This window comes from Phaseolus vulgaris, chromosome 8 (genome assembly GCF_000499845.2).
Source record: "Phaseolus vulgaris cultivar G19833 chromosome 8, P. vulgaris v2.0, whole genome shotgun sequence".
NCBI classification, from domain to species: Eukaryota; Viridiplantae; Streptophyta; class Magnoliopsida; order Fabales; family Fabaceae; genus Phaseolus; species Phaseolus vulgaris.
Window position 1 is genome coordinate 52,875,062 of NC_023752.2, and position 72,089 is coordinate 52,947,150.

Here is a 72,089-nt window from a genome sequence, read left to right on the forward strand (position 1 = left end):
ACATAAAGCTTATTAAAAAAATTATAAACCACTTTTACCAGTTATAATAAACTCTACCAAGATTTTCATATTTTTCAAGCCGAAAGAAATGCAAAAGCATTTGCACTTATTTGGAGGCTCTGCTACAGAGTCAGTGAATATAATACTGAAAACATGCAAGTACGCCACATAAACCTGCCTTAAAGGCCTATTTCAGTTTGTTTGCATAATTGTGCTAATCTGTCATTCGGCTGAATGGTCGCTACTTGCATAAGATTTTGACAGAATCAACATCAACCAAAGCTGTTTGGTAGGGCTAGTTACATAGATCCAATATCATACTTTGTTGTATTCAAAAAAATCATATTTTCAAAAAGAGCATTATGACATTTTAATAAGAAGCAAAAGAATAAAAATAACACCCCCATTTTAATATGTAAAGAATAAACTAAACAAGATATCCTCAATATATAGCAGAACCAAAACGATTAGTGGTTTTGTATTGTTTAGTGATAACTGAATCTTATTGCCAACCACAACTATTTACAGACTACACTATATATACATGGTGATGAGAGTTGGAAAGGCAAAACAAATGGATTCTACAACCCATGCTTCCAAATTAGGATCAAAATGCCCAACATAGAATAAAGGCTGAGGTCCAAACAAGGTGGGCATTATGAACAAACATAATATGCAAGCAAAAAGTATACCCCTCATTTGTGCTAAAGAGCACATACAGAAAAAGGGGAAACAAAACCCTCCACAAACTCTAGACCATAAAAGGCAAAAGGTTAAAGCTTAAAAAGGTGGCAGAACTCAGATGCATGAACATCAAAAACCCTGAAGAATATGTACACTACACTGTACATGGAACTCTCTTATTGGCATGCTCAGTCATTTTGCTTACTGAAAGCAAGGTGTGTCATCTTCAGGCATCAAGGGAGTCCTGCAAAGTGGGCATGTAATGTTCCAGTAGTCCAGCCACTTCTCCAAGCAAGCTTTGTGGAAGAGATGGCCGCACGATAAGCGGTTAATCTCCGATTCTAGTTCGAATTGAGTGAGACATACAGAACAGTCATGTTCAGGTCGTTTGCAGCAACACACACTGTCAAACCTGAGTGTTGGTGTCCGGCTTCTGAACTCTTCAATGTAACTCTCAGAGGGACTAAGATGGAATTCAAATGACTCAGGTGGAGTTTGGTAGGGATCTGGTGAAGAGGCAGAAGTGGTGGATGATGAAAGATGGATTCCAACAATGTGTAGGATTGTCCTAACAATGCCCTTAAATATGGAAATTGACAAGACAGTGTTCACCAGAAGAACACATAATACTCCTTCAGATGGCGCTGGCAGACTTGAGAGGCCCATTTTGATCAATGCTGAGAGTCCTTTAAGGATACCAAGTTACCAATAAAATTCTTGCAAGTTGCAACTGTTGAAGCTCAAAACTGAGCAAAGAAGACACACTGGATTCCCTTTGGATCAGGAAGAATCCACAAACATGAAAATGAGGAACCAAAAAGCAGGAAGAAACACCAAGTATGGAAACTCTGTTGGTTTCTTCTTAATATCTGGCCTGTAAACCCAACAAAGGAAATATTAGAACATTAAATACTCAAACAAAATTAAGAGAATGATTCATAAATAAGATAGTGAACAATCAAATAACAGATAGAAAGAACAAACATGTCAGGCTTAAATTCTAGCTATATATATAGCTGTCATAATTGTTGACTTCACAAGTTATTCAGCCAAAATAAAATATCCATATGAAAGTTTCTGACATAATAAATTGCAAGAAACACACACATATAATTGTCCCTTTTCTCAAGGGAAAGACCAGCTACACAGAAAAATTGAGACAAATCCAGAAACCTCACAATCCTGATTTGAATGAAAAACACATAAAAGAATAGGAACAAAAATTAAAATCCCAAGTAGCATGTGATACGTTGCAAAATTTCCAGATTGAAAATTGAGAATACGGAATTAAATAGCAAGCATTCGATTGGTGGCTTCATCATCAACGAGATCTAACACAAACCACATCATCAGGGAGAAATATTTTGATCAAAACCAAAACAATTTTTTGATTAAAAAGTAAAAGGAAAATAAAATTCAGAACTTCACATGTCCTCAGCAAACTACCCCAGACCCAACACACGATCTAGCAATTTCGAACACAAACACATAATTCCCAAAAGACCCAGAGAAGAAAATTGAAAACCCAGAAGAAAAAGAACGCATTTTGATGAGACTTACGAAGTGGGTTTTGAAGATTACGGTTCTGGAAAGATGGAAAATCCGTAATTTCTTCTCTCTTTGCTTTATAGATAGAAGAAGAACCCCACCATCTCAGGGACTCATTATTGGCAACAACACCCAGTGCCTTAACCATGGTTACACGTTACCTCATTCCTAAGGATACATCCATTAACTATGGTTAACAATTTCTTTTATATATATAAAAAAACTCGTAATCATAATGGGAAAACAGTTAGAAAAAAAAAGTGGGAAAGAGACAGAAAAGTTACAAGAAGCAGTATTTATGCAGTCATAATTTATGTTGGAGAATGAATCATATTAGCAGAGTTGAGAGGATAAAGTTAACTAATTTTTATTTTAAACCCTAAATAGTGTTCCATGCCATGTTTCCAATTTTGGATTGTTATACTTTATCCTTGTTTTCAGCCTCAATTTATGCTTACAGCAACTCAATTTTTTATTCTGTCACATGCTGTAATAATAAATTATAAACACTTTTAAAGATAAGATAAGTTATTAGATATTGTTTCATTATTAGTATTATTCATAATAAGTGTGCTCATTTTTAATAATCATTTTACACCATTAGTACAAAATTATTAACTCTTATTTTCACAAATAAGTTCATATCAATAATTATGATAAATCGATTTTACACCATTAGTACAAAATTATTAACTCTTATTTTCACAAATATGTTCTTGTTTGGTTCATACACTAAATATATATTTTTAGGACAAAAAAATTAATTTTGATTTATAATATTGTACGAAACTAATTATATACTTCCAAATTTTCCTCCCATAATTCAATATAAAAAGTTTATTTTCTATTTTGCTTGTTTCTACTTTTAGGATATTTTTTGCACATAGTGATGTGATTTTTTTAATATTTTTCAGTATTAAAGTTTCTTTCATAATTTTCTTCTTTAAAATTAAGTTTTAGCTTTTCTATTTTTCTCTTTTCAGCATTTGATATTTCTCGTTCAATTTTATTAATTAACTCGGAAAATCAATAAATATTTCTATAGTATTAACATATTCAAGTATATATTTTTTCTTCTTGATTTAATGTTAGTTACTTTTTATACACTTGTCATTTTTAATTTAGGACATTGTTCAGAAAAACGGTAATACTTTATAATAGAAAGCTTTTTTCCCTAGTTTGTCCTAATATACCTTCAGATTAATATAATGTTTAATAAAAAAATTAATAGTTAATAATAATAACAACATTTTTTCCTATTTTTATTTAACTTTTACTGCTTACTCAAATTATACATTAGTACTTTTAAATTATATCAACTTAACTATTTAGACGTCTCTTATAATTTAAATATTTTAATTTATATTTAAACTTTATGTAAATTAAAAAAATCTAAATTTAAATTTAAAAATAATTTTTCAAAGTACAAAATGCTTGCTGAGAATGCCAATGGATGTAAAATCATAAAAGTACAAATAATTTGGCCAAACACCATGAGAAAGAAAAGAAAAAGATAAATTCGATTTAAGAAAATGTTAAACCCTCTTATTTTCATTTCCTTCCCTCCCATTTTTAAATATTTCTACAAATAAAATATATGAAAAAAATTATTGTTCTCACAAAGGGGAAGAATAGGAACAATTGAAAGAAAACTCATCAAAATGCTAACACACAATCATAAGGTTTGCTGATAAAAAAAACACGATCATAAGGTTGTTCTGTAACATTATTCTTTTCAGAAGTGGCATACAATTGAAGCAAAAATGCCATGTAGTTGAAGTGTATCAATGGCACTCAAATAAAATACAAACAAAACTGTTACAAATGTTCAATATAGAACGTTTTGTAATCAAAATTATAAATAGCAGCATCCTATTCTATACATAAATAACCTTCAAATTTACAATTTGTCATACCTAAGGAACTGTTGGGTCATTACACCTCTAACTGCATATATGTATATTCTGCACAATACATGGCAAAGAGAGGGACAAAATATTACAGCCTACAACAGAGTAGAACATTGTCTAGAATTTATCAAATTGAGCCACTTATCATGCCATCATAGGCACTTGTACATGTGACTTAGGATCAGTGAGGAGTTGACATAAAATATGACAAACTATGAGCAAGATCATGGCCGAGGACTAAAAGAATTTTGCATTAGATTAGAATGAAGAAGCAGGATTTGCCAAGTTAAACAGAAGGGCAATCAAAATTCATGACACATTGTCAAAAGGGGGCAGTTTGTGATGCTGTCGTGTCAGCAGAAATTGCAACCGGGTGTCCATTGCAGTGAAGGACACAACCTGCTCCTGAGCTTACACTGTCTGTTCATTGTAATAGGGCCTGCTTACAATCTTCTTCCCCTTTCAGAAAATCTATGCCCCTGTGATCAAATCAGACAGTTTGTCACTGCATGGATAAAGAATGTATCAAATTTCATCCATTTTTTCAGGTAAGAGTTACTGTTTTCTTTGCAACTATACGGGTGTTTTGTTTCCTTTTATAGAACATGGTTAAAAGTTGTACACTCAGAAGCTTCTGGTTTGGCTCAAAGGGTCATAGTCATAGACATCACCGGCTTTAACAAATCGGCCCTTCACACGCCTTCTGACATCAGCCCTAGCCTTGCGAGAGGCATACCTTACTTTCTTCTCGAACCTATTCAGATAACCAAAATTGATGTTAAACCACCAACAGAGCAACCAAGCCTTAACATTTAGAAATAAATCAAATCCAGTAATAAGCATTTAGTTATATTGCTAAAGCTAGCAAACTAAACTAAAGAAACTAGTGACAAAATATCTTTAATTGGCAGATCAGATTGTGTTCAATCTAGCCTCAGCAATATCATGCACTAAATTTGGAAACAACCATTTGCATAACTAGTGTGCCTTTATTTTGGTAGAAAGCTCCGGTACCTGATTATTTCATCAATACAGCCTTGACATTTCAGGGTACTGGGAAATGAAAGTGTAAAGAGAAGGGTAACTTGGCTTGTTAAGCTGGTCAATAACATGACAAAACCGGAGGTATGTGGTGCCAACAAAAAGCCATAAAATAATGTGAACCAGACATGGGGATCTTCTATTGGATGAATGGTAATACAAATCAAAGATTTAGAAAGAAATGTAAATGCGAGGATAAGACAATCGCCTATTGAGAACAAAATGACAAAACTTGGCTAAGGTAGTTTGGTCACCTACGAGATTATTAGTAGAGTAAAGGACAGGTCCATAAAACATCTATGCAGGCAAAAGTGGACAGAATTTAACATGAATAATTGTATTAATCGAATACAAGACCAGAGATATTTTATAATGTACATAAAAAGCTGCAATCTATAATTTCTTAAAAGAAATTGAGTAGTCCCAATTCCCCCTTCAATCTGTCCCTGTATAGAGGTTCCGCCTAATAGGATAAGGGTCTGTTGCTGTTATTGTCATAAATTCAGACTCAAATTAATAGTCCCGTGTAGAGACCAGAATAAAGTCCTGTACTTTTATGTCAACCAAGAACCAATAGTATTATGGTGTCAACACCTTTGGCTAAAGTAAAGAAAAAGAAAAAGTATATTTTTCGAGAGCTTTAAAAGGTCTCCCTAAGGTAGTCATTTTATATACAGCAGATCTGTGTAATACAATGATGAGAAATGAAAGAGTAAAAAACAAGTACTCCTAGCTAGGTACAACCCAAATTAGCTTTTGAATAAAGCTTACTTAGCCTACTCTGAAGCCATTTTAACACTTCCCCTCAAGTTGGAGCATATAGATTGTATGTTGATAAGTGCCAATATTTAGTAAATTTTACATGATAAAATTGGGTCACTTTTGGTCTTAATTGTTGTTTGAGATAGCAATCACCCCGAATTTGAGAATTATTGAATCCAAATATATGTTCATGAGTCATGAGATAAATGGAGTCATTTAATCCCAATTTTATACAAAATTTCAGGTAATTAAGTATGGAGGAAGGAGAGGATTGGAAGATGCATTAAGTAATCAGGAAAAGATATATAAGAGGAGCTTTTGCACAATTCTCACTCAAGCTAGAACATGTTCACTTGAGTGAGAACTATTCAGAGACAAAGAAGCCTTGTAGTGAAAATCTCGTTCAAGTGAGAATCAGCTCACTTAAGCGAGAGTTGTCCATAGAGTGGGTGATTTTCAGTCATTCTCACTCATACGAGAATTGGCTCACTTGAGCAAGAAGAATTTTCTTCATGTTGAAGTATTCTTCTTGTCTGAGCAAGAATCGGTTGGCTCAAGCGATAATTCATTAATCCAAATAAAGAACAGAGTCAAAACAAAGAAAAGGAGTGAAAAAACAAATACACTGCTCTGGAAGCTTTGGATCAGTGAAGAGAGAAAGAAGCTCATATCATATTTTTTTCCACATCTTATCCAATCTTAGGGTTCATAATGTTGGATAATTTGCTAAATACCTGAGGAATCAGTGTTTAAGAAATTTTTCTTATGAATTTCATACTTGAGGAATCAGTATGAATGAATTAATATGTTGCATCAATACCAATAGTTCTGAATATTATATATATATATATCTTTTTATCAATCCATAATAAAAATGAGTAAGATAGATGAAGTTCAATCCCAATCTCTTTAACTGAATTTTCTTGTTAAGTTACTTTTTTACTCTTTAATATTCATATGCAAAGTGACTTTTGTACTTTCAATTCATCATGAACAAACCCACTCTCCATGTTCATATACTTAGTGAGCATTGAAACACAATTTTAATTGAAATTGTTCCTCGTGGGTTCGACACTCGTACTTCAAATTATTATACTATAGTTGATATGGGTACATTTTCAGATAATCAACAAGTATCATATGTACCAAACTGAGAACAAATAAATTCAATCAAAAGTTCTCTCAATGACTTTGTCAACACATTTGTAAGTTGATCATTGGATCCGACAAAATTCGGTACCAATTTCCTTGGATAGCAACTTTTATTGATAGTCGATCTTTATGTGTTTAGTCAACATAGGATTAGAAGTAATGAGTTGTTTGATCATCACAATACATCTTCATTTGCCGAATTTCACAAAATCTAATTCTAAGAGGAACTACTTTACCGACACAAACTCACAAGTGAGAGATGTCATTGCCTTGTACTTAGCCTCAGAAATTGATCGCACAACTACATTTTGTTTCTTGTTTTTCCAAGAAATAATATTTTCTTCAATGAAAACACAATATCTTGTTATAAAGCATTTGTCCCTAGAAGAACATGGCCACAGGAGAACCTGCCCAATTAGCATCACAATACCCAAAGATTTGTGTATTATTCCCTTTATCTTCATAGAGTAGATCTTGTCCCAGAGCCTTTTTTAGGTATCTTAGGATACGAATGACAACATTTTAATGATCAATACAAGGAGTCTGCATGAACTGACTCAATACCAACTGCAAAAGACAATTTGGTTTAGTAATATTCAGATAAATAATTTTTCCAACTAGTCTTCTATATCTTTTAGGATCAGAGAAAGCTTCACCCTATTTTGGCATTAATTTTTGATTTGGAATTATAGGACTATTCACTGGCTTACAATCGATCATACTTGTCTATTTTAAGATATTTAGAGCATATTTCCTTTAAAAATTACAACACCTTCCTTAATTGGACTACTTTAAAGCCCAAAAACTATTTGAGACTTCCAAGAGCTTTAGTCTGAAAACGATTGCATAAGTGTTCCTTTAGTTGAGAGATTCTCGCAGCAGCATTCCCAGTAATGACTATATCATCAACATACATTATTAAGTACACACATTTTCTAAGGGAGGTATGACAGCAGAAAACTGAATGATCTATTTCACTGTGTTTCAGTCCAAAGGCTTGAACTGAACTTTCCTAACCAAGCACGTGGAGATTTCTTGAGACCAAGGAGAGAGTGATGCAATTTATAAATCGGATCAAACTCTCCTTATGCAACAAACCTGAGAGGTTGCAACATGTAGACTTCTTCCTCTAGATCGCCATAAAGAGAAAAACTTTTAATATCCAATTGATGAAGAGGCCAATGATGAATGGCTTCCATGACAAGGAAAAGACGAACAATGGTAATTTTGGTCACCAGAGAGAAAGTATCATTGCAATCGAGCTTATATATCTAAATGTATCATTTGGTCACCAATCAAGTTTTTAGGCAACCAAGTTTAGCATTAGGTCTAACTTAAATGATATAGACCCTACAACAATGACTCATTATTTTATAATATGTACATTGAGGACATCATCTACCCCACATCCTCTTCTAATTCCCTGACCCCCTCATCCACATGCAAATATCATGCTTGAAGATTCAGTGAATTCTTGAAGATTTCTACCTTTTAAGTGTTGTAACACGAAGAAGTTGTATTGTTAAACTTTCCATGGCAGGAATTGGAATTTCTTGACAAGTTAGGATTTGATACCTAATATGATCAAAATCTAAGTTCATTACATGAAGGACCATAACCATATAAAATTTTGTCCAACTTTTATTGATTTCTTCTAGGGAATCAACTTATATAAACATCTTTAGTTCTTCAACAGCAGATTGACTGTCGGCAATAAAAACCATCATATCATGATCTGCTTGTTTAAGAGATGCTAGCTTATGGGTAGAATCATACACACACGGAATGTTGTTTGCAAAGATACCTTGAGCCTTCTTTCAAAAGGTTGAGCAAGTTTCGAAAGTTCTAAGGGTTCCCAACATATTGGGTTCCATTCATTGCCACAATAGAGCACAAAGTTGAAAATCCAGCTTTTTTCCTTGTGCAGAGTTTTTAGATGAGATCTCATCTACATTCTTTTCAAGTGATCATGAACCCTTGGCCAAGAAACCAAAGTTCCACAGAGGTTGCCCAAGATAAATAATTTTTTCTATTAAACTTTTCTTAAATGTTCCTGCGATGGGAAGGCGGGGAGTGGGTTTTGTGCACTTGAGCTACAGGGGAAAGAAGGTAGCACATGGAGGTGAGTTTGGATGTTTCTAATGATGGGACCGATGAAGTTGGCCACCACTCAGGGAGACAATCCAGATCCGATGGTCATCAGACAAAACTGAACAGCCAGTGGTGACAACGGATCCAAACAAGATAAGGATAAGCAAAGCAAGATCAACCAGCTCTGATACCAACTTCAGAAAATAAAGAAAAAGAGAAAGTATATTTTTTGAGAGCTTTAAAAGGTCTCCCTTAGGTAGTCATACTTATATACAGCATATTTATAGGTACTACCCAAAACAGATTTTGAATAAAGCTTACTTAGCCTATTCTAAAAACTATATTATTAATATAATCAGCACATTAACTTACTTCCGGGTCTTCTTCTTTTCCTTATAGCGCATTACAGCATTGCTACGGTTGGCAGAATGCAGAGAACTCTCAGGGCAAGGAGGACACCAGGGAGGCTCTCCCATAAGAAGCATTGAAGAAGCATCACAGTCTTGATAGTCACCAGCACTTTCTTTTGTAACACCAGAAAAAGAAATGTTTGATTGAGATTGCCTTCCCGTAAAACAAACAATTGGTTCAGTTTTTGTACTCAACATTGAATCTGCAGATGCTGCATTGCTGCATGCTGATTGGATAGCATTGACCAACCCAGCAGATGATCCCTAGAAAGTAGAAAAAAAAATTAGACATGATATTAAATATGTAACCGAAGATGTAAGATCATTCAACTCAGCCCACAAAAGAAACTATTTTTTTCTATCTATTGACTAATAAAACTTCCACATTACAAGCAAAGGTAGTGGAAAGAAAGATCCCATTACTCCAAATATAAGTAAACCTTCACATAAATAAAGGAGATTTAAGGAATTAAAATACACCTATATATTCTACCCAAAAGAAAAGAAACATGTATATATTTTTCATTATTTCTGCTACTACTTTTTGGGAAAATAGAGTCCAGGCAATCAGGACTAAACCTCAGCACTTTGGAAAATCAGTTTGTACATACTGCAGATTAGTGTATAATTTACAAAAAATTGATTACAGAATGAAGATAGCTGAAACTATCATTGAGGAGAGTAGATTTCATGGATTTTTGCCATGGAAATGGGGGTGAGAGAGACCGATAAGGACTTCGGAGAAAGTTACTAAAAGGAATTCCATCATAGAAAATACTCTTCTAGTCTCATATACAAGAAACAAACGAGGACATTTTTTTTGTCCCTTTTATTGGAAACACTGGACCATTTTCAAATCTATTAATTTTTAATTTCTTTTCATACCCTTAATTTCTTGTAAAGTCTATTAATGAGATATGTGTTCATTTCGTATGAAAGTGGATCCATTAATTGAGTTAATAACAAAACAAGTCACACCCATTAGTTGAAAATTTATTTCTTGAATTACGATATTCATTAAGATAGCAAGACATTCATTATGAATCATTTCCTCATGCAAATAAGATATTCATTATTGCCAGTATCATCACGGGGATAACAAGACACGGTATACACAAGTGAACAGGCTAAAGAATGGTTGAAAAGTGTAAAATTTAAAGACACTAAAATTCATAGATGCACAACTCAACAACAATAAACGGTTCAGTTATATGAAATATTAGCTGATGATCGAAGAATAATAATAGAAAAAACAATTTTATTGCAGGAATGGAAGGTGAGATTTTAGTACCTCAGCAACAACAGCACCCTGACAGTGAGATTCACCAACACTAGCAGACATGTCTTTTGCCTCAAATAAGCTCTCAAATCCACCATTTTCGAAAAGCTCTTCAGAATGACTGAGAGCCATCCCAAAAAGTTCCTCGTAGTTCTCAAGTTCTAGATCCACTTCATCCATGATGAAATCATCATATAGATTATCATCTTCACATATCCCAGAATTTTTTTTCCCAGGACAGTACAACTGCAGATTCATCATGTGGTGATTAACTAAGTTAATAGATGAAACAACAATATAGAAATCTAAGGAAGGATTGTGCAAATAATTTCAATAAAAAGATAAAAGTTGGAAGAATCAAATATAATGGCCTTGTAGTTAACATGTAACCATCAATGTACGCAAGCTACAAGGCTATTGTATTTTCGCAAGCACATCATTATGTCCTTACCTTGTACTGTAATCAAGTTGCATATACAGATATCCAACTCTAATAGATAAGGTGCTATTATCCATGTAAAGAAACTACAAGGACAATATTCATATTATTTGCATACCACTCATCATTTTGTTTCCCTTGTCTTCAAAACCCATGAAAGAGGAAAACCTTGGTACTTTTAAATGTAGAACTGAATAAGAATGTAGGTACAGATACAACAGCGACCAAACCAAATTAATGTATGATATAGACTAGGAAATCATAATTAAACATTTTTCAAATTAAATTGGCTACTGTTGCATGCACAGAAGGTATCTAAAAGAGAAAAAATATTTTGAAAGTTCAGTTGTTCCTGGTTTGAGTTCAATCTAACAATAAATCAGGAAAGCTGAGATTTGTGTGAACTGAAAACAAAATATAGTTTTGGCCAAGAAACAGCATATAGGCAGAATCAAAGCAAGTTGGTTTCAAATGATGTTATAGTCATCTAGAAAATGAATGATAAATCAATCACAATTTAAAAATGATTTAGCCAAAAAAAAAGGCAGACGATGAGAAACTACTTAGGAATCATTACCAGATAGTTTAGCTATTTATGTCATGGATTCTGCAGTAAAACCTCTATATCAAAACCATATAATAATTTTCAAAAAGAACTCATTCCTTGCAAGCATGTAATTTCATCCACTGTTTCATTGTTAGAATGTCCACACCTACTGTCATCATAACAGGAATAGTACCAATATCATTTCTTTTTTGAAAACATTCATAAAGAGGACAATTTCTACTTTTGGTTCATCATGGAACAATGCTTCTATATTTCAAATGTGGTTGCATTGGATTGTCATAACTTTTTTAAGGGTTTGGAAACTTCAGGAGTATTGAATATGGATACATACCGTATCTAATAAATGTAATATATATGTGCATCATAGACAGAAGAAAACTGTTGGGAAATCATGACCATAGATGGACATTCTAACAATTGAACAGTAGATGAAATCTCATGCTTGCAAGGAATGAGTTCTTTTTGTTCATTATTATGTGGCTTTGCTATAAGTGGAAAAAACAAACCATCCAACAAATTTACACAAAGAATCCATTTCTTGCAACCTTGCAATTTTGTTCACTCTCTGCAGTTGCTAGAATATCCATCAAATTCAGTACAGTTGTAAATTTGGGACACAAATGAAAACATGTGATTATACCTTGGGCATACATTCATTGCCAGGCCCAGGTGGCTGGTCCAGAATACGAGGTTCTGAGCCTGACACAGGTATTGAAGATGTGCCGGCCCAAAATTTAACCTTGGTGGGTAGATCTGTCACTTGAGCTGAACCAGACACATTCTGCCCTTCTGGAGGAACCAAATCACTCTTGTTGCCATTCTCATTAATGCTCATCAAACCCAGTTCCTGCTCACACGCTTCACCCATAGAAGGGATATCTAAGAAAAAGGACCATATTGAAGAAAATTCTGCAGCTGAAGGGCAGCCAGAGTAGCAATTGATTGTCTGCCTCTTGTGTGTCGAAGAAGTCGGTGAGGAACCATGAGCCAACCAATCACAGTTCTGACAAAGTGAAATTTTCTCTTCATCACACCTCACAAAAGCAGGTTGTAAATTACATCTCTCACATAGAAGGTTTCTCGAATGACGCCTAGATAGGGCATTAGCAGAATGAACATTTCGATCACACGACAAACATAAGCATGCAGCATCACTGCGGCAGTACACCAATGACCTCTGGTCTCCACAAAAATCACATAAATAACCCATCTTTAAACTGTCTCTTTGTTTGTTCCTGAATCTGAAAAATTCTCAGTTATTAATTACATCTACCAAAACTGCAACAGAAGATCCTTCTCATCCAACGATTTTGAAATCAAACCGAGCTATATCATAGAACTTACAAGCTGTTGGAAAATGTGATACTGATGAAGGAAGCTACAATTCAGTTCTGTAAATTCAGCTGCTGCAAAGAGGTAATAAGTAAGCATTTTGATAAGAATTGATACCAACTTAGTAATATGAAGAGAAAGAAAAATGAAAAGGGAATTCCAATGCAAACTCTGAACAATGTAATAGAACTGGGATGAAACAGTATGAAAACATAGAGCCAAGATCAAAAATTGTAGATTAGAGAGCCAACTCAAAGAGAGAAAAAAAGGTAAAAAAAAATAACAAATTTGTTTGACAAACAAACTGGTAAAAGTATCTCACAGCAGCAAGCAACTACACAACAGCACACAATTATTTCTAAAGAAGATTGATAAAAAGATAAAACTAAATTAAATCATAAATAATTAAAACAGCATTAGCTAATAACAAGAAAGAATTTCCAAAGGAAAATACAGGTTTAGATTTAGAAAATAAAAAAATAAAAAATATATATACAACCGAGGTTTTCAGGCAAAAGAACCAACCAGACTTCTTTTTCTGTTAAGAAAAATCGCATTTTTATAAAAAAATATAGTAGTAGGATACTTAGTAAATAAAAGTTAACTGGAATTTCAACAGAATTATGAATAGCAGATCAATTATCAACCAACAAGAAGTCAGAAAAATCTCCAAAACATCATCACATAAACCAAGAAAACACAAGAGGAGGCAGAAATAGCAAATCAATCAAATCCAATTACCCGTTTATCAAAATTCTCAACTTTTCCTTATCTTAATCTCCCAGAAAAGTCTTCAGGCCAGAAAAACACGAACTTTGAAAACAAAAAAAAGCACTTTTTCAATAATAAAAAAAAGAAAAGAAGACATGTATTTGTACGAGAGATGGAACAGGGAGGAGGGAGAGATCGAAGGCAAGAAAATTACCATACGGCAAGAAAGACAGAGAGGACAAGATCGGTAAGGAAAAGGGGTTTGTTGCTTTTTTCAGAAAAACAATATAAAAATAATATTTTTATGCAAAAATTGAAAGCAAAGGAACCCTAGAGGTGGAAGCTGGACTTTTGAAGAGAACAAGCACAGACCCTTTTGTGTGTGTGATTCTCTCTCCTCTGCTCTGTTCAGATAGATAGGAATAGGTAGATTTTAGATTAGATATGATGGGGAGGGTTGGTGTACGTGTGAGTGTGAGAAGAGAATAATAATGCAGTGGAAGGGTTCATTTGTGTGATGTGTGTATTGTAGGTAATGTGACATGAGCAATGCAAGGAAAAGTGTTAGTAGATAAAAAGTGCAAAACAAAAGAGTAAAAAACTTGAATTGCAAGTGGGACCATGTCTCTTTCCCAGTGAAAGCAAAAGGTTCAGTATTTATTTATTATTATTAGGCCACACCCCTTTTCCTTCGTCCTTGGTCCACCCCTTCATGCCATGACACACAAAAAAACACTGTTGCTTTTACCACCACAGTTGCTGATTCTGCATAACATGGTAGTGCCACTGTAGTAACAATACAAGGTAAGAACAGTGTTGTTGTTATTGGTTCCATTTTTTATTGTGTTAAATGCTAAAAGAGCATTATTAGTTGTCGTACAGAGGATGAACTTTTTGCTAAAAAGTGCGTCACATGTTGGATGAGGTGGACAGATAGGAGATTATTTTGTGACGCTTTTTCACAATCTGCTGCGCTTTTTCTGTTGCCTTTTCACACCTTCCTTTTAAAGCCTTTCCATGCATTTCCCTTCACTCTTTTCACAACTCTCTGCAACCATTTTTTTAATATCTTCTAAACATTATAAAAATAATTATAAACCATTTCTACTTTTTAATCCATCAAAATTGGAACCCAAAACAAAATAGAGCTTATTGATAAAAACTACGAAGTATCCACAACTTTATATATAACGTCTCACGATATCAACAAATTGTTTTTATTCTGCCAAAAATATAAAAGAAAGCTACAATTATTTGTTGTATTGATATTACTCGGCTGATTATAAATTGCACTATTTTGTATAAACCAATACAGATTAACAAAATATCTCGTGATTTTGACGTATTCTAATGTATGTATTATCTTGACAAATAATTTTTTTAAGAGATTTTTATTAAAATAATTAGATTTCTGTTTCTTTAATTTTTTATTTAAAAAAAATAGATTTAAATCAATTTTAAATTTAATAAATAAATCTTGATCCAGTTCCGTTAAACTGAAAATAAATATTTTTAATATAAGTAATAACTTTTAAAATAATCTCAAACAAGATTTGATTAAAAAAAACAAAAAATAAAATACTAATTTTTAAGATAAACATATTAGATAAATTTTATTGATAGTATTTAAAAAAATACAGACAGATTCACTCCTTATTAAGTAAGTAATTTAAAGGTATAATTACCTTTTTCGTCTCAATGATTTTTAAAAGGTATGTAATTTGGTCTTTTATGTTAAATTTTTACAAATGGCATTACTAATGATGTTTTGGCACACACAATGTCATTAATATGCAAATGTGGATTGTACACGTAGGCACCAACTTTTAGGGTTTTTTCTTCTTCCCTCCATCCATTCTCCCCCCTCCACACCCTTCACCCTCACTGCTTTGATTTTGGACCGAAAGTAGTGGTGATTTAGCAATCAAACCCCTAACTTGTTGGCTATGAGCAATGGTACCAGTTGGAGGAATATTCCTAGCACGAGAAATACCTTCAAAGAAAAAAGCATTCATTGATTCACATAATAATCACAATAACTTATAAAACATCAACCCGAAATTAGGGATCAAAAGTGTTTTCCCCTTCGCTGATTTTAAGGTTTCGTCTCAATGATCGATCAAAGTGTTTCCTCCTTCTTCAATTTTAGGGTTTTCTGACCTTCATGATCTTCACAACCTTCACAATGGATTGTCCCTCATGATGGTTAGAGAGCTTTAATAGAGCGAAAACTGCGTTCTCTTGTGGACTTATCGTCAGACACAGAGGCTAAAAGTTCTAGTAGAGGAGGCACTGTTCCTACTTCAATCAAACAAGTCTTATTGAAAATGTTGGTTCTAACAAGCACACGAATCTCGTACGTGGCCTTCTGCTTTTGTTCTTGCATTTCGAACATCAGCCTCCACGTCAAGAACCATGCCAGGATATATTTAGAGTGTTTAGAAAGTTAAAATATAATGTGATTGAATGGTGTGTTGACGTGTTAAATGAAGTATGCATTGAGGTGAAAGTGTGATCTAGACATAGTATTTTCAGGAAAGGAAATACCGTGTTGAGATTAGTTAAGGTGTATTGATATGTGAGTATCCTGTGAATGAGACGATTCTGACTCTACTAATATAACATAATCATATAGATGAAGTTAATCAATTAGTGAGAGTCGAAGAAGGATGTTCGTTTGACTGAGTCTGAGATTTGAAAGAACTAATCATAGCATACCGTATGGATTTCCATTGTCATATGAGATAATGAGATATTGAGATGATTATGCGCATGATTGTGTGGATTCACAATGAGTAATATGGTGAGTAGTATGATAGGTGCAGGTCTCTGGATGTTAATTTCAATACACGAGTCTTCCGAAAGTAAAGTAAAGTATCTGAGTAATAGAAATCTGACAGGAATAATACGGGTGATGAATGTGATAAACACTTGATGATTTTGTGCAAATTATGAGAATTTGATGAATTATGGTTTTTATTAAAAGTCAAATTTATATTAGAATTCTTAAAAATAGCTAGCTTATCATATGATTTGTTTTGTATTTGTTTTCTTTAATCTGTGGTGATTGTGTTAATTTACATGGGAGCATATGGGGTTATAGGTGATAGAGCTCCTCAATGAGCAGTCAGATGAACAAATATTTTTATTTTAATGTTTTATTTTTAGTCATTTGTGTATATATTAAAATTCCTATGAAAATAAAGATATATTTTGAGATATAATATGAAATAGTTTATATATATTTATATGTTAATTATATTTAACTTGCATATTATTTTATTAAATATGGATAAAAATAAGCACGTTATAATATTTAATATAAAAAATAAAGTTTCATATAATCATTAAATTTTTTAGATATAATACTTTTTAAATTTAATATTGGACACTTCAACAAAATCACTTCTATCAATAAAAATAATTAATTTAGTTAATTTTTAGAATAATGTTCGCAGTGCGTTAATTTATCTCATAAATTTTAAAATTCTCTTCTAATTGTTTAATAAAGATATACATACTCATAATAAACAAGAATGAATAACAACATATTATGATGGATGTAATTTACCCGTCATAATAAATAATATAATGACACTTTCGTAATAAACATCTAATTTATTATGTCAGTTATATTTAGAGATGACATATTAAAGATTTATTATGTTGATTGTGTGTATAACTATAGTAAATTAGTTTCCATGTTATGTTTAATTTTATCCGACACAGTAACTTTTTTGCGTTTTGGAATATTTATATTCTCTTTTTCAGTTTAGACTTCTTTTCCTCTCTTCTTTAAACCCTAATGTGGCGCACATTACTTTGTAGTTCTCATCATTCTTTGTTGTTGTGGTTATGCTATGGTAATTGCGATTGTGCTTGTGAAATTGGAGGCATGAATGTAGTGGAGGATGCAAAAAATCGAAACATTACTTTCCTGATGGGAAGAGAACCACGATTGATTCCAAAAGCTTGCATTGCTTGGATCTAGAGTCGAAATCTCCTCGATTTAACGTCAAACAAATCCCATTGTCGGTGTGGTCACAGATGAGATCTCGTAGCGCTCACTCCATGTAGGTTATGAGCGCAATTGTGACAGTTTTTCCATGGTGTTGCCTCTTGGTGGCGATGACTCTGCTGAAGAAGTCAATCTCAGGAATGGCTAGCTCCTCCGTCCACTAGTTAGCAGGCAAACAACTTACTATGTCAACAGTCATAATAAGTCAACTTACTATGTCAATTTTTCAACCAACATGGAAATTACAGAGTTTTTATAACACATGAATCTATATTGTCATCAGAATCGTCATAAAAAGTTTTGTAGAACCGTCATAAAAAGTCTTTTTTGCACTACTGATATTTAATGATCATAAATAAGGAGAAAAATTAACATCGTATACAAATTATAAAATATCTTATAAAAAAATTATTAATCTCTTTTAAAACGTGTCATTCAATAAATATAGGAGGGAGTATAATTTTTTTAATTTTTTATATTTTGTTTTAGTAGTATGTTAATTTTCTTCATTTTTCTTTTATTGTTTGAATAATAAACTTATAATCCAATCTAAGAGAATCAAAATCTGAATTATCAAGAAGAAAACTTTTGACGCTGCAAATAGTAAAAGACAAGCACTTCACAAATCTTTATAATAATATAATAATATTTTTAATTAAAAATAAAATAAATATAATTAAAATATTCATTTATTAGGATGTTAGATGTATGTTTTTACTCTATATACATCACCATCTTTATAAAGATTGTTACTAAAAAAACCAACAAACACCTCAAGCTAAGAAAAAAAAGTCAAGTTAAATTTTCCGAATTTAAAGATTATTCACGTAAAAAAGTCAAGTTAACATTTGAATTCAAAATTTGCTACATATTGGATTTGTCTTTATCTATCAACTTAATAATTATTCTTAATTTTGTATCTTTAATTTTTTTTTTTACTTCTTAATTAATTAAAAAGTAATTATGATTTAAATAAGCATGTTAAGTCCAAGGTTCAATTAGATCAAAGTAAAATAAATAAAATATTGAAAAATTATATTTAAATTAAAATATTAAATTTTTCTAACATATAAATCGCGTAAAAAAACCAAAATTGTTAACATATAACTTTTGAATCCTATAACTAGATCTTCTTATTTTCTTAAACATTAACCAATTCAAAATATTTCAACTAGTTGACAAAAAAAATTAGGTCACCAAATATTCAATTCAACCGAAAGTTATTTAATCAATTATTAATTATTAAAATAAGTTGGATTGCTTGGAAATAATATGAGCAAGCTCTATACGTAGCTTTATACGTAAGCTCTACACATACCTTATACTTAACTTAGAGTAACTACACATTCAAATAAAAATTAGTTTCACGCTTAAGAAATGAAGAAAAAAAAAACTTTATAGCCCGTAAAGAAAAAGTAAAAATACGAAAAAAAAAGTCTAATATTTTTGGCGCACAAACAACATTTTTCAGTGACACTAAAAAAATAATTAAAAAACAACTTAATTAATTGCGTTATATATAATAATAATAATAATAATTCACTTTACATAAAAATCCCAATTTCCAACTGTAAATTTTAAGATATTAACTTTAAAAAATGGAAATATGCTATAAAACTAATCTCTTTTTTTTCCAGTAAATATATTTTTTTTGGCAGTGAGAGATATATAATATACTTTAAAATGTAAAAAATAAAAAAAAATATGAAAATAAATTTTACTCTCTTTAAAAAAAATAATGTTTTTATACGCTTATAAATGATAAGAATGAATTTTAACCTAATTCAACTTTATATAATTAGACTATAAGATGAAATTGCATTTACTTATATATTATAAAATTCATATATTTAATCGACATGAAATCTTCAACATAATTCTCATATTGACACATGTCAATTTATGTGTAAAATATATATTATGAATGATCTAATAACAATCCAATAGTGGATTTGTCTGATAAGATCAATAAATTTTTGCTATGATATATTCTAAATAGTTACGATATTATATTAAAAATTGATTATAAGTTTAATTGAACTTTATAAAATTGGATTTTTAGGATTTAATAGTTTTTTTATTACTTTTTTATATGAATTATAGAATTTTTTTTCTTTGTAAAAAAATTGTAATTCGTGATCGAAAGAAAAAAATTCAAAAATTCAAAAAAAATATTAATTTTCAACTATATCTATTTCCTAGTGAATCTCGTTTTTGCCCAACTCTTAACTTTTAAGAAAGGTTTGTATGATAGGAGAACACAAGGACCAAAGTCAACCGTTAACGTGTTCTGATACACCTCAAATCATGTTTATGGCGGATTCAATACTATTTATGATGTTTCACTACTTACTCCTCCAATTAATCTTTTGTTTGGCGGATTTTTATTCTAAAAGATGCTTTAAAAATTTTTAAAAATTAAAATTTTTTGTTTTCAAACAAGTCTTGAAATAAAAATTATTTGGTAGTTTATTCTCTTCTCTTGTTTTTTTTTTCTTCAATTTAAAAGAAATAAAAATCTAAGAGAATGTAAAAGAAAAGGAGATAAAGTTCATGAGGGCCCAAACAATGACCTGCAGCTAACTAACAAAAGTAACAATGCTTCTGCATTTCTTCATACTTATCTTCAAGTATAGATTTTTGATGTCAATCAACATATTATTATAATAGTGACTATAGTCTCCCTAGATTGATGGAAGGAGAAAAACATATTTTTATTTATTTAATATAATTATTCTTCAAGTGTCAATCCTAGGTATTCATTGCCAATACAAATTGTTCTTAACAGTTGACATAAATAAATTAATGTCTTAAAATATAAATTGATGACTTAAAACTATCATATCAAATCACACATATAATATATTTTATACAAAATATAACCATTATGTATAATCTCAAGATATTTTATAACTTAACTAAATAATTTTATTTAACCAGTTGTTGTAGTAAAAAAAAAAAAATCAGAGAACACACCTAATTATGTGGCTAAAACAATCAATTATGCTAAAAAAAATTACATAATCAATTACAATGTTAAAGAATTTAAATACATTATTATCTTATTATATATCTTTTTCAAATAACTGTCAAACATAATTTATTATTGTTTAACCCCTTAAAATGTAAAAAATCTTACAGTAGTGAATAACATAAAACAACCGTCTCCGCTTTTTTTTAAAGTTCTTTTTGTATTTATATATATATAGTCATGTACACAGTGTCATCATCACAATTCATACACAAATTATGTAAGTGTAAGTTATCGAAAATAAAATTCTAATATACGAAAATATAAGTAAAAACAATCAATTAGACTACTCATTTGTATATTATCTATAATTTCATTTTATTTTTTAATAATAATCATATAATACTTAATAGTTAATCATCACAACCCAACTTCATTCAAATACCATTATCAACAATCATATGATCCGCACATGGATCCATACACCAACAATATCCAACAGACGTCTTCTAGAAGACTCGTATTAAGTAGGCTCTACCAAATACTAACATCTGATCTAATACCTAAGACTTAGATTTACAAGCGAATCTAGGAGAAAGAATCATGATAAGTTTAAACATCCAATACCGAGTGTCTATAACGAGACTCGATGTGTATGAACTCCCTCATCAGCTTCTCACCACTTGATATCTTAGTATATGTGACTTATATAATCAGTTAAGCTAAAGGATCTCTATTAAACATAGGTGTCAATACTTAATACCAAATCATTCAACTCATACATTATCCCAAATGTATTATTTTCATCTCATATAATTTCATTGTCCTCATACGATGCTTATCATTCACATGCAATGCATATCAATCATTCATAAATTATTTAAGATTTCTCAAATCAATTACATATATATCTCAAATTCATACTCATTCCATTAGTCACATCAATCCATATCATTTAGAAATTTCACAATTCAATTGAATATACTAATTAATATTCATTTTATATTTATAAAAAAATCATATATAATCAAATTATTGAAGATATAAGAAGAAAAGAAAGAAAAATAAATAAATTTAATTAATAATTACTTTTTTTAAAGATCATTTCAAGAACAATCCAACCATATAACTTTTAAATTGTTCAGAAATATCAATCCATACTAAAATTTGTTCAAACATCATTTTCAATCATTTCAATACAATCTCAACCTCGATTATTCAAACTCATATCAACTCATAATCAAATTTAGTTTAACTAACTTTATACCCTAACATGCATACAATTAGTAGATTAACTTATTATTTAAATAAGTTATCTAAGGTTCTATATAAAAAACATAGATAGCTTCCCTTACTTGTGATTTTTTATCATGAGGAAATTATTATTCAAGCATGAGAACCACTCTACAACCTAGGGACCTAAAGCAAGTTATCCAACATCACTAAATTCAGCATATGATAAAACAAGTTGAAAGGAACATTTTCCTCAACTTTCCACATCAAGATTGATGGCTAAATTCTGAGGAAAAATAGAGAATAAAGGAAATAAAAATAAACTTACTTTGTTTGAAAATCTGATTGGATAGAAATGTACCATGACTCCTCAACTACAACATGGCGTGATCAAATTTTGAAATAGACGAGGTATGGGAGAGAAAATGAAAAGAGAAGGGAGAGAAAGGATAAGGTATTTTATACCTTTTTTTACGGGGTTACAATTATCCCCAACAACAAAAGTTTTGGTGCTCGAAAATTAGCTTATCAAGAAAAGTTATGATATGATTATCTTATCTTCTCTTTTATTCCTCAAGTGGAATCACATCATGTGAGATTTCGTAACACTTTGACTATATTGATGTTTTTACCACAAAGTTACTTTACTTGAGAACCCATTTTTTTAATTGACTTCATCTCAAAAGATAGGTCTTTAATTTAACTAAATCAGATACTAGAATATGATTGTTATTGCTAATAAAAAAAAACTAGAATATGATTGTGACCAAGTATATATATATTGTGAATGTTGGTTAAAGGAGAAAGGTAAGAAAAGTTCATATGCAAGGTCTATTCCCCTGAGGATCTTACAAGGACCCATGAACTTTAGAGTCAACCTCTTAGATATGATTGTTCTCTCTACACTAGTCAATGGTATAACTCTTAGAAAATCATGTATACCCATAAAGAAACCTAAATGTCTTCTTCCTTTATACGTATCAGATTTCTGCCTGCTCAAAGATATCTTCAATCTTCACAGTTCTCAAAATTTGACTCACAATTGTTGATAACTGAAGAAATGAAAATACACTAAGTTTTTGCTTGACTAACTTCATCTTGATGCATACTAATGAATGCTCCAATGTATTTTTCCTCCATATCAAACAAACGATTTAGGTTAATCCCATGTTCTTCAAGTATTTTGTAATATTTATATTAATAGATGTTGATATGACCTAACTTAATGATCCATGAATTTGTTGTATTTGAACATGAACCTAAATGCCTCATACCAGCCTCTTCGCAAGAATATCTTTAATAACACTCGTGTTATCCAATCCAAGCTTATAGTAATATAGGCAAGATCAAATGCCAAAAACAATGACTATAGAACTTTGAGATATGTATAACTGAATCAAAAGGGAAAGGTATAACGTGTGTATGAAAAGTATAATTAAAGGATTCATCCTCACTCTTATTAAAATATAAGAATAACCTAACCAAACACAAACTTCCTTAACATTAGTTATAATATCCAATTTCACCTCTTCATTACTTTTGTCAAACTGAGACCTCTTAGCTCACTCAATTACTTGCATAACCCCAAGCATATAATTATCTTCCATAGGTAGAACATGCGCATTCTTCATTAATCCATCTCATATTACTCGTACTGAGTCGATTTTTTTCATTGTACGTGACAATTAGGTGATTAAACTCATGGAAATGTTATTTCACTTCCATCTTGTTTGACCTTTGAATTATTGATAGATAAACAAGTAACTACATAACTAACTATATCTCCATGTCACCAATTAAAATTCCTGAAATCTTGATACCCTTGGGTCATACTTAGATGTAAACTGAGTTTTCATTCATGACTCTTAGATAACCCATCTAATTCAATTTACCATTCTTTGGCGCACATATTTTGTTTCTAAACCCTCCATATACCATTCACTTCCCATATAGAATTCTTTAGTTTTATTAGTATTTAATGATCTTAGAATATTCTTCAAATTCAAATTCAAATTCACTAATTACTTTGCTCTTACTTTTCCAGAAACTCATTAGCCATAACAAGTATATTACAACTAATGTAATTTGAAGATATAGAAACCTCCAAATTCAAGCTTTTGAAATTATTAATCATAAGTGTTTACAATTGTATCTTTTTGCGACTTTAAGCATTTGTAACAACATTTCCTTTCATAAGATAGTACCTCCACTAAAAAAAATCATAATCTTTCATAGCTTCATCCATCTTCTCCGAAAGAAATTATGCATCCCATTACTTGGTCTACCACAATCCAAATTCTATTATGTATTCTCATTGTTTGTGGAAAAGGAACCATTTGTATAACAATACTACTCCATTTCTACTTGATCACGTCCATTTGTTATAACATTCTGCCATATCATTGATACTTCACTTCACTTTGCTGATAAAAATAAAAAAAAAATAAAAAAAATTGATACTTCACTTCAATCTCTAACAAGTTAGACAAACAAGAATATGTGGAGCCACTTCCTCTTTATGTTGAACCATAAAAAAACTTTTTCAAATACTATCTTAGTTATGCCTGATGCACTTTAAATAATTCTTATAAGTTATATATTATACTATATTCTCGAACTTTCTGTTTGCAAATACAAACAACTTAACCTAAATCTCAAAATTCCCCCTTTACTTCCATTAAGAAATTCTTAGTCTACTTAGTTCTTAACTCTCCACTAATTTGAGTCTTTAACCATTACATCTGACACTTGAAATGTCTCCTTGCTCATGGAAGTTTCAACCAAATTTGCCTTCCCAGATGATACACAAACTTAAAATCTTACTCCCTTAATAACTTCACCAATCTATTTTGTCTCGTGTCTAGTCTCTTATGATCAAACAAGTACTTAAGATTCTTAAAATATTGAATGTAACTAATCAACCTCTTGTAACAGTCAATTAAATCTACATAACCTTTTTGTTTTCATGCTATCCTTACAACGACATCGTTACTCACCATATTTGGATTTATAGGTTGGCTTATATACATCTTCATTTTTTACTAAAGTTTTGGATACCCGAATTTCATGTATACATGGAAAATATTGATGTTTCATGCAACTTGATGCACCATACTATCATTCCTTAACAATCTTGTCTAGCTACACCTAATTTATATTCTTCATCCTTCTTCTTTACCAACAACATTGACGCCCTTCATGGTATCATACCCAACTTGATATATTATTTTCTTCATCAAATCTCAAATTCATTTTTTTACCTTTACTACCTAACTAAAATCATTTTATAAGGTGTCATTAACGCCAATCTTGATCAAGTTCTAAATCAAAGAAAATTTCTACTTTTATCTTTTAAGATAACCTTAACACTTCCTCTGAAAATGCGTGTATCAATCTCCACTATGTCAAAATAATATTTGTCTAACCCTTATTATTTATCTCTATCTAAAGTCGAATTATAAAACTAGTTACCCAAATTCGTAACTCGTTTTGTTCTCAAACAGGGTTGAAACCAAGAGAACGATTCTAGTTATTCCTTGGTCGACTGGTATGCACTTTGCTCCTTCCTCTCAACTGAACCCTCACACTCACTCCTTTGTTCCTCTTCCTTGTTAGCTCAGGACTCAGATAGTACCTGCAAAAGGTACTCCAACGCTCAAGAGAGATTTGGGTATTCGAAACTCGGTGCTATTAGTACTTGATGATGGCGTACCTGATTCTTGGAATATGTGCCTATTTATATGATTACCATGGGCCCTTTGTTATTGGGTCATATTAAGGAGTTGGGTCATGCTTATGAGTGCATTACCTAGTGCTTGATCGCTGATTAATCTCGTTAACCCTGTTTAGGCGTAATGGTTTTGGTTGTCTCGATCGGTTTTGGATCGGATGCCAAGGTTGAGTGTCGGTTGTACAAACCCTACCAGTACATTGCCCCCCAGGCTCGATGATGTTTAATCTGAAGAGTATTTATCCAAGGTCGTTGTGACGATTGGGCTTCCGGAGGTGGGACGTGACGTTGACAACGCCGAATGCGTGACGTGACGCGTAATGATGACTTGGGCTTTTTGACGCCATTCGTTGTGGATCGTTGGATTGAGGGAGATCCAACGGTTGAGATGAGAGTGACGCTTCATCTTCTGGTCTCTTCAAAGGCTATAAATAGTGGTCCCCCACTAATCCATCTCACTACTCTCTTGCTCCGACATCCAAACCCGAAACCTATTTGTTTTGGCGCGTTGCTTTCCTTACACTCTAAGAGGTTAGTCATGTCTTCCTCATCCTCTTCTCCCTCTTCGTCTTCGTCTTCTTCTTCTTATGGCTCCTCCACGACTGAGCCCTTGTCGTTCAGGGCAATTCAAACGTTTCTCTTAGAGGATTCTGTAAGGGTTGATGACCCGGAAGGTGTTGTCGACCGGTCGAATCTCCCTGAAGAGTCGTCCCATCTTTCAAAGCTTAAGTAGGTAGACCCTAGGGTAACTGGGTTTGTCTCTGTATATCTGGACGAGCCTTTTATTTCTTCCTTTATAGGAAAATATACTATCTTGAAACCGGATGCTAGTGATGATATTTTGGTCATCAACTATTGTCGACCGATCGATACCATATGTATGGGTCGGTCTCCTTCAGAGGGTCCTTTCTCTTTTGTTTATGCTTGTCTTTTCTCTAACTTGTATGTCACCCTCCCCTTTGATGACTTCACCATGGGTGTTGTCCACACGCTTGATGTGGCTCCTTCATAACTCCACCAAAAAACATGGGCCTCCCTTCAATCATTTCTCCTTTTTACGATATGTTTCGCCTCTCCACCACTCCTTTTACTTTCTTAAATTATTACACCTCTCACCCGGCCAACCCTATTAGATGGTTTTCACTTGTCCGTTGGCCAGGTAATACAATATTTAGTTTGTTCACCACCTCTTACAAAAATTTATAGGGAAAGTTCTTTAAATTTTATATTGAGCCTGAGGGTTCGAGGCTTTTCTTTCATGAAATCGGCCGGTCCAATTTTACTCTATATTGGACCAGGAACCCCTACTCAATTTAAGGAATGGCCTCGTTCGGCCTCGAGCGTCGAGGAACTTGAAATTTACTCTCTTTTCAACAACCTCCCTCAAAGGCTCCTCACACGAAAACTATTATCTGTGTTCAAGTCTTCTCAGCGGTGGAACAATTTGCATGGTATGTTTACATTGTTGTGTGTCTCGGTCGGTCAAAGATTCTTAACTTATGTATTTTTTTCCTTGATGTAGATATTATGACGAAAGAGGCTTCTCGGTCGGGCAGTACCATGGTTGCCTTTCGCGCTAAGGCCCTCGAGAAGGGCAAAGGCAAAGGTAGCCTGAAGACGATTGCGGCTAGCAACCCGTCTGCTGCCAAGGCATCTGGCCCCTCAACTGCTGATGGGAGCAGAAACAGGAAGAGAAAAGACTTCCAATATCGCCACCACCACCCGGCCACCAGGTGGTACCTCGAGGCTCCACCACCTCCTTTTCCAATTCGTTTGGAGTCTTCTTCTCCGGTTGGCACCACCTTCCCCGTCCCCACTCCCGAAGCTCGCCCCCTGGCTTTAATTCGGGGTGATTTGCAAATAACAAGGGGGATTCAGATCAGTCTGTCACCGACCACTGAGAATTTTCTCTCCTCTGTCCCAAAAGAGGAGCTACATTTGCCCTACATTGAAATGCAATGTTGAGGTCTCGTCATGACCCAGCTAGCGGTCGACATCCGAGGTCGGTGCGTCAAAGAGATCTTTTGCTTAGAACATGAGTTGGTCGAGATCTCCAACTCACTGAAGTCATCTTTGGAGGTTGTATCGGTTTTCGAGTTCAAAATTGGCTAAAGCTGGCGTTGTCCTCGAGTTGGCCGAGATGAGGGTGGCCGAGTTGGAGAAGAAGGAGAGGGAGAAGACGACTGAGGTGGCCGACCTGAAGAAAACCTTGGAGGAATCCAAGGCAAAGATCTCGATGCTGGAGACCGAGAAAGCCTCGGTGGAAGTCGAGGTTTACAAGATCCATGATACCTTGGTGATATTGGGCGAAAGCTTCGACCAGGCCGTCTGACAAGCCCACCTGTTCCACAGTGGGCCACCACCAGTCAGTGCCTTTCACATTTCTAAAGACGTCTATGAAGGTCGAATGATGCCCTTTGATGAGCTGGAAGCCTTGAGGAATGCGGCGCCGAGGACATTAAAGATGAAGACCATTAGTTTTAGCCTTTAACGCTTCTTTGTTCCCTCGGGTCAGGGTATGACCTTTTTTACTTTGTTCCTCTAGGGTTGGGGTGTGGCCTCCGCCTTCATTTTTCAATGAATATATCTCTCGGTTCTTTCTCATTCCTATTTAACATAAGTTATAATTAATTTTAACTGCAATCGGTCAGAACAATCGTAAATAAGAATTATCTTGCTTAAGTTGTTGAGTGTCGGACAATGTACCTGATCAGGTTGAGCGTGGTTGTTTGAACCATGCCTTTTAGGTGTCGGGAGGGTATATCGGCTAAGGTTACATCCTTGACCGAACCATCTTTTAGGTGACGGGAGGGTATACCAATTAAGGTTTCATCCTTAACTGAACCGTCTTTTAGGTGTCGGGAGGGCATACCGGTTAAGGTTTCATCCTTGACCGAACAATCTTTTAGGTTTTGGGAACCGATTAAGGTTTCATCATGGACCGACCGGTACTGCGAAAGAAAATTAGATACACAATCTAGTAAAGAAATGCCTCATTAAAACCTTCCTGACCGAAAACCCTCCTTAGGGAAAAAACAGTCGAGCGAGGAAAGAGTGCATGATTTTATTAATTTCTAACTGTAATAAAATTTGAGGTGTGTGGAATTCCTCGTCCTCGGTATAGTTTTTTTCGATAGCCACTCTAGGTGGTATGCCTCCCTGGCCACAACAATATCCGACCAACAGACGTCTTGCAGAAGACTCGTATTAAGTACGCTCTACCAAAGACTAACATCTTATCCAAATACCCAAGACATAAATTTACAAGTGAATATAGGAGAAAGAATCAAGATAAGTTCATACATCCAATACTGAGTGTCTATAGCGGGATTTGATGTGTGGGCACTCTCTCATCAGCTTCTCACCACCTGATATCTTAATCTATGTGACTTGGATCATCGGTGAAACTAGATGATCTTTGTTAAACATAAGTGACAATACTTAATACCAAACCAATCAACTCATACACTATTCCAAATGCTTGATTTCAATCTCATAATTTCATTGTCCTCATACAATGCATATCATTCACATACAATGCATACCAATCACTTCTACATTATCTAAGATTTTCAAAATCAATTACATATATATCTCAAATTCATACTCATTCCACCAATCACACCAATCCGTATCATTTAGAAATTTCACAAATCAATTGAATATACTAACTAATATTCATTTTATATTTATAAAAAAATCATATACACTATTAACCCCTAAAAAGATTTCTACAAAGTTTATAGTAATTCAAATATAAACTTAAATATACATAGTATATAAATATAAATAAATAAGGTAAGTTATAAAAAATAATATATATATATATATATATATATATATATAAAATAATTAGACTAGTAATTTATAAATAATCTAATTTTGTTTTCAATTAAACATAGCCATAAAAATTTCATGTACCAACCACAATAAATTTCATTCAAATACCAATATACAACAATCATGTAAATCACATATGGATAATACCTCGAGACTCTTTAAAGTGAAAGAGAATTACATTTGTCCTCTCGTGGCAATCAAAATGAAACATAGAGTTTTTTAGCGTAACAATAAGAGGGAAACACCCTTCTTCTTCACAAACTTCCCAAACAATTATGGTGAATCTGACATTTGGAGGATCTTTCATAAATGGGGAAGAATTAAAAAGGTTTTCATTCCTATGAAGACTGATCGGAGAGGTAGAAGGTTTGGTTTTGTTCGTTTCTTTGATGTGGGAAACTCTAGAAGACTTCAAAAAGAACTTGACACCATCACCATCAGAAATCAAAAAATCCACGTGGATATGGGCAGATTTAGAAGAACACAAGGGAACACAAATCAAATGAGGGCTCAACAAATTCCATTTGCTAATAGGGTGTCAAAAGTATGGCTCAGAAAAGAACCAACACAAATGTATGCACAAGCGGTTAAGAGACAGAACCAAATAGTAGATTCGGGGGTTTCTTGGAAGGGTATGGATATAAACTCTAAGGTAAGCAATAAAGAATGGTTAGACAAATGCTTGGTGGGCAGAGTAAGTGAATATAGTTCTCTGGTCAATTTGCAAGAAAATATGATCATGGAAGGGTTGGGTATTCTGAAAACGAATTATTTGGGAGATAATATGGTGCTTATTTCTAATGATGAAGAATGCAACTTCGAAAATATTGTAGAACAAAACAAAGTATGGCTTGAGACCGTTTTTGATTCGATAACACCATGGTTCGAAGGCGAATATCCGCATAACAGAGTGGCTTGGGCAAGGTGTTGGGGTCTCCCTATTTCATTCTAGAACAAAGACTGCCTTCAGAAAATCGTGTCTACCAATGGAATGTTTATCTCAATTGACCAAAACGCTACATCCAGAATCAACCTTGAATATCTAAGGGTTCAAATGAGAACAACAATAGGATGCAAAATTGATTTCATACAAGATGTAAGGATCAATGGTACCATTTACCATGTGGTCATCCGGGAAGAGGTGAACCAAGAGACCCTGTGTTTGTGCTGTTGTGGGAATGTTAATTCTACAGTCTCAAATTCACTCTCCATAAGGGACCCCATGGAGGAATTGTCATCGCAATCGGAATGCTCTAAACAGATGGGGAGAATAGATGTAAATGAAAATCCCAAATCGGAGGACGCAACCGTTATCTAACCGGAAAATACTGTTGGACAACCGTCGGTGAACATCCCTGCAGTAGCCATTGGAGATGGTGCGAAGAAACGATCATATTCTGCAATTAGGCTCGTACGCAACATAAATATGGCAAAGGAAAAGGCTACTTTGGTGTATAGGGCAGGTAGTTATTGTGTGAATGAAGTAAGCTTTCCACAGAGAAATCTTTTTTCGCAGAAGAAGATCTTTGAGAACTCTTGCTTGCCTACGTGGCATCAAAACTATGTTGAAGACACTTACGTCGACCCAACTTCTCCAAACCTAAGACGTTATTCTTTTCTCACCCCCTATCGAAGTGCCCAATCCAACAATGCCTCGCTCCCTACCTTCTCTAGCCCCTTTGGACCCTTGGCCCCCTCTTTGCCCTGTTCACCAAGCTTCTCCTAGGTATCACAAACACCCACCCCCGAGACACCAACCATCATTTTCATCCTCTAGTGTCAACAAAACATATCTCCCTTTTGATGTGCAAAGAAATTGAAGTAACCAACCGAGTTTGGACGAAATCCTTGTTGTTGGCTTGGTCGTAGGCGAAGATCAAACGAATTGGGATATGAATTCCAATGAGCCAACGGAAAGAAGAGTTCTCTAGGTGGGGGAATCAAGCAAACATAGCAAGCGAGAAGAACGCAAACAATTAAGGTCTGTTTTATCCCAAATAAGTAACTATGGGTCTGATGTTGCCATTAATAGTTGTAACCATTTATTTTGGTTAAAACAAGGGAGTCTGGAAACTATTAGATTATGGGAATTAGGAAAACAACTTGGTGCCAGAGGTGATGATGAAGGGAAGTTTCTCGTTAATTTAGAAGATCTAGAAATCAAGGATAAGAAGTTAAAGTCAGCAAGGGATGTTGGGGATGATTTGGGTTTTTAATGAAAATTATATCTATGAATGTTAGAGGTTTTGGGAGTCCTGTGAAGTGGAGATACATTAAGGACCTCATTAGAACGGAAGGAATTAAAATGTTTTGCTTAGAAGAAGTTAAATTGAAATCTTTTAGTAAAGAGAAATGTTGTCAGTTGTAGGGGGATAATGACATTGGGTTTTTTACCGTGAACCTAGTAATGGGGTTGGAGGGATTCTAACTGTATGGCATAATATTTTTTTCCAATGCATAAACCACATCATTAATAAATGGTTCACAATATTTATAGGGGCCTTTAAGGAGAATAATATACTTGTTGTTATTGTAAATGTGTACTCATCATGTAATTTACAAGAGAAAATGCAAATGTGGGATGAACTAAAAGTTATAAGACTAAGGGAAGCTTGCAATTCCTGTTACATCTTGGGGGATTTTAATTCAATAAGGAAGGATGGTGAAAGGAAGGGGGCTAACTGTGGCAGAAGTAATAAGAGAGAAATGCAAGGTGTTAATAATTTCATCGATAGTACGAAGGTGGTTAACATCCCTAGCATTTGTAGAAAATACACGTGCTACAGACCTAATGGAAAGGCGAAGAGTAGGCTTGATAGGTTTTTAACCTCTTTTGAGTGGCTACAACATTGGTCGGGTTGTAAACAATATGTTCTGGATAGAAATAGTTTTGACCATCGCGCATTGATTTTAAAATCAAAGGTGGTTGATTGGAGGCCAAAACCGTTCAGATTTCTCAATATATGGCATGAAGATAAGGATTTTGGTAGTTTTATAAAAAAAAATGGGAAAGTTATAGATTTTAGGGAAATAATTTCCAAATGATAATGGATAAGTTGAAAATGCTAAAGAGTGATCTGAAAGGGTGGAATAAAGAGGTGTTTGGATATACAGACAAGCTCAAGCTTGAGCTCACTAATAGAATACATGAGTTAGATTCTTTGGACGACGTTGATAACTTGGAACACAATAATATTATGGAAATGGGGATAAAGACAGGGGGATCCCATTGCACTTTTCTTGTTCTTAATCGTGGCTCAAGTCCTATTCGGGTTGGTAAATCAAGCAACCAGAAAAAAATTATTTTCGGGAATTAAAGTTGGGGATAAAAAGGTTAAGGTGAATCTACTCCAATTTGTTGATGATACCTTATTTGTCTGCGAATCAAGTATGCAAAATATGAATCTTCACAAAAGGGGGATAAAATGAGTGTACATCATGTCCTCTATGTGGGAGGGAATAAGAGTCAACTCCACACATCCTCATTACGTGTAATGTCTCAAATTCAGTATGGAATATGTGCAGTAATTGGATTGGGATTAGTACGATGAACCACAATGTCTTGGAAAATCACTTTGACCAATTTTTCTGTTTGTGCTTTAACAAATAGGGTAATAAGATGTGGAAAAGTTTGTGGATTTCCGTGATATGATGCATTTGGAAGCATAGGAATAGAGTTATTTTTAATCAAGCAAATATTGATGCAAAGAAAATCTTTACCTTGGCACATGTACAATCTTGGGCATGGATGAAACATAAAGTAAGGAAAGTAAACTTCTCTTTTTCTGATTGGAATTTATCCCCACAAATTTGCATTAACATGGTAACTAAATAACTTATTCGGTTTAAAAGCATGATTTACCTTACCTTTGCTTTGCTTTTTGTCTAGTATTGCTGGTTTTGTGCTTTGGAAATTTGGTATATGGGATTTCTTTTGCTTAGAGGTGTAGTTATGTTTAGTTGTTGTGATGGCTGTGAGGCATGGGAGGTATGGTCTTTTGGTGCAGGTCAACAAGACAAATGTCAGAATGGAATGGCTACGTTTTTATTGTGGCTTTGCTTTGTCATCAAAGCTGGTTTACGCAACCTTGTAAAGGGTTATGGCACATGGAGAAGCTGCAATGTAGTGCGTCAAGTTTCATCTAGGATACCAGCAAGGCAGTGTAGATTAACACATTGCAAAGTTCATCTTCAAATTGATAATATAGAAGCAGTACATTTTCAACCATATGGAGCAGATAAAGGAACAACTTCATAGAATGAAGTTTGCCACTCACTTTTTAAAGCTCAATTTGATGAGGACAAGGTTCTTTAAGTAGTGTAAGCGGGAATAGGTGCTGGTGGTGGGGAACTTCCAGTTTGGATGGTCATATACATATCAAAATCTGTTTCTGGGGTTCGAGTGAAGATTAGTGATGCACTCAAGCTTTTGGTGAGAAGGTGAAAAGGAGTCCAAGCTAGCTATTGTTGTTGCAGCTCCTTTTATATGCACCACTCTTCTATATCAACACTTCTTTTGGGATTGGAGCTCAACAAACCTGATGGGGATCATACTAAGGGAGAGTTGTGGTGGTGGTTATTGGAAGTTTTGGTACGTGGGAGTGGAATGAAGTTGTTGGTAGCAAGTACCATTCATATGTATCCAGTTTTTAAGTGTGTTAGCTGGCCTTATCATGTGGCACTTTAGAGCATCTTTTTTTAGGTTACCTTTGATGGAATTGGCGTTGTTACAAAGTTTCTTTGGAGTAAAGATTTTGTAGGGTGGTTGGAGCCCAAATATGATTTGTGTTTGATCTGGGATCTGATCTATGCTATGCTGTAAATTGTATTGTTTAAATCTTTGAGCAGGTTTAGCTTTACTGGACGTTTAAGCAGGGACTTTTTCTTTTTGGTATGGATACTGGTGTAATTTGAATTTGGATTTCCCTGCTCTGGTTAGAAACATGGTGGAATTTGTATTAGGGTTAGGACACCCCTAATGTGTCCCCTTTTTAATTCATTTATATTCTTTGCCGAAAAAAAATGTAAATCACATGGAATTATCGATTATACATTAAGAAATTCAACAAGTAAAATATAAACTAACATCTTTTGAAATACACATATTAAGTATATATCCTACCAGAGACTAACATCTGATTTAATCAAATACTTAGATTTACAAGTGAATCCAATAATCATGGTTTCGGGGTAAGTTCAATACAACTCAATTCGTGCATCTATACATGTCACGGTGTGCAATAATTCTCTCCCTCAACTTCTCACCACATAATATCTTAGTCTATATGACTTAGATCATTAATGAAGTTAGAGAATCTTTGTTACAACATATGTGTCAATACTTAATACACAATTAAAGAATGATTCACACATTATCTCAAATGTATGACCTCAATTTCATACGAATTCCATCATTCTCATACAATACATATCATTCTAATTTCTTACAAATCAATTGAATATACAAACTAATATTCACTTTACATTTATAAAATATTCATATATAATCAAATTCATGGAAGAGGAAAGAAGAAAAGAAAAGAAAGAAAGAAAGAATTTTCTTTTAGCTTAAGCAAGAATAATTTAATTTAAGCGAGAATGGGCTCGCTTGAGCGAAAATATTTTAGCTTGGACAAAAATTTGGGTCAGAGAGTTGATTTTCAATGTTGCTATCACTTGAGCGAAAATTTATTTGCTTAAGTGAGAATAAGGTTGAAAACAAGTTTAAGTGCATGGTTATTTTCGCTTGAGCGAGAATTGACTTGCTTTAGCCAATATATATATATAAAAAAAAAAACTCTACAACAGCACAAAACTCATTTTTAAAGTTGTATCCAAAAACAATTCAACAAATACAAGTATCAAATGCAGTAATCTAACACAAACATGATAACACACAACAAATTTCATTCATTCAACTAGACAAATCTCATTTCAAACTCACATTAAAAACATATTCAAAAACACATAACCTCACATAGAACATCAAGAAATGTGACAACATCACTCTTGATACAATCCAAGCCAACAAGGAAATGACCAATAACTCAAATTAACCATTCACACTATGAGAAGTCATCTCAACTTTCAAGTGAAGACCCCACCAGGGATCTAGCAGACCTCACTAGAAGGAGAAATGGGCAAAGACCAGAACATCAATTGTTCTTCCTTCTGGTCTTCTTAAGAATAAAACAAGTTGTAAATAAATTGAGCTCACTTTAGGGTCCAAATAGTAAGATAGGCTAGAATAGGTGCCTTTAGCATAATAAGAGGGTGTAGCTATCATTTTAGCTTGTTTTTTACCTAGTTTCTAGAATAAGTGGCCTAAGGTGTGGTTTTGACTTAGTCAAACCCTAAAGGCAGCCCTCTCACACATTTACCATCCTCGCCTTGCTTCTTGTTTTCCAAGGGGCCATCTCCTATAAATAGGGTGACTTCCTCCTTGTATTTTCATGTTGAATTTGAATAGAAAAGTTACTCTGCACAAATTGTGTGAGGTGTTTGTGAGGCTTGTGTACTCTTAGTTTAGGTCTCATCTTGAGTGATTGGAGAGCTCCTCAAGTGGCGACCCTCTACACTTATCTTGGAGGAAACCACACTCCAAGTGGCGTGTCCAATCTCTTCCATCACCATAAGCATTTCCTTCCTTCATCTCTTCTTTCATTTTCAAATACTCCATTTATCTTTGTGTTTTTATGTTCTTATTTTCCTCCATTGTCAATTCGGTTTCTATCAAGCTTATATGTTTCCTTCCATGTTCATTTAATTTTCGCCCTTCATCATTATTACAAAGTGGACTTTAAGCCTAACTCAACCCCATAAAACCGGCTCATGGGGTGAGGTTTGCACCCACTTATATACTATGAAAGGCTCTAATCTCTAGTCGATGTGGGATCTCCAACGCACCCCCTTCACGCCGAGACTGTCAACTCGTGCGTGGGATAACATATATATTATGGGTGGTCCGATAGCGGCCCGATAGTGGGTGGCACGATAGGCCCAACACAAACACTCGCTAGGATAGGCTCGAAATGGCTCTGATACCATATTACAAAGTGGAGTTTAAGCCTAACTTGGTATCAGAGCTATTTCGAGCCTATCCTAACGAGTGTTTGGGCTAATCAGGCCACCCGCTATCGGGCCGTGGTGCAAACCTCACCTTATGAGCCAGTTTTATGGGGTTGAGTTAGGCTTAAAGTTCACTTTGTAATATGGTATCAAAGCCATTTTGAGCCTATCATAGCGAGTGTTTGGGTGCAAACCTTAACCCCATGAGCCGGTTTTATGGGGTTGAGTTAGGCTTAAAGTCCACTTTGAAAATCTAGTATCAGAGCCATTTAAAGCCTATTCTTGCGAGTGTTTTGTTGGGTCTATCGTGTCTCCCGCTATCGGGCCGTTATTGGACCACCCATTATATGTTGTCCCACGCACGAGCTGTCACTCTTGGCGTGAGGGGGGTGTGTCGGACATCCCACATCGACGAGATTAGGACATTTCATTGTATATAAGTGGGTGCAAACCTCACCTCATGAGCCGGTTTTATAGGGTTGAGTTAGGCTTAAAATCCACTTCTTAATATGGTATGAGAGTCATTTCGAGCCTATCCTAGCGAGTGTTTGTGTTGGGCCTATCGTGCCACCCGCTATCGGGCTGCTATCAGGCCTCTATCAGACAACCCATAATATATAGTCCCACGCACAAGTTGGCAGTTTCCGGTGGTCGGCAACGGTGGTCGGCGACGACAATCAATGGTGGTGGCAGTAACGGTCAATGGTGCAAGGTGGTGGTCAATTGAGAAAAGATAAGGAAAAAAGAAGTTGCAACAATTAAGGATGCCTAAACAATTTGCAGCAATGAAGGCTGTGCAGAAAAATATTGGCAGCAATAAAGGCTGTCCAGAAAAATAATTGTGCAGCAATGAAGGCTGCTAAAAAAGATTGCAGAAGCAAAGTCTCCCAGATCAAGAGCTCTGATACCAAGTTGAAAGAAATAGAAAGTATCAGAGTCATTTCGAGCCTATCCTAGCGATTGTTTGTTGGACTTATCGGACCACCCATAATATGTTATCCCACGCACGAGTTGTCACTCTCGGCGTGAGCGGGGTGTGTTGGAGATCCCACATCGACTAGAGATTAGGACATTTCATTGTATATAAGTGGGTGCAAACCTTAACTCCATGAGCCAATTTTATGGGGTTGAGTTAGGCTTAAAGTCCACTTCGTAATAATCATCATTCACCATATACTTGTATTTTTCCTTTGTCCTCTAGAAGTGAACCTTCACACTTACTTAACCACTTGGTTAAGTTCGTGTCCAGTGGGGATCTTCTTTGGGTTCGCACCATATAATTGCTAAAACTCTCAATCTTAAGTAAAGTGTCACCTCAAACAATGAAATAATATAAAATCAACTCACATCAACTCTTTACTATCCACATTATTTATGCTAAGGTTCTACCAAAAATATAATTAGTTTATCTTATTTGTAATTTCTTATTCCAAAGAAATTTCAGCACAAGCAAGGGAACCATTCTAAAGTCTAGAGACCTAAAGTAAAATATCAAAGCATCACCAAATTTTAGTATATGATAAAACAAGTTGAGATTGTCACTTTTATCAACGACTCTACCAAAATCGATGACCAAATCATAAGAAAAAACATAAAATAGAAAATCTTTGGGTAGATAAAAACTTTGTTTGAAAATCTAGTTAAATAAAAATGATCTCTAACTCTTCGGTTATTACAGGTGTGATCATATTATATAATAAATGAGACATAGAGAAAGAAAAGTGGAGAAAAGAAGGAAAAAGAAAGAACATAAAGTTACTAATAACCACCTTAATAACAATTAAACTGATTTTATAGAAATACAACTTACAATAAATATGAATGAAATTGTAAGTAAAAAAAATATTATAAAATACGAGGAGGATTAAATGTGAGCTTAATCTTTCAACCTTGTATGTAGAAATTGTTGGGTCTATTAATGTCTAAGTTCAAGAGGGGAGGGGTGAATTGAACATATAAAATTTTCGCAAACACGAATTGTTTTCAGTATATCAGAGGTAAAAGAACAGATTGATTTGAGAATGAACATATTGATTTTTACAAAACAGTCTAACACAAACAGAACTGCACCAAATTGGGATTAAGATCACATAGTGAAAAATAGCTAAATTAGATTGGTTCACTTTTAACAGTTTTGAAGAACACACACTAAGCCAAAAGAACAATCCAATTTATTCAACACAAAGCTTTATAGACAATGAATCTTTTACATGATTTTTTATGAAGAAACCTGTTGGTTCTTAATTCAATTACAAACTTATATTCAGAAGCTTTGTTTATGATTAGAGAACTTTTCCAGATTAAGAAGAACAGTTTTTATTAAGCCCAGAATTAACAGAATTGATTTCAAATGAACAAATTTCGTTCTTGACAGAATTAAGCAAAACCAGAAACAGGTGCAGGGATGAGAAGAGAAAGACAAGAGAGTTTTTATATTGGTTCACTCATCAAGAGCTACGTCCAGTTCACCTTACTCCAAGGTGAAATCCACTAAAACAGATACAATCAATTACAACATACACAACAGCTCTTGAACCCTTCAAGAACTTCAACAAACACTGCTGAAAAACACTATTCCAGCATACCTTGCACTCCAAGAAACCTTATCAAGAGTGACTAACACTTATACCTATTACAAGAATGAGTAAGGGAAAGATTACACATGTAATTGTGTTGCAAGAACATAAACCAGTTGTTCTATTTGCTCCAAGAAAGCACTAACACCTTCATCTAGCACAAGGTTCTTTAAGAACAAGCACACATCTATTGAAAAACCTTTGCAAAAACCTTTCCAATTCTCTTCCTCACACAAGAAATGTTTTATCTCTGTTAAAACTGTGATTGCTCAGCCACCCTTCACGTGAGAAGGGCATTTTATTTTATAGAGAACAGTTTCTAACCACTTTTCAAAAAACAATTTCAGAGCAGTTTAAAAAACAATAGATTGATTCTAAAAACAACAGGTTAAATGTTAACGAAACTGCCAGCTCACCTTAACTGAAATAACAGACTAAGCTTTACCTTTGGTGCCCTAACAGAATTTCGAAAAGCCTTTTAACAGAGCAGAAATAAACCGATTGTTTCTCAATAAAACAGATTTATTTTTGTACTGAATCAAACCTTTTAAAAAACTTTTCCATAACCATTTAACCTCATTATGTGCTTGATCTTAGTACCTTGATTTGGCATCTAGGATGGGTCATGCAGCAAAAGGCAACCTTGAATACACACAAACCTAAAATACAGGATCATCTAAGACACAATGCAACCTTCAAAAGCAAACTAGTTAAAGACTACATCAAACACACCAATGCAAGGTAGATATGAGCTTCATCCATCTCCAACAGAAATGACTTTTAGATTTCACTATATGTCTTATTTGCACTTTTAGTTGTGAAGCAAATATTAATTGTTTCATATATTAATTATAAGAATATGAAAAAAAAAATACCTCTAGCCTTTCTTTACCACTTTCTAACATCATTCCAATCAAAATTACCATTTCTTTTACACCACACTGAAATATAATAATTTCTTAAATTAAATATAATAATTTCTTAAATTAAATACACAATAAATTTATGCTAATATTAATATAATAATTCAATTTTGTTTTCTAATTATTATTGATATATACTTGTCTGATTTGTGTGCTAAATTAAGGAAATTTCACCTTTTTATCTTGTTTTAGTTACTTTCAAAAGAAAAGAAGATGAAATGAAAAACAATTCAAAATTTGATACTTTTTATACTTACTCAATATATTAATTAATTAAATGATTATACAAATACTCGTATGCTTTGCGTGCTAAATTACTCGAACTTCCTTTTTAAAGATAACTTTTTATTTTTAATTATTAATATTTTAATTATTTATATTTTTAATGGGTTAACTTAATACATATTCATAAAAATAAACCTTAATTTTGAAAAAAATAATGATCTCAAACTTTTTTTCGTAATATAAGATTATTTCAATTATCATCTCATAATCACATTATAAATTGTGTGATGTCAGTATGTCAAATTTGTTAAATATATAATAATGAAGAAATTACAATTCCAGTAACAATAGGAGATTCACTCTACTCAATAAACGCTCAGAAATAAAAATGAATATAATCTATAACATAACAATATACAAATGAAATTTTTACTGCAGAGGACAATTTAAGCTAATGATGCCCAATTCATTTAGAAGAAAATAAAACCTATCTTTAGCAAGAGGTTTAGTAAAAAGATCAGCCAATTGAAATTCAATGCCAATGAATTTGATATCGCAAGTTCCATTAGCTATATGTTCTCTTAGAAAGTGATGTCTAATTTCAATATGTTTAGTTCTTGAATGCATGACAGGATTCTTAGACAGATTTATAGCACTAGTGTTATCACAATTTATAGGTATCTTGTTTAATAGAATCCCAAAGTCACTTAGCTGTTGCCTTAGCCATAAGGTTTGAGCACAACAACTTCCAGCAGCTATGTATTCTGCCTCTGTTGTAGAGAGAGCAACACAAGCTTGTTTCTTGCAATGCCAAGAGATTAGACTTGATCCAAGCATGTGACAAGTCCCACTTGTGCTTTTCCTATCAACCTTGCAACCTGCAAAGTCAGAATCTGAAAAACCAGTTAAGTTTAAAGATACATTGTTAGGATACCATAATCCAACATCCTTAGACCCTTGCAAGTATTTCAGAATTCTCTTTGCTGCATTGTAGTGTGATTCCTTTGGATCAGATTGATATCTAGCACATAAGCACACAACAAACATAATGTCAGGACTGCTAGCAGTTAAGTATAACAAAGAACCAATTAAACCCCTGTACTTAGATTGATCCACTGATTTTCCTGCACAATCTTGTTCCAGCTGGCAGCTTGTTGAAATAGGAGTGTCGATTGCTTTGCATTGATCCATATCAAATCTCTTTAGCAGCTCCTTGCAGTACTTTTCTTGACTTATGAAAATTCCATCCTTGAGTTGTTTCACTTGTAGTCCAAGGAAGAAATTCATTTCTCCTAACATTGACATCTCAAACTCACTCTTCATTGTTTTTACAAAGTCTTCACACATCTCTTCATTTGTGGATCCAAAGATAATATCATCCACATAGACTTGCACAAGTATAATGTCTTCTCTTTTCTTCTTTATGAACATAGTTTTATCAGAATTGCCACGGTTATAACCTTGAGAGAGCAGAAACTCACTTAGCCTCTCATACCATTGCCTAGGTGTCTGCTTCAATCCATATAAAGCCTTCTTGAGCATGTACACATGCTCTGGATTTTTATGATCTTCGAACCCTGGAGGCTGAGATACAAACACCTCTTCATTAATGTAACCATTTAAGAATGCACTCTTGACATCCATTTGAAATAGCTTGAAACCTTGTATGCTGGAAAATGCTAGGAGTAATCTGACAACTTTAAGACGTGCTACTGGTGCATAGGTTTCACCAAAATCAATTCCCTCTCCTTGGCTATAGCCTTTAGCAACCAACCTTGTTTTATTTCTAGTGATAGCCCCATGTTCATTCATCTTGTTCTTGTACATCCACTTGGTTCCTATGATATTCATCTCATGTCTTCTTGAAACCAAAGTCCACACTTCATTGTATTCAAACTGGTTCAGTTCTTCCTGCATTGCTGTTATCCAATTGTTGTCTTGTAGTGCTTCTTTCAGACTTTTAGGCTCAATCTATGAAACAAAGGCCACTGTTCTGCAAAAATTCTTAAGTGAATTCCTTGTTGAGACTCCTTTCTCAATTTTACCAATTACATTGTCTAGTTTGAGATCCCTAGGTGTCTTCAATTCTTTAGGCAATCCTGCATTCACAATAGATTCTTTGACAACATTTGAATTAGTTGTATCAATATCACTAGATTGATTCTTTTGCAAAATGGTTCTTAAATCATCGATACCAGGTTCATCCAGAACAGATTTAGGCACATAACAAATACAACATGTATAGATTCTTCTACTGCAAGCAATCTTTTGTTATACACTCTATAAGCATGTCCATTTATAGCATATCCAATATGTATTCCTTCATCTGATTTAGGATCAAATTTCCCCATATTGTCTTTACCATTATTTAGAACAAAGCATTTGCAGCCAAAAACCCTAAGATGACTAATGTTAGGCTTCCTACCTTTATACAATTCATAGGGAGTTTTCTTAAGAATAGGTCTAATCAAGGTTCTGTTAAGCACATAAGAAGCAGTGTATACTGCATCTGCCCAAAAATATTTAGGTAAACCAGATTCATTTAACATGGTCCTAGCTAATTCCTCTAATGATTTATTCTTCCTTTCAACTACACCATTTTGTTGGGGTGTCCTAGGAGCAGAATAGCTATGTGTGATTCCATGTTTTTCACAATACCTATCAAATTTTGCATTTTGAAACTCTCCCCCATGATCACTACGAATCTGTTTTATTCTATTTTCATTTTCATTATGCAGAACCTTAGCTAGTTTCTTAAAGGCTTTATATGCATCATTTTTAGAAGCAAGAAACAAAGTCCATGTATATCTTGAGAAGTCATCAACAATCACCAAAGCATAGTAATTTCCAGCTAAGCTAGCAGTCCTAGATGGTCCAAACAAGTCCATATGTAAAACATCCAAAGCTTTATTTGTAGAAACCACATCTTTAGATTTAAATGAGGTTCTTATCTGTTTGCCCTTTACACAAGCATCACACAATCTGTTATTTTGAAACTTTATATTTGGTAAACCAGAAACCAGTTCCTTAGACTTCAGCTTATTCAAATGATTTGTATGAATATGAGCTAGCCTCCTATGCCAAAGCCAGGACTCATCACTTTTAGACAACAAACATTCATTTTCAGAACAGTTATTCATAATATCTAAGAGATAGATGTTCTTTACCCTTTTTCCTGTGAAAAGCACCTTACCAGAAGTTTCATTTGAGATTGTACATGTGTTGGTTTCAAAATTGACCGTGTAGCCCTTGTCACACAGTTGGCTAATGCTTAGGAGACTATGTTTTACTCCCTCCACATATAGGACATTCTCAATTGTGGTTGACTCTGCAGTACCAACATCTCATCTTCCAAGAATTCTTCCTCTATTATTATCTCCATATGTGACGTGTCCTTCAGTTTTAAGTTTCAGATTTGTGAATTGAGTAACATCACCAGTCATGTGCTTTGAGCACCCGCTATCCAAGTACCACTGATTTTTCCTGTTGTTTTTTTAATCAGATGTTGATCCTTCATCATTCACCATGAAGCACAAATTTGCTTCTTCACTTCCAGTTGAAGAGTCACTTGTTGAGGATACATCATTCTCTTCCCAAGAGATATAAGCTCTCTTTCCTTTGCCTCTTTCACTCTTCTTGCTTACTGATTTTTCTTTGTTTTGATTGTTTAGGCAATCAACCTTTATATGACCTGGTTTGCCACAACCAAAGCAAGTATAACTAGAAGAATTTGAGTCATTGGATTTAGAATACCTTTTTCTCTGTGTAGTTTTGTCTCGGTTCTTTGTTTTAAGAAACTTGCTAAATTTTATGGTGAGCAGACTCAAGGTCTCATCATGTTCAGGATTCTCCTCTTCTTCACTTGTATCATGTTCCATAGTAGTTTTCAAGGCAATTCCTTTGGCTCTCTTCTCCACAGTTTCTTGTTCTTTCAATCTTTTCAGCTCTAGTTCATGCTCCATCAGCTTTCCAAAGAGTGCAGCAGTGGACATCTTGGATAAATCTCTGGATTCTGAGATTGCTGTTACCTTAGGTTGCCAGCTTCTATCAAGGCATTTCAACACCTTTATGTTGAGCTCTTCCTTGTCAAAGACTTTACCAAGGCCAATGAGGTGATTTACAATATGTGTAAATCGTTTATACACATCTGCAATACTCTCTTCTGATTGCATTCTGAACAGTTCGTATTCCTGAATGAGTGAGTGCTTCCTTGCTCGTTTCACATCATTCGTCCCTTCATGAGTTACCTCTAGTACCTCCCACATCTCCTTAGCTGAGTTACATTGTGAAACTCTAAATAATTCGTCCATATTCAGTGCAAATGTGGTGATGTTCTTGGCTAGAGAGTCATATTGAGCCTTCTTCCTTTCACTTTCACTCCATTCAGACCAAGACTTCTCTATTGTTTCTTCTTTGACAACCTGCATAGGTATAAAAGGTCCACTGACCACTGCATCCCAAATACCCATATCAATAGACTCCATAAAAATTTTCATCCTAATTTTCCATAAAGCATAGTTAACACCACCAAACATAGGAGGTCTATTAATAGACGCACCTTCAGCAAAAGGCATTTTAAACTCAGACATCATGCATACACTTGAGCAAAATACAAGCCCTGGCTCTTGATACCAATTGTTGGGTCTATTAATGTCTAAGTTCAAGAGGGGAGAGGTGAATTGAACATATAAAATTTTCGCAAACACGAACTGTTTTTAGTATATCAGAGGTAAAAGAACTGATTGATTTGAGAATGAACATATTGATTTTTACAAAACAGTCTAACACAAACAGAACTGCACCAGATTGGGATTCAGATCACAGTGAAAAATATCTAAATCAGATTGGTTCACTTTTAACAGTTTTGAAGAACACACACTATGCCAAAAGAACAATCCAATTTATTCAACACAAAGTTTTATAGACAATGAATCTTTTACATGATTTTTTATGAAGAAACCTGTTGGTTCTTAATTCAATTACAAACTTATATTCAGAAGCTTTTTTTATGATTAGAGAACTTTTCCAGATTAAGAAGAACAGTTTTTATTAAGCCCAGAATTAACAGATTTGATTGCAAATGAACAGATTTCGTTCTTGACAGAATTAAGCAAAACCAGAAACAAGTGCAGGGATGAGAAGAGAAAGACAAGAGAGTTTTTATACTGGTTCACTCATCAAGAGCTACGTCCAGTTCACCTTACTCCAAAGTGGAATCTGTTAGAAAAGATGGCTTTAAACTAGAGGGGGGGTGAATTGTTTAAAGGGGTTTTTGCAAACTTTTCAAAGCTAGAATGAACTTATTTCATAAACCAATTGATTCAGCAATTCAGTTAGCCAAAACAGCAAGCAAAACTGTAATACTAGAAAAAACAATCGGTTGTTTCTTCGAAACAATCGGTTGTTTATACCAGCAAACAACAAATAAACTGAAATTAAAGAGTTAGGGATTGAGAAATTGTACACAGTTGTTTATACTGGTTCACTCAAACAAGAGCTACATCCAGTCTTCTCAAAAACCCTGAGGATATCCACTAAGCAATCACACCTTGATCACTTACACAACAACCAAGAGAATGACCTTGAACACCTCAAGAAACACACTCTCCTTGGCCAACACTAAGATTGCTGATCTTGAACACCTCAAGAACACACAACCAATCTCAGCAAAACACACACACGAATTGTTCAGCAGTTTACAAAGATTACACTTGTTACAGATGAAAATCTAAAATCAATACAAGTAGAATTCTATTCAGCACCTTGATCAATCTCTCAACTCTTAAGCAATCTCAGAACTCTTTGAAAAACTCTTAGATCAAAGCTTTGTTTCAAGATTCTTAAAACTTAAAAACAGTTTTTCAGAATATATCTAAGAATATAGTTTGTTATCAAATCTTAGCAAACTCTTAATTGCATTTAAAACAGATTGGTCAAAGCATTTAATGATTGGAGCGTATTCAGTTAAAGCATTTAAAGCTCAGTCAAAGAAAACAGTTTTTTTGTTATGGTTTCAAAACAAACAATCGATTGTTTCCTCAAATCAATCGGTTGTATTGTTACTTAACAAAATTCACCATTCAAAAACAGTTTTCAAACTTTCTCAAAACACCTAAGTGTAAACAATCGGTTGTTTCGACAAAACAATCGGTTGTTTCAACTTAGTTTGAAAAACATTTTGCTTTGTTAAAAAATGAGATGCTAATTGCTTTGAGATTTAATCTAAGGGTTGATTACAATATTTAAACTACCCCAGAACAAAGCTAAAACCAGCACAACAACATCAAGCAAAGCAGAGGCTTCATCATCCTTCAAAGGATTTGGATTCTTCAAAACATTTGAACACCACTTGGTTTAACAGAATCCACTAAAACAAATACAATCAATTACAACATACACAACAGCTCTTAAACCCTTCAAGAACTTCAACAAACACTGCTGAAAAACACTATTCCAGCATACCTTGCACTCCAAGAAACCTTATCAAGAGTGACTAACACTTATACCTATTACAAGAATGAGTAAGGAAAGATTACACCTGAAATTGTGTTGCAAGAACATAAACCAGTTGTTCTATTTGCTTCAAGACAGTACCAACACCTTCATCCAGCACAAGGTTCTTTAAGAACAAGCACACATCTATTGAAAAACCTTTGCAAAAACCTTTCCAATTCTCTTCCTCACACAAGAAATGTTTTATCTCTGTTAAAACTGTGATTGCTCAGCCACCCTTCACGTGAGAAGGGCATTTTATTTTATAGAGAACAGTTTCTAACCACTTTTCAAAAAACAGTTTCAGAGCAGTTTAAAAAACAACAGATTGATTCTAAAAACAACAGGTTAAATGTTAACAAAACTGACAGCTCAGCTTAACTGAAATAACAGACTGAGCTTTACCTTTGGTGCCCTAACAGAATTTCGAAAAGCCTTTTAACAGAGCAAAAATAAACCTATTGTTTCTCAATAAAACAGATTTATTTTTGTACTGAATCAAACCTTTTAAAAAGCTTTTTCATAACCATTTAACCTCATTATGTGCTAGATCTTACTACCTTGATTTGGCATCTAGGATGGGTCATGCAGCAAAAGGCAACCTTGAATACACACAAACCTAAAATACAGGATCATCTAAGACACAATGCAACCTTCAAAAGCAAACTAGTTAAAGACTACATCAAACACACCAATGCAAGGTAGATATGAGCTTCATCCATCTCCAACAGAAATGACTTTTAGATTTCACTATATGTCTTATTTGCACTTTTAGTTATGAAGCAAATATTAATTGTTTCATATATTAATTATAAGAATATGAAAAAAAATACCTCTAGCCTTTCTTTACCACTTTCTAACATCATTCCAATCCAAATTACCATTTCTTTTACACCACACTGAAATATAATAATTTCTTAAATTAAATATAATAATTTCTTAAATTAAATACACAATAAATTTATGCTAATATTAATATAATAATTCAATTTTATTTTCTAATTATTATTGATATATACTTGTCTGATTTGTGTGCTAAATTAACGAAATTTCACCTTGTTATCTTGTTTTAGTTACTTTCAAAAGAAAAGAAGATGAAATGAAAAACAATTCAAAATTTGATACTTTTTATACTTACTCAATATATTAATTAATTAAATGATTATACAAATACTCGTATGCTTTGCGTGCTAAATTACTCGAACTTCCTTTTTAAAGATAACTTTTTATTTTTAATTATTAATATTTTAATTATTTATATTTTTAATGGGTTAACTTAATACATATTTATAAAAATAAACCTTAATTTTGAAAAAAATAATGATCTCAAACTTTTTTTCGTAATATAAGATTATTTCAATTATCATCTCATAATCACATTATAAATTGTGTGATGTCAGTAGGTCAAATTTGTTAAATATATAATAATGAAGAAATTACAATTCCGGTAGCAATAGGAGATTCACTCTACTCAATAAACGCTCAGAAATAAAAATGAATATAATCTATAACATAACAATATACAAATGAAATTTTATTTTGTAAGACCTAGAAAAATAATTTTAAAGTAGAAGTGGTATAATTAAAATAATATTTAAATATTTTATTATTAAAATTAAAAGAGTATAGAAATAGAAATTCAGTTATTCAGGTTTCATTTAAAAAAAAAAATCATCATCTCTCTAAAATCTCATTTTTCTTTTCATCTGCTTTCTCTTTAAGATTCTGAACACCTCGCTCATCAGTTTGACGATCGAAGTCCGCCATAAGACTCTTGACAGTGAATATTACAAAACTGCCCGATCAGAATCTTTAATAAAGTAAGTTCCTTTTTACTTTTCTTTGAGTCAAATTTTGAACTTGTTAGGTGTGTCTATGCATAGGCTTTGCATGTGATTCTTTTAACTTTAGGGTTAATTTCTATTAGCTCAGGGTCCTGGTGGTATAGTTAGATTTTTTATCAGGATTTTGTGGTGCAGGTTAGGCTACCTTTGAGCTTTTGGTAGTTTGGAGCTCTTAGGAAGCATATGTTCAAGTTCGGGTAAGGGAAGCTAGTTTAAATTTTCAATAAAACCCTAGGCTAGAAGATTTGGATGTGGGGTGACATGGTCACCATTTCAAATTTTGGTTTGCAGGATTTATTGTTTATGAGTAATGTGGTATTATTTGAAATAAAATAAGAAAAATGTTGACTTTGATATTGTTACGAAGTAGACTTTAAGCCTAACTCAACCCCATAAAACCGGCTCATAAGGTTGAGGTTTGCACCCACTTATATACAATGAAATGTCCTTATCTCTAGTCGATGTGGGATCTCCAACACACACCCCTCACGCCGAGAGTGATAGATAAAATCTCGTGCGTGGGATAACATATTATGGGTGGTGGCCTGATAAACCCAACAAACACTCGTTAGGATAGGATCGAAATGACTCTGATACCATGTTACGAAGTGAACTTTAAGCCTAACTCAACCCCATAAAACCGGCTCATAAGGTTGAGGTTTGCACCCACTTATATACAATGAAATGTCCTTATCTCTAGTCGATGTGAGATCTCCAACAGATATAGATGATTTATGGTAGAGGATTTTGTTTGAATATGAAAATGTAGTTTATTTGTATATTTGATTAGTGCAAGTTACTTTTGAAATGAATGAGTTATTGAAATTGTTTTTGTTTTTGTTTGACTTTGAATGGTGAAATTAGGCAGAATTGTAGATTTTTCTGCAGATCTCGCTTAGGCGAGATAATTCTCGCTCAAGCAAGACCTAGGATGATATTCTGGGTTCTCTCGGCTTGATTCTCGCTCAAGCGAAAGAATTTTCGCTTGAGTGAGCAAGAAGGGTCTCGCTCAAGCTAGAATCTCTGTAAAAAAAATAAAAATAAAAACTTAATTTTATTTTATTTTGCTTTTGAAAGCCTAATGTATTATTGATTATTGTTTTTAAGTGAAAATTTTAAATCTTATTTAAGAATATAATTAAAGGAACTTAATTATGTGTTTTAGTGAATTTTGAGATATGTTTGGATTGTTTAAAAGGTTTAAAATATGTTGTGATTGAATGGTGTATTGATGTGTTATATGAAGTGTGTAATGATGAGAAAGTGTGATCAAAACATAATATTTTCAGGAAAGAAAATACTGTGTTGAGATTGTTATTAGAGTGTATTGATTTGTCAGGTCCTAATCCAATGAGACAATCTTGACTCTACTAATATAATGAAATCACATAGATGAAGTTATTCAGTTGGTGAGAGTCGATGGATGTTCATATGACTTTGTCTGCGGTTTGAAATATAATTTGGTCTTTCAGGTCATAGGAATTTACCTTGTCATACGAGATGATGAGATATTGAGATGTTTATGCGCATGGTTGTGTAGATTCACGTCGAGTAGTATGACAGATGTAGGTCTCAAGATTCTAATTTCAATACACGAGTCAAGTGTTTATGTGTTGTGAGTCAGTAAAAGTATGACATGAGAAAGATCAGTTGTGAATTTCTTGGATAGACACTTGATGGTTATGTGAAATGTTTGAGAAATTGTATGATACTTGATGAATTTCGTGTATTAATTTGAAATTGAAATTATATAGAAATTTTTTATATAGCTAGCTTACTTCTTTTTTTTGTGGTTGGTTTTCCTTAATATGTGACAATCGTGTATTTACACGGGAACAGATAATGTTACCGATGATCAAGTTTCTCGGTGAGAAGATTGATGATGAAATTTTTTATGTTCTTTTAAAAAATTATTTTAATTTTATGTACATATTTAAAGTCCTATGAAAAGGGGTATATTTTGAAACATTATACTAAAAAATTGTAGACAAATTTATATTACGTTTATATATTTATTTTGATATTTCAAGCAGATTATGGTTATTAGATATGGTAAGAATTTAGAGATGTTATATATAGTGTATAAATTTTTTTTCCAATTTTATCTTTTATAATATTAAATATATTAAATTTAACAATTATTTATTTTCAATTTTTAAAAAAATTGAAAAATTTAAATTTGAAAAAAAAAATTTGAGTTGTCTTAGTCACAATCTCGTAGTTTCATTCCTTATTTGAGGAAATAGCGACAAAGAAGTGTGCTCCCCACTACTTGGATCCAACCCTATCTTCAAAACACACCATTTCTCACAACACAAACCTTATCTCAATTGCATTATCATTATCTTCACAAAAACTACTACAATACATCAATTTTTCTCTTTCTATTTCTTCATTATTTAGAGGGACATTAAAAAAAAATTGTTATTAATCAACCATAAATCAATCCATATAAAATTTACAATAACACGTTCAATTTAAAAATCTTGCAACAATAAATTTATTTATAGCTCTTATTTTTTATATATTGCTAATTTTTTTTATTTATACTATAAAAGCAAAACAGTGACTTACACTTCACTGTATATCATTATTTTCTTTCCATTTATTAATAATTAATTTTTGCCTAAAATATTGATTAATTTTAATAAGATGGTTGAAGAAATCACTGAAATATTAAAACACTCATAAATAGATTTTTGAGTAGACTTTTTTTATAAATTAGTATATTAATTTTTCGTAATTAAAATGAGTAACTAATCACGTTTTTTCTTTCATCTAGCTACGGCGCTAATTAGTATTATATGTATTTCCTTTATATTTTAAGATATTAAATATATATTTTTCATTTAATAATTCTATAAATATTGAAAAAACATAAAAAAAAAATGCATAGATTTACCGTCATATCAAAGTCACTTTCACATCATAGACAGTGCTACTCAATTTAATGCAATGAAATCCCACTTCAGTCCTTATCAATATCATACGAAAAGTAGATAAAATTATAATATTAAAAAATCTTTAAAAAAAAACAAATCATAACTTATCCATAAAATTACGCAATACAGATCTCATCCTATTTTTGCTTAACTTTCATTATACGACGTCAAGGAGGGGACGTGTGTATATATATTTTTCTTATAGCTTTTGAGGAGTTTATTTTATTTATTTATATTATTTAATCTATTTTCAAGTATATATATTTTATTTATTTATATGATCTAATTTATCTTTTATTTGTTTATATTATTTAATTTATTTTAATTATATATATTTTATTTATTATATTATCCAATTTATCTTCAATTGAATACTTATCATTTTATTTAATTATATTTATATTACTTATGTGATCCCACTAATATACATGTATTTTCGATTATAATTTTTATTATTTGTTTTATTGAAAAAATAAATATGATAAAAATAATTCTTTAAAATAATATGTAAGTATAATATAGTCATTAATAAATAAAGATTTAAAAATATTTTGGATGGAAATTTCTTTGAGATTTAAATGAACAAAAATTATTTAAAATAAATCATTTATGATAAAATTCATTTTTTCCTATGAAATTAATTCAAATATTTCTAATATGAAATAAAATGAATTATATTATTGAAATTATAAAATATTTTTGAGATTTTGCAGGTGAATACAAACGATGATTCATTTTATTAGATTTTTGGATTCATTTTTTTTTTCTTTTACCTATACATTAGATAAGATTATTTTGTTTCTAGGATAAATTACAATTCTTAATCAAAATAAAAAGCATAAAAAAATTCTTAATTTTCAACTATATCTATTTCATAGTCAACCTTATTTTGGTCAACAGTTAACTTTTGAAAAAGGTTTGTATGATAGGAGAATACACGGGTAAAGTCAACCATTAACGTGTTCTGATACACCTCAAATCACGTTTCTGGCGGAAGATAATTAATAATCGGATTCAAGTTAATGTTTTGTTAGGCAGATTTTTATTTTAAAAGATGCTTTAAAATTAAAAAGAATTAAACATTTTTGTTTTCAAACAGGTATTGACATAAAATAAAATAAAATAAATTACTTGGTAGTTTATTCTCTTCTCTTATTTTTACTTCAATTTAAAAGAAATAAAAATCTAAGAGAATATAAAAGAAAAGGAGCTAAACTACAGAAGGGCCCAAAAAATGACCTGAAGCTAACTAACAAAAGTAACAATGCTTCTGCATTTCTTCATACTTATCTTCAAGTATAGATTTTTGATGTCAATCAACATATTATTATAATAGTGACTATAGTCTCCCTAGATTGATGGAAGGAGAAAAACATATTTATTTATTTTATTTAATATAATTATTCTTCAAGTGTCAATCTAAGGTATTCATTGACCATACAAATTCTTCTTAATAGTTGACATAAATAAATTAATGTCATAAAATATAAATTGATGACTTAAACTACCATATCAAATCACACATATCACATATTTTATACAAAATATAATCATCACGTGTAATCTAAAATAAAACATACCATACACACAATAAATTTTATAATGACAATGATAATAAATTAATTAATTTTTCATAAAAATATTTCAATAAAAATAAGATCAATTAAAATGAAACTTAAAATGTGTAACATTGGAATGAATGAATATGAATGGAAAAAGAAAATTTATTTATTTTTTTAGTCCAATTTGTCACTGTCAAGTCAACACACAAACTTCTTTTTTTGCGGCCAGCGGACCAGCTCGTCCCGCCCCGCGCAGGTTGCGGGTTATGTGGGACGGGCTAAAACGGGTAAGTGGGTTGAAAAACTGAGTTTGCCCCACGTTTTTTACTAGTGGGTCGCGGACCGGCCTGCATGGTCTGCCCCGCTTTGTCATTCCTAACTAAAAGTTTATACAATATGTTGAAGTTTATACAAAAAATGTTAACTAGTTAATAAGTTTATAAACATTATCATTTACAGTAAATACTTAAAAGTTAATATGTTGACGTTCATACAAAATTGTTAACTAGTTCTAACATGGTCATTACATTAAATACTTAAAAGAAATGATGTTCACTACTCTCAAACCTCTTATAACACTTTCAAATTCAATGGAGATATGTCATTGAATATCTACATATAATCAATTGAAGATGAAATCAATATTTAACACATTTAACATATTTGGGTTAATTGTATATTACTCCTTCCATGAGTCCTTAATGTTAGCGAATATGATTTTATGCATATGCCTCATCACATAATACTCGCACTCATGGTTTCCCGGTTGATGTGAGCACAAGTTAAATACAAATATTATAATATAATAATTTATACATTACAATTTAATACTAGTAAGACGACTTTTTGTGAAAGAGTTGGAAAAAATATTTAAGCTAAAAGGAATTAAAGGAGGTACATGAGGAGGTGTATAAATTTTAGTTACTTATAATAACAATGATTAATAAGTGAAAATTGATTAATAGATGTAACACACGTATAAATTCTATTAAATTTATATATTGAATGAGCATTAAATTTTCAATTCTTTTGTATCACATTTCTTCCCTCAAAGACAGATAGCACATAAAGCAAACAAAAACAAATAAATTTTAGTCTTTATTTTATGTGGTATGATGCACATTTCCTAATTTGCATGCAAATCCTGACTCATCAATCAAAGTCAAATTTGTGGAACCCTTTAGTATCAAAATAAAATAAACATTTTATTGCAAGATGGAAATAAAAAATGAAAAAATGGAGCTTGTTGAAACATAAAGTATGAAACACACACAAAAAAGTCATCCTGAAGAACAAAAATAGCACAGAAAGCAAACAAAAGTTGTTGTAATCATATTTAAAAGTTTGCAGTCCCATAGCAAGACAATACAGGTTTTCAATGCATCCCATGGTACCATGAAAAACAAAAATGATTAGGAGCTCCACTTGATCCCAAAAAAAAATATAATAGCAAAAATGAAGAGGGTAGATAAACAAACTTGTTTGTAACCACTAATTAAGCTGGTGAAGCTCCAAGGTGAGTTGTTTTGATGTAGCTCCATTAGGAAGAGTAACCGACAATGTTAGAGTGGAGGAAAAATAGAAATGGTGGTTGTTAATGTTCATGGCCAAAGTAAGATGAGTTTTGATGTAGCTCCATTAGGAAGAGTAACCGACAATGTTAGAGTGGAGGAAAAATAGAAATGGTGGTTGTTAATGTTCATGGCCAAAGTAAGATGAGGCAAAATGAAATTGATTTTAGGGTTTTAACGATGAGAAGGAAAGGGAGTCGTGGCACATGTCGATAGTGTTGAGTGACTGATATATGTGAGTGTTGTGAGGTAAAGGTGAGAAACGAATAAGAAATTAGGAAATAATGAGGTAAAGTAATTCTTCCTGAAAATTATTTCCCCTTGAGTTTTTTGTGGGCCATCCAATTTTTTTCTTACATTTTTCTATTCTCTCCTTTCAACATTTTTTAACACATTTTTTATTGATATATTTATAAGCGTACTTTTTTATACTTTTAACTAATAAAAATTATATAATTATAAAATTAGCAAATTATTATATATAGCAATATTCAATAATATTCATGAATTACTTCTTAAATATAAAAAATATAATGTTTATGGATGTAATTACATGACATTATCAATAAATTATATTTTAATTATAATCTTTATTAAAATAAAACACTTTAATTATTAAAAGCTTAATTGTTATTATTGATCATCATTTACTATAATGAATATACTTTAAAATATATTTACTCATTTAAAAAAATCCAAATCCTATTGTTTAATTTCTTCTAAATAAGAAAGATAGAAATTGAGAAAATTCAAAGAGATTAAGAAGTCTAAGTAAAGATTAATTCACATTTAATTCAGTACCACCACAACATGTAAAGGTCGAACACATAAGGTGATGTGAGTTGATTTTAGAATTGCACATTTTTATAGGTTACTTTTTTGTTTATGAACCTTGGATTAACAATTATGGTGAGAAACCCAAAGAAGATTCTCACTAGCCACAAACTTAACCAAGTGGCTAAGTAAGTGAGAAGGTTCACTTCTAGAAGACAGAGAAAAACACAATATATGATGGGGTGCGGAAATTAAAGAGCGTAATGGAAAGAAAGCAATATAGAAACCAAAAAGGGAAAAAGAAAAAACACAAATTCATAAGAGGGAATGGAAATGGCGCATGGGGAAGAAAAGAAAAGATGGAGAGATTAGAGAAAACTTATGGATGGTGAGAAGTTGTCACGCAACTTGGAGGAGGGGATACTCCAAGATGAGTGGTGAAGAGCCGCCACTTGAGGTGTTGTGCACTCAAGATAAGACCCAAAGATAATAGGAGACTCAACTCACTAAACACTCTAATAGAGTTTCTTTACTTTCAAAATTCAATGTGTGAAATACATGAGAAAAGACACTCTATTTATAGAAGAGTGTCTTGGAGAACAAGATAGAGGGGTATGGGTGTCATTTGTGAGAAACCTTCTAGAAGGTAGGTCAAAGAAACCCTAAACCTAAAAGCACTTGTCATGAAAGGTGGGTTTAACACAAACCTAATTTATGCCAAGTACACCCCAATTTATGTTAAGTGAATCCTACTCTATCTTATTCTTCTATTTAGACCCCCAAAGTGTGCCTAATTTATTTACATAAACTTTTCTTTTAAAAAGACCAAAAGAAAGAACATTTGATGATGTTCTGACCTATGTTCAGTTCTTCTTTTGCTGAGGTCCTTTTGAAGTTTTGTGGGGCCTTGTATTGGATGTTGCGATGACTGACTTAATTGTGAAGTGTTTGTTGTGTCCTTGATTATTTCCTTGTCTAATTGGGTTGTATCACAAGGTAACCCTAATTCCCAAAGTCTACACACACAAATTCTAATTTCCAAGTATGCAACAAAAGTTCAACTCCTCAAGATTCACATGCAAAAGAAGACGCAAATTCAAGCAATTTGAGATGAAATTCCATGAAAGTATCACACTCACTCGTTACCTATGTAGCACATACACTGATATGGACACTGATACGATACGAACACGGATACGAAGATACGTATGATCTCTAAAATGTAGGACAAGGGGACACGAATTTATATATTATATAATTATGAATTATATAAATTGACAATAAAGATTTATCTGCACATGTATGTTTCAGTTATTTTTTAGCAGAAATATATTTTTTATGACTGGTTCAAAAAGATTTGTTCCTTATTTTTATAATCATACAAAAAATTTATACAATAAATTTGATTTTTTAGAAAATTAATGTAGTTCTTATTTTTAAAATTGTGTTAAAATCGTGCTAGAGTTGTCAGAATTCCAACAAATATTTTTTGAAGTTGATACTTCATCGATACGTGTCATTCGAGTGTCGATGTTCGATACGTGTGTCCGACACGGACACACCATTTAAGAGGAGTGTCCGAACCTCATAATTCCTTTCATAAATTTTGATAGTGGAAATGTACAAGGAAAAGTGCCACATTTTTTCTTTAAAAAAAAATATTTATTGTTAATATATGGAAAGTAAATAATCAACATTATGAAAAATTATGAAAATTATTAACAAAAAAAGTGAAAGATTCTATCTAAAAGTGAGATGCGTGAGATTTTTTTTATTTTGATGGTTATTTGTTGAACCAACATAGCAAGTATTTATTATGTTACCTAAGGAATAACTAATATAGTAAATAATTTTGTGTTTGTAATTTTGCCATTATCTTATTTATTATGATGGGTAAAAAATATTTAACAATAAATCATTTATATTTACAATTTTGTCATCATCTTATTTATTATGAAGGGTGAATTATAACCATTATAACAAGTCGTCTTTGAATTTCAAATTGTAAACTTATATGCTTTGTCACCAACAGAGGTTCCTTAAGGCCTATATATGCGTTCAATTGCAAGTTCAATTACAAGAAGGAATAAAACAAGAAGCATAATAGTTTTGGCAAGGAAGGCTTAAGAGAGACAAAGTTGTGTCAAGTATGACAAAGTTTTTTTTTTCTTCAATTAAATGAATCGGTTCGTTCAACTTCTAAACATGCTTTAGTTTTTTCCAATTCAAATATTTCACAAATTTGTGATCTGTTTAAACATTGTATAACACATATTTGCTTCAGTCTTTGTCTAATTCATGCTCTAAAACTTTTTTGGTCATTTTTTATAAAAACTTTCTCGGATTAATTTCAATACACATGTTTAATCTTTTAAAGTTTATATTTTTTTACTAAAAGACTACATTTCCATTTGTCTCCAGCTCATGATTATATTGGTGGATATATGTTTGAGCAATAGTTGGAAATTTTGAATTTGAATTTCAAATGGTAAACTGCTATGTTTTGTCGCCAATAGAATCCTTAAGGCCTATATAAGGGTTCAATTGTAGCAAGGGATAAAAACAAGAAGAACAGTTTTAGAACAATTTTGGTAATGGAAGACTTCAAGATAGACAAAGTTGTGTCAAGTATGAATTATTTTTTCCTTCAATTAAATGAACCGGTTCATTTAACTTCTAAACATGCTTTAGTTTTTTCCAAATTCAAATATTTCCTTCATTATCAATTTGATGTTTTATTGTAGAATAATAAACATCAATCCATTTCATACCTGAATACTCAAAAGCTTTTAAATAACAAATAAAGAAGTTATATGTATATAGACCATGTTATTTTAACTCAATATACTTACTATTAACATTATAAGTTGTTTCATTGCTCCTATGTCTTAGATAATGGATGTGTCGTATTCATGGATGAGCCAAATTTTTGGCTAGATAAAAGAGTTGTTGTTTCTGTTTGAATCTTTTGATGAGGTAGTATATGCAAAGTAAACAAATTATGACAGACATCTATATCAAATATTTCCTTCATAATCAATTTGATATTTCATTATAAAATAACATCATTATTCTCATTTATTCAGCTACTTTAAAGTAGAACTTTAATAAAATTAAACTACATTATAAGTTACGATTACGATGTGTTCTCCTTGGTTGCATAAAATTAAACTACATTATAAGTTACGATTACGATGTGTTCTCCTTGGTTGCACAAATTTACTTTCATGTGGTTGAATAGTTTTTGCTTAAAAATGAAACTATTTAGATAATTTGATATAATTTTATGACTCAACACTTTTAGACACTTTTCATTAACAAACTTAAGTCATAAACTAATATAAAAAAAAAATGATTGTTAGTTACACATAAATCTAATCTAAGAATTTTTTTCAATTTGATGTAAGAAAATTTTGAGTTACATGTTTATTCAATTCAGAAGTTTTTACATTTTATTTGCCAACTAGATACAATTTTTTCTTATAAAGCTAGGAGGCCAAGAGATATGTTTGGGGCTACTTAGACATCATTTTCTCATTCAATAACTTACTTTGAGGTAAAATGTTAACAAAATTAAATTACATGTTTTGTTTCAAAACTATCGTTGTACAAATTTGATTGTTCTGAACAAATATCTCATGAAGAAAATTAAATGGGTCAATATGGTTGAGGATGGCTACAATCACGAAGGTACTATAATTTATTACAATTTATTATAGTATTATTAGAATTCCTACTATAGGTTTTAACTATAAAAATTATATGGATGATTATGAAATTTATAAGTAATTTTATTTTTTATTTATTTTCAAATTAATGAGTGAAATTGTATCTAAAACTTGTAATATAATATAAATAAAAGTGTTTAAAGATTTTCGATCTTAAAATATTTAACTTTTACAATGGTATGTATATCAATATCTAATTAGTCAAAATAATTAGATTGTAATTTAATTTTCAAACAACATTTAATTATTTTTAATTATTAGATTGATTGTAATCAAACAATAAATTATAGATTAAAACTTTTGATTAATAAAACAATAGTTCAACATGATCACTATAAACATTGTGTAAATGGATGAAAACAATGTTGTGAATGCATTCACACAACAACACAATTCCATTTTCTCTCTATTCCAAAACCCTCACCCCCGCAATGGAAACCGAGAAGCTTCAGCTTCGCTTCTCGGTCGGCCGGCAATCCTCCCTCGCGCCGGAGCGCGGCGGTGCGGAGGACGTGGCGGAGGCGCTGGATCCGACGGTTCGGTTGATGTATCTGGCCAACGAAGGAGACTTGGTCGGGATTGAGGAACTGTTGGACTCGGGGAGCGACGTCAGTTTCACCGACATTGACGGCCGCACTGCGCTCCACGTCGCCGCCTGCCAGGGCCGCACCGACGTTGTTGACCTGCTGGTACGACGAGGGGCCGACGTTGATCCGCGAGACCGCTGGGGCAGCACCGTAATTTTACTTCCTTACTCTTTCGTTATTCGTCTTGTACACTCGCTGTCACTGATTTTTGGATTGGATTGTTTAACAGCCTCTAGCTGATGCAATGTACTACAAAAACCACGACATCGTGAAGCTTTTGGAGAAACACGGTGCAAAACCTCCTGTCTGTCTCTTCTTTTCCTTTCCTTCTTGTTATTAGATTTAAAACAGTTTATGTTATTCGTCTGGAGAGTTTAATGGAGACGCACTTTTACTGGAAATGTTATCTTCTGATAGACTTTTAAGATAGTTATTATAAAAGTGAAACATAATTAACAGGCATAGCTGTGTTGGTTATTGGATAACAATATAAAAGTTTAAACTGCCTGAGCATGGATTTTGAGACTTCCATGTGACATTTGTGTTCAGTGAAATCCGAATCCTTAATTAAAAAACAAGAACATCATAGTTAGAGAATTTAAATAATGAAATGTGGACATCGGGTTTTGATAGTGGAGATTTTCGCCGGAGAGAGTGGAAATCCCACTCTTAGAGGATTCATTCCTCGTCTGAGTATATTTTATTTCAGCTAGAAGGGGTCTTGCTGCCAAGCTTTTTGAAGAGAAAATCAGTATATGTTCTGATAGTGTATAAACTCCTAAATACTATTCCGTTGACTTTTACTATAAATAAATACATTAAAGGTTTATAGTGATTTCTTATTGCTTGACAGAAGTTTTATTATACTGATAGTACACGGATATTAAACTCCTTTTAGAATAGTTGGTTTATGACATCACATTGCGATGGCAAACTTCTTTTTTATTGTAGATAACTCCCATGCATGTGGAGAATGCTCGAGAAGTCCCAGAGTATGAGATTGATCCTTCTGAACTTGATTTTACTAATAGTTTTTGCATAACAAAGGTAAGGTTTCAAGTTTCCTTATCGCTTTATTTAATCGTGTCTTGTAACTGGATTTATCCTTTTGCCTTTTGACATAATTTCTTAAATCAATTTACCTTAGATTATTTTGTGTTTCATAATTTATATTGAATATTGTAGGGAACTTTCCGGATTGCATTATGGCGTGGAACTCAGGTTGCAGTCAAGACACTTGGAGAGGAAGTGTTCACCGATGATGATAAAGTGTGGGTTGGTCTACTTATTCATGTCAATTGGATCATTCAGTTATCACTTTTTAATCTCACCATGGATTTTGTTTGTTGGTTTCTGTTTATCAGAAAGGCATTTCTTGATGAGCTTACATTACTTGAGAAAATAAGGCATCCAAATGTAGTTCAGTTTTTGGGTGCTGTAACCCAAAGTACCCCAATGATGATCGTCACAGAATATCTACCCCAGGTTAGTTTTGGTCCTACAATGGTCATAAGGAAGATTTTTTCTCATAAATTTTTTACTCGTGGTGTTTATGAACAAATTATACTGATTAGTTGGCTAATGGTTATCTTATATATCAGTGAGCTGAATACAATGTGGTCAGAAATTTATCATTATGGATAGTCTTCAGAAACAAAGTGACAATGTAGTTTCAATTGGACTACTCTAAATCCAATATTATGTAGAAGTGCACAAATCATCAATAATACTTAAGAACTTAATATGATAAAAAATTTACCCTGGGACTGATATTAATTGTGACGTCCATGGGTTATTTGCATTGGCCAGACAGGATTTGGCCTCTAAAGTAAGGAGGGGTGTGTAAAGTGTAGAAGTTGGGGATTATCTACCATTTATTGAAAGTTAATGTAATTCAAGTTGATGATGGATAGATAATCACTTTCTTACTTTACTTATCTTCTCACTTTAGAGGAACTGAATCCAGTCTGACAAATGTGCTCCTGTCCGGTCTAGAAAGTTATAAATATCTACACTGGAAGATTTTATGTAATGATAAGACATACCTGTTTTGATCTACTGATATCTGTTGATTTAGATTTTCATTCCTCTTTATATGAGATTCTACTTCATGTTAGTGAAACAGTGAAAAAAAAAATAAGAAGTGTATATAATTAGATATCTCCTATACTTATGTCCGTATGTGTGACTAATTATACCCTGAATCTTTTATAAATGTAATATCTAACAATTTGGAATGAACTATCATCTCTCCAGGGGGATCTTCATGCCTACATTAATCGGAAAGGTGCATTAAAACCAGCAACAGCTGTAAAATTTGCACTTGATATTGCTAGGTCAGTCAAGAAGAACTTCCATATCATGCATGCATCGCTTGCTGTCAGTTGGTTCTCGAGGAAACAAGCGTTCCTGATTATTTTGTTTTTGAAGAGTTGAATATTAAATGGAAATTTTATCCTATATTAAAAATTTGCATTTGAATATGTTTTATTAAATGGAAATTTTATCCTATATTAAATGGAAACAATATGTTTTATTTTCAGGGGTATGAACTATTTGCACGAACATAAACCAGAAGCCATTATACACCGAGATCTTGAGCCTTCGTATGTTTTATGCTCTCCTACCCTCTCTAGTTGATTTTATTATTCTTCCACCATGTGTATGAAGTGTCATGGATTTTTCAGTAGAAGCATGCATTTTTCATTCACTCGAATGGTTGAAACTGTTTAAAGTTTCTTCATTGTACTTGAGTAAGACAACAGAAATATTTTGCGGGATGATTCTGGGCATCTGAAAGTTGCAGACTTTGGAGTTAGCAAGTTGCTTAAAGTTACTAAAACAGTCAAAGAAGACAAACCTGTGACAAGCCTCGATACATCATGTAGGTTTCCTTCTACAGTGAGAGCCTTGTAATGTCTACGTTAATCATGTTCTGCATAAAACCAATATTGTAAACTTGGGTTTCATGAGGGCTGTAATGTGCAATATGTTGCATATTCTATAAGAAAAAAAGAAATACCCGTCTACTCAGTGACTAATAAAGACCTAGGGCTCGGTTTTACTAATTTGAATTTATTAATTAATTTATAAGTATTGCCATCTTTTTACTTATAATTCAATTCGTTTTGATCCTTTTGGGAATGGTTCTGATTTTCATGGGTTCAATTGATGAATTTATTCAACTCTGTAACAGGGCGATATGTTGCACCAGAAGTCTATAGAAATGAGGAATACGACACAAAAGTGGATGTGTTTTCTTTTGCTCTGATATTACAGGAGGTAGAATCATTATTGCTCACCTTTGGATGCAGTCCTGCCCCCTATTTTAGAGCTTTTTTATTGACTTTAAGTTAATTATTTACCCTTATTATGCGAATGATTGTCTCCTATCTAGTCTTGAAATTGAAACAAGACTTTTAAACCCTAAAATTGAGTATTAATTAATAAATATAAAACCTGTTTGATGAAATAATGCTTGATTAATAATGTTGTGTTATTTATTTGACCAAATAATACATGTTAATTCAATACTGGTAATTCCTTTTTATATCAGCACCAAAAACTGTTGGAAAGATGATAATTGCATTTGCTTCTGAAAGCTGGACGCATCCCTTGTCAGAATAGGAATTTACTTTATGTTTTCTATTGCTTTTTATGTTGTTTTATTTTTTGAACATTTGAAAGCATTTATTGTTACATAATCCTGTACATAAAGTCACATCCCTTACATATAGAGAGTTCTGTTATTCACTTTGGTAAAATTTTCAAGTCCTGGAAAATAATGCTTTTATATTTGTAGATGTGCTTCTTATGTTGCTTTCATCATTCAAATTCCTTCAGTGTTGTTACAGCATATTGAATGTTAGATATTTGGTGGTGTCTTTTACTCTTTCACTTATCAAGTATACTATAGGATGAGTCCATGGACAGCTCAAGCACTTGTGACTCTTGAGAGCTCTGCGTCTTTTGGCCCTCAGATCTTCCTCAAGATATGTATATAATATATAATCGTGATATGCAAAGTTTTATTACATATTTTATGGTTGAACTAACAGACAAGTAAAGTTCTAGGGATTTGAGCTATCCACGATTGACTTGTAAAAGTAAAATAATTATATATACATTTATATAATCATGACCATCTTTGGTAAGATGCCATGCCTAATAGTTTGCTGTTGTATCAATATGCTTGGTTCTTGTACTTTTTATGTGAATACAAAATGTTCATTTTCTCCAACTGTTTTACTGATAAACTTCATTCAGATTACAATTATTTTATTTGTGGATCATGGGCAATTTGTAATCTAGAATATAAATGACAGCAAACAGTGGGTTTTTATGTAGAGATGCCCAGCAAAATACTGACCTGAACTTCTATGGTTTTCTGTTACTGTAGATGATTGAAGGTTGTCCACCGTTCTATGCAAAGCCAGAAAATGAAGTTCCTAAAGCTTATGTTGAAAATGAGCGGCCACCATTTAGAGCATTGCCAAAACTTTATGCTCATGGACTAAAACAGTGAGAATTTTAAATACATTTTTATTGGCAGCAGATTTGAATGTTTAGTTTCAAAACCTACCAAAAGTAGGAGAATAAAAGAATAAGTTTTTTACATTCAGGAAATCTGATTTGTCCATAGGTTAATTGAGGAATGCTGGGATGAAAAACCACACAGAAGACCAACATTTAGGCAAATAATTGAGAGTTTGGATGAAATCAACAGCCATCTTATTCAAAAGAGGCGCTGGAAGGTATCTCTTTTTCGTGCAAACATTTATTTGATCAGTTTTAGACCTAGTTGTGGTTGTATAATTTTGACATAATAGTAACTTCTGACACAAACTTATTAGAAGGTGAGGAAGTTCAGCTTCAAAGGCTTTTCCTGTATCATTGGATATTAGCAATTAGCATCTGTGGTTTAGTAGCCAGTATGGTATGGGTACATTAAAAATGATTGATGCCAATATTGTGGCTAGATTTTAATTTATTCCTCTGCATTTACCATTAATCCCTTAAAGAAGAGTGGAGAATGGAGAGTAAGACAATGGATTCAAATTTTACATTTATTAATATCACCTTTTCAATAATTTATACTAGCGTTATTTTGCTAGGGAGTGATATGTGCATTGAATAGGATATGTCCTTGAAAAGAAATTAGGCAACATGTTCAATACAAATGAGGTCTTTAAGGAGAGTTTGAGAACAACTGAGTTAAGCAAAAAAATAAAGTAAAGGAAACTATTAAATGTTTAAAACCTGCCCAAAATCGTGGTTACATGGTTCCTAATTCAAGCAGTTTGAGGTCTAGTTTAGGCAAATTATCATTTCGGACAATTATTGCAAAAATTTCACTATAGTGAAGTGACTATGGTAATTATCTACCTCTTTTTATGAAATTTAATTTATATGCATTTCTGTGTAAATTTATTTTATTTACATGAACACAAGAATTTGCTCTATCATTGTTTCATTTCTATTGGTTGGTATTAATATGATGTGACAGTAATTCATTGGGTTAAAAAATGTTACACCGATAGCGAATATAAATTAAACTCTTTTTTTTGTTATAAAAAGAGAGGAAATAGGCAAGTTATAAGAAAAGTAAGGCACAATCCTTGAAAATAGCATTACTACGTACCTGGACACACCAAACTAGATTACGAATTTTATAGTGAATTTAGATGGTTTTTTTTCTTTTTTTAAGTTTTGTTGATTGAAAAAAATAGTGCAAGAGCTTTATAGCTCTATGTCACGCGTGTTAATTCACGAGTTACATTTCACAATACTCCAAAAGATGACTAATAGTATTTTGGTGATCCTTTCCTATTTTTCCATCCCGAGGGATATCCATTCTGGAGAATTTATTTTTGGTCCATAATCTTTTGGAGTTGGTTTCCATCGTATAATTCCAGTAGTCCATAATCTTTTCTTGGGCTTCATCCAACATTCATGATTATAAAAGATAAATAGTATGCATTTCTTAACTGCTGTCTAACTGTTTTTTTTACCCATCTCGCCAGTGGAATGCCCTTATCAAAAGTGTGGATATTGTTCGATATGGTTATTTAACCACGACAACTCTGTGATTTTTTATTTTAAAAGGTTTGATATTTTCTTTGTTATGATATTCAGATTGGAGCTCCTGGATGCATCCAGTACCTGGAGGCCCTATTTAGGGGTAATCGCACAAGTCCAAGTAGCCGGTCATCTCGCTCCACAGCCAGATAAATATTTCTCATCGAGAACCAACAATTATTTTGATCACAGTTTCAAGAAAGAAAAGTCGATTGTGGTGCCATATACTTGCATTGCACCCATCAAATATAGTCTTTTGTAAATAACTTGCGCTCCAACATGCGCTTCACGTCCGGTTGAATAAAAAATGAAGAGTGTGACATATCCTTGTGTAATTTTGTCCAAAGTTATTCTTTCTACCTTTTAAAAACAACAATAGTCTTTTTCAAGTTTTATCTTTTCAAACTGTTATTTTAATTTATGCATATTTTTAAGTTTTTGCTTCTAAAAAAAACTACTATCATCATGTTGATGTTTGTATTCTGATGTGTGGGCCAAAATAGAATTGAGAACCTGTCTGGACCGGAGGACAATTTTTTAACTGATTCTTGTGTCATCTTATTAACGTGTTTGTAGAGCCTGATCTTTCCTCCATCTATTTTGAAATTTTGGATAAGAAGATTTTTTGCTGGAGTACTGTTTCTGCAGTATAGCTCGGTGGCAATATTTTGCTTAAAAGTTTCTTCCTCAGTAATGATGGTGCCTCAAATGACACTGAACGATGTTGACGGCTCCAAGCTACCAATGTCACATGTACGACTCTTAATGTGTTTAGTTGAGTAATGTCTTTTTGTTTGTCTTGTTTGATGAATAAAAAGAGTGAAAGAATTTAAGGAATAACAAACGGATTTAGGAATCAAATTTTGTTCTTCTTGTTTAGGAATTACCATTTATTTATTTATTTATTTGTAGTTTTTAAAATGTGTTAGGAATTGCCAATTTTTATTTCTTTTTATAGTTTTTAACCATGTGTCTTGCATATATTCTTGCCAATGTAATTTGATAGTTTGGGAAGCGTTGAACCTGTAAAGGGGATATGCTTTTGCAATGTTTTGGGCATGTTGTCTTATAGTTTGACCCGTCCAATGTCTAGGTTGGGTGCCATTCTGTGGTGGTGTTGTACCATATGCTCCCTGCAACTGCTATTCTGCAAAAAACTCAACAACCACTATGGACGCAAACATGCAATATATCATACCATTTTGACCGTTGCCACTGCCTAATATATTTTTTTTCCAGATTTTAAACTTTTTTCCATAAAAAATAAAGCAAATTGTGGATGCAGCTTAGAGGAAAAGTTTTTCAATATGCACTCAAAGCAAACAAAATCTTCTGAACAATAGTAATAAATTAAATTGAAAAGAAAAATGGTTAAAAATCTTAAGTATGACTTATTTTTGGTTGAATTATGTTTTTGTTTTTGTTTTTTTTTTTTTTTTTTTTAACTTTTAAAGATGTTTTCTGTAAGAGGTAATTATGCTTCAGATAGAATTTGACATTAAATATGAGCGCTCCAGTAAAGTATTGACTAAATTCCTAGAAAATGGTGGATAGTTAAACATATGGGAGATAAATAAAAAATGAATTATATGAAGAACATCAATTTTTATAGGTTAAAAGGGACTTAATTTGATAGAGGAAATTTCATATAAAAAAGAAAAAAATATTATTTTGATAATATAAGTTCAGCTTCAAGAAAAATAAACTATAAATTATAATGTAAAAAGATGAAAGTAATAAAAAAAAATAGAGAAAAAAATAAAATAAAAAAACAACTAAAAAAATTACATAAAAATAAAATAAAAAAGGTATAAAAATGTCAGAACACACGCCTTAAAAGAAAGGTACAGAATATTACAATAATTTCTAAAATTGATGTTTCTATTTTATTACAAGAAATATTGACAATGCGTGTTTTACCACACATTATTATTAATTAAAATTTATAATTTTTTAAGTCTTTATTTAATAAGTCTCTCTATTACACTTTAAAGACTTAATTAAGTTTTAAATTCCTTATAAATTTAGGTATTTATAACTCAATCCTTATCAAAACTCTTTATACTGAATATTTAATTTTTTATATTCTTCAATTGAATGATAGTCATATAATCTTTTTTTTAACTAGATTAGGTGATTATTAGTCTGTCTAATCGGCTTACTTATTTATCTTTACATTTCAAGAAATGCAAGATTTGGTAGTTAATATAAAATAATATTATAATTAATATAAAATAATATTATAATTAATATAAAATAATATTATAATTAATATAAAATAATATTATAATTAATATAAAATATATTGTAGTTAATGTAAAAGAAGTAACTTTTATTACTTTCCTAGAAAATGTATTAATTAAGATCGTCGTTACCTAAATGGTAACGGTTCCTTGATCACTTAATAACATAAAAGTTATTGGGGAGCATTTCAATCTCATTATTCAAAACGTGTTTAATGAAATTAATAAAAGTCACTTATCATCTTATATTAATAATAATATCACTTAAATCTCATATTTTTTAACATGTTAAGTTAAAGATGTAACTAAGATGACGAGAAAAGATACCACCCATCTCACCTAGTTAAAAAATGAAATGAAAAGTACTCAATTAAAAAATATAATTTTTTTAATACTCAATAAATCTTTTTTTAGTAAAAATTCAATTGAAAATATTTAAATTTATGAGATTTAAAATTTAATTAATATTACTTTGAATCATATATTGAAAATATATGTTACATGATTAAACATTTTACAAGTAAATATTCAAACACATATGACAAAGCAAGGATTAATTATAATGGATTTAATTTTTACATTGTTAATATAAATATTTTGTACTATATTGTCAAATGATAATCACTTTAGATCTAATTTTTAACATAATTATTTTAAAAATTAACAATTTTACTTTTCATGTAAAATTATTATTAGATAATAAGGTAATTTTCTTTACCAATATAGTCAACTAAATTTTTTTTTCACTAATATAACTAGATATTTTACTAATCTAACTAGATTCTTGTTAATTCAAAAATCAATAACTGTTAATTTATTTCAACAGAACTTTAGAAGACCACAAACCACATAAATTGATTAGGGTGTATTTGTTTCAGTTGAAACAATTGGCTTGAATATATATTGTCTTACATGGTCTATAAAAATAGCTTAGGAAAAGAAAAGGACACTCATAAACAAAAGTCTAAACTGGATTCAGTGGATTACTGTGCTAGTTATTGCAAACTCCCAAGTACCCAAGTTCCCCTCCCTTATGACTTCATCAAAGAAAATTCTTCAAATGTGCATTCCATGAACCTGGTTAGACATCTTACATAGTTTAGGTTGGATTGTACAAAGAACCATTGGATCTCATTTCTCAGCTAATGTTTATTGGTTTTTGGTTTGAGTGACAGATGACATGATTCTCTTCAAATCTAACTCTGCTAAATTCTGAAATGAATCGAATTCAAAGTAGCTTTTGAATACTATAAAAATTATCAAAGAAATGATCCACAGTAAATTATTCCCCACAGAAGCAAGCACAAAAAGAAAAGGAAAACAAAACTTTGATTACCATTATGATAACTTTCTCAATAGTTGGCATCGACTATCAATGGAACAAATCTTTTTTTTGTTCCAAAAATTAATTATTATGTTGTAAATCATGTAAATTTTTAGAAAATAATTTATATGCATAATATGTACCAACCTAGAGGGAAACATCTATCCTATTTGATAGCTTAAATTAGCTTTCATATTATGATATTCTTTCATTTAGGTATTGGCTGAGAAGAATAAACATAAATGTAGAGTTCCACTATTTTAGGATGATTGATCCGTGAAATGAAAAAGAAGAGATAGGAAAAAAGAAGGTAGAAATAAGATGAAAGAGAATTGGAATGAAAAAATCCCTTATTCTATGCTATAATTTTAACGGTGTCACCATTTCTGAAACACCAATCATTGTCATACATACATACATACCAACTTTACCTTCATTCTCAATTTTCACACGTAAAATTAACAGCTGCAAATGCAAAAACACACACAACTGACACCATTGCATGTTACAACCATATATTCATTCTGCTTTAGTACGATCTGAATTTGCAAACAGTGAACCTGAAAGCAATCACCAGATAGACAACTAATCAAAAGAATAACTTGGTAGTAAAAAAGACAATGCCACCACTTTTGAGAGGAATTAATAATTTAATTTCAACACACTGATCTTCATCCTATATCAACTAGTTAGACATTATATTTTAAACAACTTTTTGAAAGTAACTGTTATAAAAGTTAACAACTTTTAATTTTACAGTAAACAAAGATCAAATCACATGCAGTGTAAAACATGTCCCTCACTGATCATCACTGTTAACATATTATAATTTAGTTGTGAATGATGTTCATTAGCCATTTGTGCACCAGACAGCACAAGCTGGCTTGGAAGAAAAAACTTATGAGGGAATGAAGAAGTGAATTGAATGTGTAGGTTGAGAGTTGAGACATGTCGAAGATAATATATTTATCTTACTTTTCTTTGGTTTTTGTGCCTCATTTGTTTGTTTGTGGAAATTGTTAAACATGTTATCATGTGCTCATCACAGAATGTTAAACACGGTTAATAGTATTAAAGTGAAGGTACCAAAGAATTACTGTTTGTGTAAGAAAAGTGGAGTGAAAGAAGAGAGAGGTGTACGGTGAAAAGGAAGAAAAGAAAAGGAACCTTGTTGTCTGTAGGTCCATTTTAGCCTACATACTTGCGTGCCATTTTGGGAGCTGTTTTAGCACAGTAACTTTTGTCTCCCTTTTACTTTTTTTTTCTTTCTGTAGGGAAGATAAATACTCTTTTTCAACTTTTATTACTTCTAATTACTCTATTTTTTTAGATAAAAGTTTAGGTGAGATTAGTATCAGATACTCATAAACAGAGAAAACTTTAAAAACTTCTGCAGAACTATGTATAAACTACTCACCAATAAAGTTTTCACATAAACAAGGTGAATCAATTTTATGTCTTTGTAAGTATGAGTTTGTTTCTTACCAACTACTAATATATAGTATGTTTTAACATGTAAATACACTATTTTTTCCTTTTCATAGATGTTTGTAGTGTTTTTTTTATTATAGAAAACTATGATGTTTATTTTCAAGAGATTAATATGTTCATTTTGTCATGTAAATGAGCATGTCACCACTAATTTATCTCGTTTTTAACTAAGCTTTGATGAAGGCCAGTTCTGAACACCTGTTATTATTCTTTAGATTTCATAAAATAAAGAGTTTGATTTGAATAATAAAGTTCTAAATACTGATAGTGAAAGTGTTCAGATTTTCATTTTTTCCAAGTGTTAGAGTCAATAGTATAATAAGATGCTCAAAACTATTTTCACTGGCACTAAAACTCAGATAGACGAAAAATATCCTGAAAGTTTTATTTTGTAACCACTCATTATTACTAAAAGGTTCTGAACATAAAAACATATATAGGATATTTTCAAACTTAGTAAAGAGGTATATAACTAGAAGGACCATATAAATAAATGATTAGAAGAACTAATATTTTTAACTCAAAAGAAACTTAAATTAATTAACACAATATGGATCAATAAATGCATATATTATGGGTAGAGATTACATGATTTAAACCAATAGAATTTGAGTTTATGAAAAGGATTGTGAAACAAAGAGTTTTGTTGTTCTAGCTCAAGGTAAATGGACTTGAATTAATCTAAACAAAAGATTACTGCAGTAATGGTAACTTTTTTAAAGGAAAATTTATGTTAAGATTAATTTCATAATCAGTATCATTGCTCCCACACATGTAGGGATGTGCCCATTTTTAACATGGTAACTTTTTAAGGTTTTATGGGTTAGTGCAAAAAAAAAATGTTCATCAATTAAAAGCTGTCGTTATAGTATGACTTCAAAGTTATTATGGTAAAAAAATTCTGACTTACCTTGACCTTTTTTTATGGAATATCAATCTATA

General features: G+C 32.3%; 3 protein-coding genes and 1 long non-coding RNA gene across 19 annotated transcripts in view; 1 reads left to right on the forward strand and 3 right to left on the reverse strand.

The window, feature by feature from the left end:
* Positions 1–474: 474 nt before the first annotated feature.
* LOC137825697 (probable E3 ubiquitin-protein ligase XERICO) lies at positions 475–1,492 on the reverse strand. The gene has a single exon (XM_068631433.1). The coding sequence runs from the start codon at positions 1,348–1,350 to the stop codon at positions 886–888; it is 465 nt and encodes a 154-aa protein (XP_068487534.1). The 5' UTR covers positions 1,351–1,492; the 3' UTR covers positions 475–885.
* Positions 1,493–3,945: 2,453 nt separating this feature from the next.
* On the reverse strand, positions 3,946–14,471 carry LOC137823961 (zinc finger protein CONSTANS-LIKE 9-like). Of its 12 annotated transcripts, none has more exons than XM_068629351.1 (8): positions 14,142–14,425; positions 13,958–14,029; positions 13,229–13,290; positions 12,525–13,125; positions 10,890–11,123; positions 9,561–9,862; positions 4,765–4,896; positions 3,946–4,621 (listed from the first exon to the last, which is right to left on the reverse strand). In XM_068629351.1, the coding sequence occupies exons 4-7, from the start codon at positions 13,092–13,094 to the stop codon at positions 4,767–4,769; spliced, it is 1,236 nt and encodes a 411-aa protein (XP_068485452.1). In that variant the 5' UTR covers positions 13,095–13,125; positions 13,229–13,290; positions 13,958–14,029; positions 14,142–14,425; the 3' UTR covers positions 3,946–4,621; positions 4,765–4,766. The 12 variants fall into 12 exon arrangements, with proteins under 12 accessions (XP_068485452.1, XP_068485453.1, XP_068485457.1 ...); XM_068629352.1 differs by having other exon boundaries at positions 13,229–13,287; positions 14,142–14,416; XM_068629356.1 differs by lacking the exon at positions 13,958–14,029 and having other exon boundaries at positions 14,300–14,461.
* Positions 14,472–59,760: 45,289 nt separating this feature from the next.
* Positions 59,761–66,478, forward strand: LOC137824274 (serine/threonine-protein kinase 12). 3 transcript variants are annotated; one of them, XR_011083230.1, is made up of 12 exons: positions 59,761–60,161; positions 60,241–60,315; positions 60,963–61,058; positions 61,197–61,282; positions 61,376–61,496; positions 62,268–62,347; positions 62,555–62,617; positions 62,777–62,895; positions 63,208–63,293; positions 64,411–64,532; positions 64,634–64,765; positions 66,147–66,424. XR_011083230.1 is itself a non-coding variant. In XM_068629839.1 (12 exons), exons 1-12 carry the CDS (start codon positions 59,796–59,798, stop codon positions 66,240–66,242), a joined length of 1,422 nt encoding a protein of 473 aa, XP_068485940.1. In that variant the 5' UTR covers positions 59,761–59,795; the 3' UTR covers positions 66,243–66,478. The 3 variants fall into 3 exon arrangements, 2 of the variants coding, with proteins under 2 accessions (XP_068485940.1, XP_068485942.1); XM_068629839.1 differs by having other exon boundaries at positions 64,654–64,765; positions 66,147–66,478; XM_068629841.1 differs by lacking the exons at positions 64,411–64,532; positions 64,634–64,765; positions 66,147–66,424 and adding an exon at positions 63,928–64,144.
* A 3,510-nt stretch (positions 66,479–69,988) lies between these two features.
* The window catches only part of LOC137825938 (uncharacterized), a 5,127-nt gene continuing 3,026 nt past the window's right edge, over positions 69,989–72,089 (reverse strand). For all 3 annotated transcript variants that reach the window (XR_011083378.1, XR_011083380.1, XR_011083379.1), the window contains one exon: positions 69,989–70,216. This is a non-coding gene — a long non-coding RNA (uncharacterized lncRNA). The remainder of the gene's footprint in view (positions 70,217–72,089) is intronic.

What these genes read in the sequence shown, in the direction of transcription:
- LOC137825697 (XM_068631433.1), bottom strand. Translation starts at nt 1,350, where the DNA reads ATGGGCCTCTCAAGTCTGCCAGCGCCATCTGAAGGAGTATTATGTGTT.
- LOC137823961 (XM_068629349.1), bottom strand. Translation starts at nt 13,094, where the DNA reads ATGGGTTATTTATGTGATTTTTGTGGAGACCAGAGGTCATTGGTGTAC. An exon ending in GCAATGAATGTATGCCCAAG is followed by an intron (nt 11,124 to 12,524) that starts GTATAATCACAT and finishes ATGAATCTGCAG; the next exon opens with TTGTACTGTCCTGGGAAAAA. An exon ending in AGGGTGCTGTTGTTGCTGAG is followed by an intron (nt 9,863 to 10,889) that starts GTACTAAAATCT and finishes TCTACTTTCTAG; the next exon opens with GGATCATCTGCTGGGTTGGT.
- LOC137824274 (XM_068629839.1), top strand. Translation starts at nt 59,796, where the DNA reads ATGCATTCACACAACAACACAATTCCATTTTCTCTCTATTCCAAAACC. An exon ending in AACACGGTGCAAAACCTCCT is followed by an intron (nt 60,316 to 60,962) that starts GTCTGTCTCTTC and finishes TTTTTATTGTAG; the next exon opens with ATAACTCCCATGCATGTGGA. An exon ending in TCACAGAATATCTACCCCAG is followed by an intron (nt 61,497 to 62,267) that starts GTTAGTTTTGGT and finishes TCATCTCTCCAG; the next exon opens with GGGGATCTTCATGCCTACAT.